Source organism: Oncorhynchus nerka, linkage group LG7 (assembly GCF_034236695.1).
Source record: "Oncorhynchus nerka isolate Pitt River linkage group LG7, Oner_Uvic_2.0, whole genome shotgun sequence".
In the NCBI taxonomy this organism is placed as follows: Eukaryota; Metazoa; Chordata; class Actinopteri; order Salmoniformes; family Salmonidae; genus Oncorhynchus; species Oncorhynchus nerka.
The window spans coordinates 84,011,564-84,083,652 of record NC_088402.1 but is presented as its reverse complement, the minus strand read 5'-3'; the positions used below and the strand labels follow the sequence as shown (position 1 = coordinate 84,083,652).

At 43.2% G+C, this 72,089-nt stretch overlaps 3 protein-coding genes and 1 non-coding gene across 6 annotated transcripts in view; 1 reads left to right on the top strand and 3 right to left on the bottom strand.

Moving 5' to 3' along the window:
• The window catches only part of LOC115105637 (carbohydrate sulfotransferase 11-like), a 13,292-nt gene extending 2,887 nt beyond the window's left edge, over positions 1 to 10,405 (bottom strand). Inside the window, exons 1-3 of the mRNA XM_065020895.1 lie at positions 9,881 to 10,405; positions 2,473 to 2,555; positions 1 to 132 (exon numbers count right to left, since the gene is read on the bottom strand). The exon at positions 1 to 132 is cut by the window's left edge and continues 2,887 nt beyond it. Of these exons, the coding sequence (XP_064876967.1) occupies positions 1 to 132; positions 2,473 to 2,555; positions 9,881 to 9,974 (309 nt within the window). The 5' untranslated portion in view covers positions 9,975 to 10,405. The remainder of the gene's footprint in view (positions 133 to 2,472; positions 2,556 to 9,880) is intronic.
• Positions 10,406 to 22,637: 12,232 nt separating this feature from the next.
• LOC115104691 (toll-like receptor 5) lies at positions 22,638 to 25,395 on the top strand. The gene is made up of 2 exons (XM_029626043.2): positions 22,638 to 22,657; positions 23,421 to 25,395. The coding sequence occupies exons 1-2, from the start codon at positions 22,638 to 22,640 to the stop codon at positions 25,393 to 25,395; spliced, it is 1,995 nt and encodes a 664-aa protein (XP_029481903.2).
• Positions 25,396 to 29,676: 4,281 nt separating this feature from the next.
• LOC115105636 (mitogen-activated protein kinase 14A-like) lies at positions 29,677 to 59,682 on the bottom strand. 3 transcript variants are annotated; one of them, XM_029627876.2, is made up of 12 exons: positions 59,299 to 59,682; positions 52,351 to 52,480; positions 51,218 to 51,276; positions 44,563 to 44,674; positions 44,256 to 44,285; positions 43,777 to 43,824; positions 43,451 to 43,565; positions 39,079 to 39,150; positions 37,154 to 37,233; positions 33,587 to 33,665; positions 33,130 to 33,303; positions 29,677 to 32,956 (listed from the first exon to the last, which is right to left on the bottom strand). In XM_029627876.2, exons 1-12 carry the CDS (start codon positions 59,415 to 59,417, stop codon positions 32,889 to 32,891), a joined length of 1,086 nt encoding a protein of 361 aa, XP_029483736.1. In that variant the 5' UTR covers positions 59,418 to 59,682; the 3' UTR covers positions 29,677 to 32,888. The 3 variants fall into 3 exon arrangements, with proteins under 3 accessions (XP_029483736.1, XP_029483737.1, XP_064876966.1); XM_029627877.2 differs by lacking the exon at positions 37,154 to 37,233 and adding an exon at positions 36,239 to 36,318; XM_065020894.1 differs by lacking the exons at positions 29,677 to 32,956; positions 37,154 to 37,233 and adding an exon at positions 36,239 to 36,318 and having other exon boundaries at positions 33,211 to 33,665.
• An 11,836-nt stretch (positions 59,683 to 71,518) lies between these two features.
• On the bottom strand, positions 71,519 to 71,827 carry LOC115106067 (small Cajal body-specific RNA 2). The gene has a single exon (XR_003859982.1). It is a non-coding gene; the product is annotated as a small Cajal body-specific RNA 2 (non-coding RNA).
• Between the last annotated feature and the right edge of the window lie 262 nt (positions 71,828 to 72,089).

Sequence of the window (72,089 nt, the reverse complement as noted above, 5' to 3'; positions counted from 1 at the left end):
CTTATCGTCCACTATGAGGTGGCGGAGGTCGTCTGGGGTCAACACCCGCCGCTTCCTGGTGTGGGTCAGACACGCCTCCTCCAGCAGCTCCCGCCGACCACGCAGAGACGCCTGCGCAGCAGACATGTCCAACTACAGACAGAGAGAAGGAGACAATACTCACTTTTACAATTAAACCCTTATTAGTGATGAAATATTCAATCTATCCAAGTGATAACATTTTCATCTCTCCAAGTGCTAATGTCTAGCCACATCCTCTGACTAAGACAATTGTGCCCAACAGTCAGGGTTTGAATCTATCTTGTCAGATGAGTCAGATTAACAGGAATTGCTCTGACATCAAGGCCAACCACTGTGTTTCCCAGTAGACAGGCTGCAAGAGGCAAAACAGTGTTTCACACTCTAATGAAGACACGGCTTGATCTGAACATTGAACAGTGTTTCACACTCTAATGGAGACACGGCTTGATCTGAACATTGAACAGTGTTTCACACTCTAATGGAGACACGGCTTGATCTGAACATTGAACAGTGTTTCACACTCTAATGGAGACACGGCTTGATCTGAACATTGAACAGTGTTTCACACTCTAATGGAGACACGGCTTGATCTGAACATTGAGGAAGCAACAAAGGGATTCAAATCAAATCAAGTCCAATTGTATTTGCCACATTGTATTTGCCACAATACATCAGGTGTAGGTGGATCTTACAGTTAAATGCTTACTTACAAGCCCTTAACCAGCAATGCAGTTGGTTAAGGGAAATAAAAGTAACACATAATTAGAGCAGTAGTGAAATAACAATAGCGAGCCTGTTTACAGGGGTACCGCTACAGAGTCAATGTGTGGGGGCACCGGTTAGTCCAGGTCATTGAGGTAATATGTACATGTAGGTAGAGTTATTAAAGTGACTATGCATAGATGACAACAGAGAGAAGCAGCAGTGTAGAAGGGGGTGGGGCAATGCAAATAGTCTGGGTAGCCATTTGATTAGCTGTTCAGGAGTCTTGTGGCTTGGGGGGGTAGAAGCTGTTAAGAAGCCTTTTGGACCTAGACTTGGGGCTCCGGTACCACTTGCCGTGCGGTAGCAGAGAGTCTATGACTAGAGTGGCTGGAGTCTTTGACCATTTTTAGGGCCTTCCTCTGACTTCCTCTAATTGGACATGGTGCTTTGTTTCTGACCCGCTCTGGTTGAGCCTGAAAAAAATGGATCAAGAGAGGCGGTGCCAGGTGGACTGGGTCAAAGAGGAGAAGAACAAAACTGATAAGACGAGCTACATCAGCAGCACCAAACGACTATCATCAGTGTCATTGAGAAAGCATGATTACACAGACAACACACATGGAGAGAGAGAGAGAGAGAGAGAGAGAGAGAGAGAGAGAGAACGATGCAGACAAAGGGAAAAGGGAGAGATCACTCAGCATTCACTGGATTCCTGAGATATTGGAGCTGGAAAAGAGAGCTTTGTCTTTCTGCGGGAGAGGGGGTAGAATTTTTTATAGTAACCACTAAGAACCTGAGTCCTAACTTCTAAGTCAAATGAGCTCAACTCAGCTTTGAAGTATTGCTTAAGCCATGACCTCTGAGGAAGGTAAATGTATGTAGTGTGATGATAAAGCCATGACCTCTGACCTCTGAGGAAGGTAAAGGTATGTAGTGTGATGCTAAAGCCATGACCTCTGAGGAAGGTAAAGGTATGTAGTGTGATGCTAAAGCTATGACCTCTGAGGAAGGTAAAGGTATGTAGTGTGATGATAAAGCCATGACCTCTGAGGAAGGTAAAGGTATGTAGTGTGATGCTAAAGCCATGACCTCTGAGGAAGGTAAAGGTATGTAGTGTGATGCTTAAGCCATGACCTCTGACCTCTGAGGAAGGTAAATGTATGTAGTGTGATGCTAAAGCCATGACCTCTGAGGAAGGTAAAGGTATGTAGTGTGATGATAAAGCCATGACCTCTGAGGAAGGTAAAGGTATGTAGTGTGATGCTAAAGCCATGACCTCTGATGAAGGTAAAGGTATGTAGTGTGATGCTAAAGCCATGACCTCTGAGGAAGGTAAAGGTACGTAGTGTGATGCTAAAGCCATGACCTCTGACCTCTGAGGAAGGTAAAGGTATGTAGTGTGATGCTAAAGCCATGACCTCTGACGAAGGTAAAGGTATATAGTGTGATGCTAAAGCCATGACCTCTGAGGAAGGTAAAGGTATGTAGTGTGATGTAACATTTCATGTAAAGCAGCAGTCATTCAGTTGAGAGACCAAAGGCGACCCAAAAACAATATTGTTTGAGAAATCAACTATGTGTAGAGCAAATTAAATTAGTCAAAGTGGCTCTCGAAGATCAATACATTGTCAAATGACATTTCCTGTGTGTGACACATCTGGAAACACTAACGCATAAATAGTATATAACCGCGAATGTTCTCACACTCAAGACATGATCGAATGGGGCCATTTTAATTCTAGTCACCTGGTCTTCGTTGTAGAGGGTCTGTAGTGGACTTCTCCTTGTCTTCCCCGGGCCGATGCCCTTCCCCCCAAACTGCTCCACGGCTACAGAAACAAGGGCACAGAGGGAGAAAAAGGGAAACAGATGAATCATCTAAAAAAGGGCAGTATTGGCTGTTTTCTGTAGTGTTCAGTGACGGTGCTCGGTGTTCATGGAACGTTGCCTCACTGTGGATTCCTTTGCATTTCAACAACTTATATGTTACTGGTTGAGCTGTTCTGAACAGTGTTTACCCTGCTCTATATACAACTTATATGTTACTGGTTGAGCTGTTCTGAACAGTGTTTACCCTGCTCTATATACAACTTATATGTTACTGGTTGAGCTGTTCTGAACAGCGTTTACCCTGCTCTATATACAACTTATATGTTACTGGTTGAGCTGTTCTGAACAGCGTTTACCCTGCTCTATATAGACCTTATATGTTACTGGTTGAGCTGTTCTGAACAGTGTTTACCCTGCTCTATATACAACTTATATGTTACTGGTTGAGCTGTTCTGAACAGCGTTTACCCTGCTCTATATACAACTTATATGTTACTGGTTGAGCTGTTCTGAACAGTGTTTACCCTGCTCTATATACAACTTATATGTTACTGGTTGAGCTGTTCTGAACAGTGTTTACCCTGCTCTATATACAACTTATATGTTACTGGTTGAGCTGTTCTGAACAGTGTTTACCCTGCTCTATATACAACTTATATGTTACTGGTTGAGCTGTTCTGAACAGTGTTTACCTGCTCTATATACAACTTATATGTTACTGGTTGAGCTGTTCTGAACAGTGTTTACCCTGCTCTATATACAACTTATATGTTACTGGTTGAGCTGTTCTGAACAGTGTTTACCCTGCTCTATATACAACTTATATGTTACTGGTTGAGCTGTTCTGAACAGTGTTTACCCTGCTCTATATACAACTTATATGTTACTGGTTGAGCTGTTCTGAACAGTGTTTACCCTGCTCTATATACAACTTATATGTTACTGGTTGAGCTGTTCTGAACAGTGTTTACCCTGCTCTATATAGACCTTATATGTTACTGGTTGAGCTGTTCTGAACAGTGTTTACCCTGCTCTATATAGACCTTATATGTTACTGGTTGAGCTGTTCTGAACAGTGTTTACCCTGCTCTATATACAACTTATATGTTACTGGTTGAGCTGTTCTGAACAGCGTTTACCCTGCTCTATATACAACTTATATGTTACTGGTTGAGCTGTTCTGAACAGCGTTTACCCTGCTCTATATACAACTTATATGTTACTGGTTGAGCTGTTCTGAACAGTGTTTACCCTGCTCTATATAGACCTTATATGTTACTGGTTGAGCTGTTCTGAACAGTGTTTACCCTGCTCTATATAGACCTTATATGTTACTGGTTGAGCTGTTCTGAACAGTGTTTACCCTGCTCTATATACAACTTATATGTTACTGGTTGAGCTGTTCTGAACAGCGTTTACCCTGCTCTATATACAACTTATATGTTACTGGTTGAGCTGTTCTGAACAGCGTTTACCCTGCTCTATATACAACTTATATGTTACTGGTTGAGCTGTTCTGAACAGTGTTTCTCTATATAGACCTTATATGTTACTGGTTGAGCTGTTCTGAACAGCGTTTACCCTGCTCTATATACAACTTATATGTTACTGGTTGAGCTGTTCTGAACAGCGTTTACCCTGCTCTATATACAACTTATATGTTACTGGTTGAGCTGTTCTGAACAGTGTTTACCCTGCTCTATATACAACTTATATGTTACTGGTTGAGCTGTTCTGAACAGTGTTTACCCTGCTCTATATACAACTTATATGTTACTGGTTGAGCTGTTCTGAACAGCGTTTACCCTGCTCTATATACAACTTATATGTTACTGGTTGAGCTGTTCTGAACAGTGTTTACCCTGCTCTATATACAACTTATATGTTACTGGTTGAGCTGTTCTGAACAGTGTTTACCCTGCTCTATATACAACTTATATGTTACTGGTTGAGCTGTTCTATATACAGTGCTGCTGTAGCCCATCTAGTTCTCATGTCTGTTTTGCCGTATGGTGCACGATCTCACATGAGTAACACATCTGTGCAGGGATACTGGCATTTCGGGTGAGGCCCAAAGGTTTGGGTAAACCTGCATGAGACAACCTTCCTGCATCCATCATGATGTGATGATGATCACCCATAAAATGCCTTCCCTTTCCCCTAGATTTACATTTTCTGTAGGAACATCCTGTTCCTTTCAAGAATCCCAGTCCTCCCCTCCCACCAGCCCCCACCCCTAGCGCCTCAGGGCTGGAGGCATGTCAGTGGTGGGCCCTCCTCACTAGTGAGAGGAAACTGATTGGATTTGCACATGTGCCACTAGAATGCAGAGGATTGCTTTACATCTCACAGGGAGAGAGAGAGAGAGAGAGAGAGAGAGAGAGAGAGAGAGAGAGAGAGAGAGAGAGGAGAGAGAGAGAGAGAGAGAGAGAGAGAGAGAGAGAGAGAGACCGTGACAGAGAGAGAGACAGAGACAGTGAGATAGACAGTGAGAGAGAGAGTGACAGAGACAGTGAGAGAGAGAGAGAGAGAGAGACAGAGACAGTGACAGAGACCGTGAGAGAGAGAGAGAGAGACAGTGACAGAGAGAGACAGAGTGACACAGACAGTGACATAGAGAGAGAGAGACAGCGAGGCAGAGTGACAGAGACAGTGAGAGAGACAGTGACAGTGACAGAGTGACAGAGACAGTGAGAGAGAGAGAGAGAGAGAGAGAGAGAGAGAGAGAGAGAGTGAGAGACAGCGAGGCAGCGTGACAGAGACAGTGAGAGAGAGAGAGAGAGAGAGAGAGAGAGAGAGAGGGAGAGAGATAAGAGATAGAGATAGAGAGAGAGGGGGGGGGGACACAGAAGGAGAAGAGGACCAGGTGGGGGGAGGAAAAGGGGAAGGTATTCTAGCCGACAACCACTACAACTCCTACCTCAGGTATACATATACACCCTCAGTAAACTGCTGGGAAAGTGGGTCAAGAAGACTGAAGCTGAGGCACTCTCAACACAACAAACATGGTGGTGCAATAGCAAATAACCAACAGCATGAATAAACATTACAATTACGTGTTATGTATTAGTTTATCCTAATTCAGTTCATGAATCAGCTTGTTAAAGCAGTCTCACTAAGTCATTTAGTGAAGAAGAAAAAACTTCCCCCTTCGACATCTCTGTCAGCTCATCTGCTCTACATATCTGTGACAATGACTGTGACTTCCGCTTTGGAGGAATTGCACTGTGCACAGAGAGGGGGAAGTTTCAGTGTTACAAAACAACGTCAAGATTCCAAATGAAACCCTTGTCTATGCACTGGCCAAAGATAAATACACACCAGTACATGACTGGGGCCAAGCTTCCTGCCATCCAGGACCTATATACTAGGCTGTGTCAAAGGACAGGCCCCAAAACTCCAGTCACCCAAGTCACAGACTGTTCTCTCTACTACCGCACGGCAAGCGGTACCAGAGCACCAAGTCTAGCACCAAAAAGCTCCTTAACAGCTTCTTCCCCAAAGCTATAAGACTGCTGAACAATTAGTCAAATGCCTGCCCCTGTCACCCCGCACATTGACTCGGTACCGGTACCCCCGTATAGCCTCGTTATTGTTATTGTCATTTCATTGTGATACTTTTTATTTTTTACTTTAATTTATTTAGTAAATATTTTCTTAACGCTATTTCTTGAACTACATTGTTGGTTAAGGGCTTGTAAGTAAGCATTTTACATTAAGGTACCTGTTGTATTCGGCGCATGTGACAAATATTATTTGATTTGAAATCAGAAGATTTCTGCTTTTGAAAAAAGAAGAATCTTTTAGCATCTCCTCTCATTATGGAGAAGAGGTCACAGGATGCTTGTTTTATTATTCACTGTAATGTTAGTGACCATGTCTGTATAGCATGCACCCCAGGTACTGAATAAGCAGGATAGAAATGGAATGAAAACAGTGAGCAATTTACTTCTAATTGCTTCTAAGCAAGAACACAAACCCAGCAGGCGTAGGCATGGCTGACTCAGCTCTATGCCAGCGTGGGAATGGGGTTTGGGACAAACACTAAACGTTAGGAACACCTTCCTAACACTAAGTTCCACCAGTGGGGCGCCTGGCACCTACCTCCATACCCTGTTCAAAGGCACTTCAAATCTTTTGTCTTGCCCATTCACCCTCTGAACGGCACACATACACAATCCATGGCTCAATTGTCTCAGGGATTAAAAATCCTTCTTTAACCGGTCTCCCCCTCTTCATTTTTTAAAAACATTTAACCTTTATTGAACTAGGCAAGTCAGTTAAGAACAAATTCTTATTTACAATGACGGCCTACCCGGGCCAAAACCAGAAGACGCTGGGCCAATTGTGCACCGCCCTATGGGACTCCCAATCACGGCCGGATGTGATACAAGCCTGGAATCAAGATGCACTGAGATGCAGTGCCTTAGACCGCTGCCCCACTCGGGTGCATACACTGACTCGAGTGGATTTAACAAGTCACATCAATAAGGGATGTTGGTCCATGTCGTGGAAAGAGCAGGTGTTCTTAATGTTTTGTCCACTCAGGGTACAGTATGCCAACCTTGTTTGTTTACTTGACAAGACCCACATGATGCCACAGTGTGTGCGTGTGTGTGTGTGTGTGTGTTAGTGAAAGTTTAAATCCCTCATTCTTAGCAGATGTCTGGTGGCAGCGTTTGATTAATAAAATAATTAGAAACGATATCTGATAGTGAAGTATTTAAGGTTTAGAACAAGACCAGAAGAAAATGCCAAAGAGTTGAGAAAGTCTGCTCAGCATGTGGTACTGGGCTCATGCCACTCCACCTAAAATGACGTCTGGACTTCAGCCAAAGACCGTCAGGAGGGAGTATAGACAAACCAAATATATCTGAAGGAGGTTCCGTATGAAACGTTCCCTCAACGTAACAGTATTTTCATCTGTCACATTGTGAATACATCTGCCCACTATAGGAAAATACACACTTCTGTTCCATTCTCAACTTTCATAATAACTCTAGTGTAAGAAATGACTAATTAATGTGCTTCCCTGGGTCCTGTGCTTCCCTGGGTCCTGTGCTTCCCTGGGTCCTGTGCTTCCCTGGGTCCTGTGCTTCCCTGGGTCCTGTGCTTCCCTGGGTCCTGTGCTTCCCTGGGTCCTGTGCTTCCCTGGGTGTTGGCGGCTCAGCAAAATGCACAATGGGGTCAGAACAATAAGCTCTATTTCTCTTCCTGTCTACTAACACACTGGGACTCCAGTGTGTGTGTGTGTGTGTGTGTGTGTGTGTGTGTGTGTGCTTGTGTGTGTGTGTGTGTGCTTGTGTGTGTGTGTGTGCTTGTGTGTGTGTGTGCGCGTGCGGAGCAGGTGGATATGTGTGACGTGCTGAACGAGGGAATGTGTGTGTTTTACGAGAGGGGGGTTAGTGTGTTCTCAGTGGACGTACCTCATCCAGTCCATATGGGTTTCGTGTTAATGCCATCAGCGTTGAAATAAATACTGGCTATGCAAGTCAGACACAAATAAGGAAATGTGTATGGTTTTAGAAGTTAACCCTTCCGACTTCCTCATATGTGTTGGTTTTAGAAGTTAACCCTTCTGACTTCCTCATATGTGTTGGTTTAAGAAGTTAACCCTTCCGACTTCCTCATATGTGTTGGTTTAAGAAGTTAACCCTTCCGACTTCCTCATATGTGTTGGTTTTAGAAGTTAACCCTTCCGACTTCCTCATATGTGTTGGTTTTAGAAGTTAACCCTTCCGACTTCCTCATATGTGTATGGTTTTAGAAGTTAACCCTTCCGACTTCCTCATATGTGTTGGTTTTAGAAGTTAACCCTTCCGACTTCCTCATATGTGTTGGTTTTAGAAGTTAACCTTTCCGACTTCCTCATATGTGTTGGTTTTAGAAGTTAACCCTTCCGACTTCCTCATATGTGTTGGTTTTAGAAGTTAACCCTTCCGACTTCCTCATATGTGTTGGTTTAAGAAGTTAACCCTTCCGACTTCCTCATATGTGTTGGTTTTAGAAGTTAACCCTTCTGACTTCCTCATATGTGTTGGTTTTAGAAGTTAACCCTTCCGACTTCCTCATATGTGTTGGTTTTAGAAGTTAACCCTTCCGACTTCCTCATATGTGTTGATTTTAGAAGTTAACCCTTCCGACTTCCTCATATGTGTTGGTTTTAGAAGTTAACCCTTCTGACTTCCTCATATGTGTTGGTTTTAGAAGTTAACCCTTCTGACTTCCTCATATGTTTTACTCATATCACACAGAGTAGCTTTGTGTAACTTCTCTGACAACATGAGGGTTTGGGAGGAAAGGAAGGACTGTCACAGACTATATGTTGTCTACAGTATGTGGTCAGAGAGAGGCCTGTTATTGGCTGTCACATTTGGCAGGGCTAAAATAGATCTACATTACAGAATAACTAACAATTAGACAAGCCCGGACAGTGCTGTGCCTCTGGCATTGAACAGTACATGTGTAGGAGCCCTGCAGTAAAGCAGATCAACAAGCCCAGACAGTGCAGGTATTAAGAGGAGACGGTTGGAGAGGAAGGATGATTCTGTCTGATTGTATTCTGTTTAAACAGAAAGACTCTAATGACATAATGTAATAGCATAGTAGTGTCCCTTCCTCGGTTGCACTTAGTCTTGGAGGCTCTGTAAAATGAAGTACCTGGAATTATTACATCGTTGCTTTCCCATTTCTATGGTAAAACAACAGCATACACACTGTGACATACAAATGTATAGTTCACTTTGAATTCTCTCTCTATTAAAACGTAAGACATAACCCAGGAAGGAGGTCAGGTTAGGTTGACCACTCTTTTCACTTCTCTCCTATTTTTTTATGTGCCTCTCGGTATCACTCCACTAAGGGTAAATGCTTCCTGTTCCTCTGTCTCTGCCCAGTGGAGAACATGAGAGCTGAGACTGGTTCAAAAGGAACAGGAATGCAGCAGGGTCTCTCAGAGGGGGCTATCACAACATTCCATGGTTCACACTCACAGTGGTCTTATTCATGCCCTGCCATTTACCCCTTTCATTGTGTCCCAACTCAACACACATGATCATTTAGAAACCACACCATTATTCAGAGGGGGACACTGTGCAACAGGCAGGGTAGAGATTTGCATCACTTCTGAGTCCTCTTTGGTAGCATCGTGGCACAAACCTACAGCTCGGTTCAGTTAGACATGATGTTTGTGATCTAGACAACTAGGCTAATGAACAACAGCTAACAACATGTTCTACCTAATACCCCAAAACGTCCATCTACAGGTGCATAGGGACACCATCCCATGGCTGATGTAAGATGATGGTCGACAGTCCACACTTACCTGGCCTTGTGATGTTCTGAAAGTACAATATGATCATGAAAAGTGACCCAACGCATGTCGCCAGGAAAATTCGTCCAACTTTGGGTTTTGTCATCCTGATTCCCCGAGCTGGCAGAGTAGAGCAGAACCCTCTCCCCGGGGTGTCTCATGCGAGGCAGCTCGTCTGATGCGACTTAACGATAGAAGGGAAAGAATGGACCTTCATGTGGAAAAACTTGGCAGTGATACCGTTATATATCAGTCTATTTCTCAATTATTCTATTCGACGAAAAAAAATGCCTATGAATAGCCGCGAAAATATTGGAACGCGCAAAAGTCGTTTGCCTTTGTAGGAGTTCAGATCAATTATATATTTCAATCATATTTTACGTTCCGCTGAAATTTCTCATCGTATACAAGTCCCGAGAGAGCCAGATTGTTTCGGAGTTCTCTGATAATCCCCATCTTTCAACAGTTTTCGTTTCGTAAATTTTTTCAACCCAGTCAAACTTCCCGAAAAATGGTCGGCGGCACTGGGCTATGACGTCACACCCACCCCTAGTACTTTCTTGCGGTGACTGTCACCCATCTGAAGGTTGTCACTAGTTACTACACCCGCAAAGTCAAAATTGTATAATTAGGTGCGGTTTAGCAATGATGATGACTTTGTGGCTGTGGTAACTAGTGACGACCCCAATCTTCCCTGTGACAAATTAATCCAATAATATATATATATTTTTTTAACCTTTATTTAACTAGGCAAGTCAGTTAAGAACAAATTCTTATTTTCAATGACGGCCTAGAAACAGTGGGTTAACTGCCTGTTCAGGGGCAGAACAACAGATTTGTACCTTGTCAGCTCGGGATTTGAACTTGCAACCTTTCAGTTACTAATCCAACACTCTAACCACTAGGCTAACCTGCCACCCCAATATAGGTCAAGGTTCCCCAACTGGTGGCCCACGGGCCCCCGAGTTATCTGAGAAGAAAAAAAATATATATATACACACTACCATTCAGAAGTTTGGGGTCACTTAGAAATGTCCTTGTTTTTGAAAGAAAAGCACATCTAATTGATCATTAGAAAACCCTTTTGCAATTATGCTAGCACAGCTGAAAACTGTTGTATTGATTAAAGTAACAATAAAACTATCCTTCTTTAGACTAGTTGAGTATCTGTGGCATTAGCATTTGTGGGTTCAATTACAGGATCAAAATGGCCAGAAACAAAGAACTTTCTTCTGAAACTCGTCAGTCTATTCTTGTTCTGAGAAATGAAGGCTATTCCATGCGAGAAATGCGAGAAATTGCGCTGTGCACTACTCCATTCACAGAACAGCTAGCTCTAACCAGAATAGAAAGAGGAGTGGGAGGCCCCGGTTCACAACTGAGCAAGAGGACATGTACATTAGAGTGTCTAGATTGAGAAACAGATGCCTCACAAGTTCTCAACTGACAGCTTCATTAAATAGTACCTGTAAAACACCAGTCTCAACATCAACACTGAAGAGGCCAAACGGGGATGCTGGCCTTCTACCCCACTCTACCCAATGTATTTAGACAGTACAGAATGTCACCTTTTATTTGAGGATATTTTCATACATATCTGTTTTACAATTTAGAAATTAAAGCACTTTATGTATTTATGTATTTATGAATGTGTCTTTTCTGAGTAACTTTTATTGTAATCAAGAATATAAGATATTCTGAACACATTAATGTGGATGCTACCATGGTTATGGATCATGAATTTAAATAACGATGAGTCAGAAAGATAGAGAGGCACAAAGATCATACGATGCTAACCTCATATGATGCTAACCGCTCAGAAATATCTTATCGACTCACTTCAGTCATCATTCACCATTCAGTTCCTATTGGGCAAAACATAACCCAAAACACAACCAAAACAAACTGCATCCAACAAGTTGGGTGCCAGGTATACTATACAAATTATAAACTTCTGACTCCTTTAATACACTATAAGTGAATTTGTACAAGGGACCGAAGACAGCCTTTTAACAAAGTGACTTTTTAACATGTTTCTCATGTCTTAAAAATGTTTTATCTTTGTTAAATAATTTGTACACATCTTAAATGGCTTTTACAGATTTGAATTTTTATACAATGAGAAGTACTTTCCCAATGGTTGCTTTTAATTGTCTCAACAACATGTATTTTTTAACAAATTTAAATGTAATTTTCAAATGCTGTGTTTTTATGCTTTATCGCCGTTTTTATGTGTAAAAATGATATGCAAATATGTATGAGCTGTTTTTAAAAGGAATCGTGATAATAAAAACTTTTCCAAAAGGGGGATGTCGGGGATAGTGAAGTGGGTCTAGGGATGTCGGGGATAGTGAAGTGGGTCTAGGGATGTCGGGGATAGTGAAGTGGGTCTAGGGATGTCGGGGATAGTGAAGTGGGTCTAGGGATGTCGGGGATAGTGAAGTGGGTCTAGGGATGTCGGGGATAGTGAAGTGGGTCTAGGGATGTCGGGGATAGTGAAGTGGGTCTAGGGATGTCGGGGATAGTGAAGTGGGTCTAGGGATGTCGGGGGATAGTGAAGTGGGTCTAGGGATGTCGGGATAGTGAAGTGGGTCTAGGGATGTCGGGGGAGTGGGTCTAGGGATGTCGGGGATAGTGAAGTGGGTCTAGGGATGTCGGGGATAGTGAAGTGGGTCTAGGGATGTCGGGGATAGTGAAGTGGGTCTAGGGATGTCGGGGATAGTGAAGTGGGTCTAGGGATGTCGGGGATAGTGAAGTGGGTCTAGGGATGTCGGGGATAGTGAAGTGGGTCTAGGGATGTCGGGGATAGTGAAGTGGGTCTAGGGATGTCGGGGATAGTGAAGTGGGTCTAGGGATGGGATGTGAAGTGGGTCTAGGGATGTCGGGGATAGTGGGTGGGTCTAGGGATGTCGGAGATAGTGAAGTGGGTCTAGGGATGTCGGGGATAGTGAAGTGGGTCTAGGGATGTCGGGGGATAGTGAAGTGGGTCTAGGGATGTCGGGGATAGTGAAGTGGGTCTAGGGATGTCGGGGATAGTGAAGTGGGTCTAGGAATGTCTGGGATTGTGAAGTGAGAAGTGAGTCGAGGGATGTCGGGGATAGTGAAGTGGGTCTAGGGATGTCGGGGATAGTGAAGTGGGTCTAGGGATGTCGGGGATAGTGAAGTGGGTCTAGGGATGTCGGGATAGTGAAGTGGGTCTAGGGATGTCGGGGATAGTGAAGTGGGTCTAGGGATGTCGGGGATAGTGAAGTGGGTCTAGGGATGTCGGGGATAGTGAAGTGGGTCTAGGAATGTCGGGGATAGTGAAGTGGGTCTAGGGATGTCGGGGATAGTGAAGTGGGTCTAGGGATGTCGGGGATAGTGAAGTGGGTCTAGGGATGCCGGGGATAGTGAAGTGGGTCTAGGGATGTCGGGGATAGTGAAGTGGGTCTAGGGATGTCGGGGGATAGTGAAGTGGGTCTAGGGATGTCGGGGATAGTGAAGTGGGTCTAGGGATGTCGGGGATAGTGAAGTGGGTCTAGGGATGTCGGGGATAGTGAAGTGGGTCTAGGAATGTCTGGGATTGTGAAGTGAGAAGTGAGTCGAGGGATGTCGGGGATAGTGAAGTGGGTCTAGGGATGTCGGGGATAGTGAAGTGGGTCTAGGGATGTCGGTGATAGTGAAGTGGGTCTAGGGATGTCGGGGATAGTGAAGTGGGTCTAGGGATGTCGGGGATAGTGAAGTGGGTCTAGGGATGTCGGGGATAGTGAAGTGGGTCTAGGGATGTCGGGGATAGTGAAGTGGGTCTAGGGATGTCGGGGATAGTGAAGTGGGTCTAGGAATGTCTGGGATTGTGAAGTGAGAAGTGAGTCGAGGGATGTCAGGGATAGTGAAGTGGGTCTAGGGATGTCGGGGATAGTGAAGTGGGTCTAGGGATGTCGGGGATAGTGAAGTGGGTCTAGGGATGTCGGGATAGTGAAGTGGGTCTAGGGATGTCGGGGATAGTGAAGTGGGTCTAGGGATGTCGGGATAGTGAAGTGGGTCGAGGGATGCCGGGGATAGTGAAGTGGGTCTAGGGATGTCGGGGATAGTGAAGTGGGTCTAGGGATGTCGGGGATAGTGAAGTGGGTCTAGGGATGTCGGGGATAGTGAAGTGGGTCTAGGAATGTCGGGGATAGTGAAGTGAGTCGAGGGATGTCGGGGATAGTGAAGTGAGTCGAGGGATGCCGGGGATAGTGAAGTGGGTCTAGGGATGTCGGGGATAGTGAAGTGGGTCTAGGGATGCCGGGGATAGTGAAGTGGGTCTAGGGATGTCAGGGATAGTGAAGTGGGTCTAGGGATGCCGGGGATAGTGAAGTGGGTCTAGGGATGTCGGGGATAGTGAAGTGGGTCTAGGGATGTCGGGGATAGTGAAGTGAGTCGAGGGATGCCGGGGATAGTGAAGTGGGTCTAGGGATGTCGGGGATAGTGAAGTGAGTCGAGGGATGCCGGGGATAGTGAAGTGGGTCGAGGGGTGCCGGGGATAGTAAAGTGGGTCTAGGGATGTCGGGGATAGTGAAGTGAGTCGAGGAATGTCGGGGATAGTGAAGTGGGTCTAGGGATGTCGGGGATAATGAAGTGAGTCGAGGGATGCCGGGGATAGTGAAGTGGATCGAGGGATGCCGGGGATAGTGAAGTGGGTCTAGGGATGTCAGGGATAGTGAAGTGGGTCTAGGGATGTCGGGGATAGTGAAGTGGGTCTAGGGATGTCGGGGATAGTGAAGTGAGTCTAGGGATGTCGGGGATAGTGAAGTGGGTCTAGGGATGTCGGGGATAGTGAAGTGGGTCTAGGGATGTCGGGGATAGTGAAGTGGGTCTAGGGATGTCGGGGATAGTGAAGTGAGTCTAGGGATGTCGGGGATAGTGAAGTGGGTCTAGGGATGCCGGGGATAGTGAAGTGGGTCTAGGGATGTCGGGGATAGTGAAGTGAGTCGAGGGATGTCGGGGATAGTGAAGTGAGTCTAGGGATGCCGGGGATAGTGAAGTGAGTCTAGGGATGTCGGGGATAGTGAAGTGGCTGTTGACGAGAGGCAGGCGGCTCTTTCATGATGCGGTTCGGCACAATGTGCTCCACTGAAACTTCTGGCGGTGGAGATATCAATCAAATGTTATGATGAGTCACGCCAAACATTACCTCAACTCTGCTCCACACCGGACAATGCCCGAGGCTGGGATTTAAAAGCGCCAAACAAATTTAACATGGAGTACGATACATCTGACACATCTGATTACACAATACCACTTCATTAAGGAATATTTTTGTTTAATGATCATTATCATGCATAGTAAAAGAGAATATTAAGTGGCAGTACCATGACTGGTGGTTGGAGGAATGTGGGAGGTTATTCCTCTTTCGGACTGGCAGGCATCTCTATTTGAATGCACTGGATTGGACGCTCCATACAGCAGGCATTTCTAGGATGCAGTGGTGACCAGTCATTCAGGGCTGTTTTGAGACCCACCTTCACATATCAGTTTGAAAACATGTTTTTAATTGAGTTAATAAAGCTGCATGCAAACGTAGTGTCTTTTTTGCTTTCTTAAGTAAGGCAGCTGCAAAATGTAGGTGTTTGAGCCTAGCTCAGTGCTTTCTGTGGTGGTGGGGCAGCCAGCAGAATATACGGAGAGTAGGGGTTGGTAATGTTCTCTAGTTGCACTGTGATTGGCTCAGTGTTCTGTCACTCATGGGGACACTACATCACCTCCAAATCTAAGGGTAGAGCTAGAAAATTCTAGCCCCTTTGGTGCTGCAATAGAGTTACATTAGAATGCCCATCCAAGAAAGCTCAAGGTCATTGGCCACAGATAAAATGATGTCAAATCACTATATATCTAGAGCAGCTTTGATTAGACTGATCATGTCAACATCATACTTTCAAAATCGTAGCTAGAAAGCTAGCAGTCATCATCATGAATCAAGTCGACAATCTGCTGGCAAATCCATTTGAATCCTTATCATATGAAGATAAATAACGAAGAGAAATTATAGATAAAATGTATCGGTGCTCATCGGCCATTGAACATAAAAATTACACAAGTTGGATATCGCAAATTCAACAATGAGTGGTTTGGAAGGAATCCGTGGCTAACTGCAAGCATTGCAAAGCAATCACTAGTCTGCTTTTTGGTGGAGTGGGTGAGTGGCCATGGTGTCAATCCAGCATGACTTTTTCCGCGCTCAAAACAACTGGAAATTTGATTTCAAGACAACTGGGAACTCTGGGACAAAAATTAGCTCTGACTGGGAAAATACGTTTTGATCAGTCATCCAACTCGGAATTGTAAGTCGGGAACTCTGGCCTCTTTTTAGAGCTCTGACCTGAAGATCACTGACGTCATCATGATTCAACATTGTTTTTTTCTAAGTTCCCAGTTGCCTTGAAAGCAACATAAATCCAGAGAATGCCAGACTTTGATGACAAAATTTGCCCACAAAGGGCCGCCGCGCCACATTCCTGTTCAAGTGAGCACAGCACAACAAGGTGAGTCCAAAAATGTGTTGCATGCTGCTGCATAAACGATGTTATATGCCAGGGAGATATGTATACAGTGGCTAAGAAAGTTGGAACGGAAATGGCGCTACACCAAACTGGAAGTCTTCCGACTAGCTTGGAAAGACAGTACCGTGCAGTATCGAAGAGCCCTCACTGCTGCTTGATCATTCTATTTTTTCCAACTTAATAGAAGAGAATAAGAACAATCCAAATTGTATTGTTGATACTGTCGCAAAGCTAACTCAAAAGCAGTATTCCCCAAGAGAGGATGGCTTTCACTTCAGCAGTGATAAATTCATGAACTTCTTTGACGAAAAGATCATGATCATTAGAAAGCAAATTACGGACTCCTCTTTAAATATGCGTATTTCTCCAAAGCTCAGTTGTCCTGAGTCTGCACAACACTGCCAGGACCTAGGATCAAGGGAGACACTCAAGTTTTGTAATACTATATCTCTTGACACATTGATGAAAATAGTCATGGCCTCGAAACCTTAAAGATGTATACCGGACCCTATTCCAACTAAACTACTGAAAGATCTGCTTCCTGTGCTTGGCCCTCCTATGTTGAATATAATAAACGGCTTCCCATCCACCGGATGTGTACCAAACTCACTAAAAGTGACAGTAATAAAGCCTCTCTTGAAAAAGCCAACCTTGACCCAGAAAATATTAAAAACTAACGGCCAATATCAAAACTCCCATTCCTCTCAAATATTTTTGAAAAAGCTGTCTCGCAGCAACTCACTGCCTTCCTGAAGACAAACAATGTATATGAAACGCTTCAGTCTGGTTTTAGACCCTGTCATAGTACTGAGACCGCAATCGTGAAGGTGGTAAATGACCTTTTCATGGAGTCAGACAATATTGTAAGAGCATTCATTGTCTGCTTATATGCCCCATTTATTTATCATACGGTTCTGACTTGGTGTACAGGGAGAATACTTTAACGGCCCATGTTCTGAATTCTGTCGCTGTACATTTCAAAAGTGCTAAACAAATACGTTAGTAATATTGACTACGTCCGTCCTAGCTCGAAAAATGTTTTAATCGAAATTACAGATTGCCTCTTATCCGCTTGTCGTCTCTCAATTGTCAGTAGAAACCACATTTGTTAAACAAGTCAGCCATATCAGCTATGTTAGTTTTTGAAAGGCAGTAAATGAGGCTGAATGAACTGTTTAGCTGCCATACAAGGCTCCACTGCCGGGTGTAGCAGTGGTAAGGTGTTGGGACTGCTGTTGGGACTCTGCTGTTGGGACAGCTTTATGTAGGCCCTAACAGTGTGTGGGCACCATTTGTCACAGTAACAGTGCAATTCATGTATTGTGTAGTGTTGTGTTTTGTGTAGTGGGTTTGCTGGCATGCATCTAAAACATGCATTTTTTTGTTTGCCTCACCAAGATTTACATGTTAAAATCGCCACTGCTAGGATGTCTGATTTGTCCTCCCGGGATTCGGCTGTGTTCTCTTATTGGACTAACTCTGGCGTAGACTCAGGTTGGGGAGACCTGCTGCCTCAATAACTGACCTGATGCTACAGAGAAAAAACATTGCAATGTCAGTAAACAAAGATTCCTTCTTCTTATCATTATCTTAACTTTAAAGTGACTGACAACACAGTGAAATGTCTGCTGGTGTGCATACCATATACATGTTGTGCCTGCTCACACACCCATCTCTGACAATCTAATTGGTGTGTTGCAGATGGAGAGATGATTGTGCTGTCAGTGGGGAGTAGTTCCACATACTGTAATGATAGCATTGGGCTCATGTTTTGGGAACTCTCTACTGTGCCACATCAATGCATAGGGCGACCATAAAAGTATCCCTTTACGGCTGTCACGGATCCCTCCGGAACTGTGTCATTACGCACACCTGGTTCCCATTTCCCTAATTGTAATTGTATGAATGTGCCCTTTGATTTCCATTGGGCTGTTGATTATTGTTCCAATATCCGTTGGTCGTGTGAGAAGCTGTGCTGTGTTGTTTTGGCTTTCGTGACGCTTGTATTGTGCAGATGATTATGGGTCTTGTCCCGTGTGGTATCATTGGGCGCTTGTGTATGTATTCGAGGTACTCCTCGCTCTTTTGTTTGGTTCTCAACCCTGTGTTTTGTATACGTGTTTGTTTGGTCTTCATCCCTGTGCCTTTACATGACACTCTGTAATTTGGGTAAATAAACATTAGTATTATGCATCTCCCGATATCTCTTTACCAACGTGACAACAGCTCATAAGTGGAGAGCCTTGTGTGTGATGTTTGATACCATTCCATTGATTCTGCTCCAGCCGTTACCACAAGCCTGTCCTCTCAAATCAAGGTGCAACCAACCTCCTGTGCTTTAAACTAACTACTGAAAGAGAATTTAAGCTCATCTAAATACTTGTTATATACATGAAATATGATCTAAACCAGAAAATGACTTATTTCAAAATAATAATAATTTATTTTATAATGTTTTTTTTTTTACTAATGATTAGAAATAGAACTACAAACTGACTGCCAGTGATTCATCCTTGCTTGAGTCTCACCCAGGATCTGTGTGGTGGACTGCTGGGCCACGTTCAGTAGCCAAACTTTGTTGATCGTGGCATAGAATAGAGCAAACATGATTCCTTATTCTACAAGTCAAAGGCATTCTACATAGCATATTTCGATCTGAACATTCCAAGAAGTTGCATCCTGCTGAATGCTCCCCAGGACAGTGGTGGACTCTCCAGGTGTGAGGACCCCATGAAGGACAGTGGTAGACTCTCCACGTGTGAGGACCAGGGCTCTGAAGGACAGTGGTAGACTCTCCAGGTGTGAGGACCAGGGCTCTGAAGGACAGTGGTAGACTCTCCAGGTGTGAGGACCAAGGCTCTGAAGGACAGTGGTGGACTCTCCAGGTGTGAGGACCCCATGAAGGACAGTGGTAGACTCTCCACGTGTGAGGACCCCATGAAGGACAGTGGTAGACTCTCCACGTGTGAGGACCAGGGCTCTGAAGGACAGTGGTAGACTCTCCAGGTGTGAGGACCAGGGCTCTGAAGGACAGTGGTAGACTCTCCAGGTGTGAGGACCAGGGCCATGAAGGACAGTGGTGGACTCTCCAGGTGTGAGGAGCAGAGGGCCATGAAGGACAGTGGTGTCTCTCCAGGTGTGAGGAGCAGGGCCATGAAGGACAGTGGTAGACTCTCCAGGTGTGAGGACCAGAGCCATGAAGGACAGTGGTAGACTCTCCAGGTGTGAGGACCAGGGCTCTGAAGGACAGTGGTGTCTCTCCAGGTGTGAGGACCAGGGCCATGAAGGACAGTGGTAGACTCTCCAGGTGTGAGGACCAGGGCTCTGAAGGACAGTGGTAGACTCTCCAGGTGTGAGGACCCCATGAAGGACAGTGATGGACTCTCCAGGTGTGAGGACCACGGCATGAAGGACAGTGATGGACTCTCCAGGTGTGAGGACCAGGGCTCTGAAGGACAGTGGTAGACTCTCCAGGTGTGAGGACCAGGGCCATGAAGGACAGTGGTAGACTCTCCAGGTGTGAGGACCAGGGCCATGAAGGACAGTGGTGTCTCTCCAGGTGTGAGGACCAGGGCTCTGAAGGATAGTGATGGACTCTCCAGGTGTGAGGACCAGGGCTCTGAAGGACAGTGATGGACTCTCCAGGTGTGAGGACCAGGGCTCTGAAGGACAGTGGTAGACTCTCCAGGTGTGAGGACCAGGGCCATGAAGGACAGTGGTGTCTCTCCAGGTGTGAGGACCAGGGCTCTGAAGGACAGTGATGGACTCTCCAGGTGTGAGGACCAGGGCTCTGAAGGACAGTGATGGACTCTCCAGGTGTGAGGACCAGGGCCATGAAGGACAGTGATGGACTCTCCAGGTGTGAGGACCAGGGCTCTGAAGGACAGTGGTAGACTCTCCAGGTGTGAGGACCATGGCCATGAAGGACAGTGGTGTCTCTCCAGGTGTGAGGACCAGGGCTCTGAAGGACAGTGATGGACTCTCCAGGTGTGAGGACCACGGCATGAAGGACAGTGGTGTCTCTCCAGGTGTGAGGACCAGGGCTCTGAAGGACAGTGGTAGACTCTCCAGGTGTGAGGACCAGGGCCATGAAGGACAGTGATGGACTCTCCAGGTGTGAGGACCAGGGCTCTGAAGGACAGTGGTAGACTCTCCAGGTGTGAGGACCAGGGCCATGAAGGACACTGGTAGACTCTCCAGGTGTGAGGACCAGAGCCATGAAGGACAGTGGTGGACTCTCCAGGTGTGAGGACCAGGGCCATGAAGGACAGTGCTGGACTCTCCAGGTGTGAGGACCAGAGCCATGAAGGACAGTGCTGGACTCTCCAGGTGTGAGGACCAGAGCCATGAAGGACAGTGGTGGACTCTCCAGGTGTGAGGACCAGGGCCATGAAGGACAGTGGTGGACTCTCCAGGTGTGAGGACCAGAGCCATGAAGGACAGTGCTGGACTCTCCGGGTGTGAGGACCAGAGCCATGAAGGACAGTGCTGGACTCTCCAGGTGTGAGGACCAGAGCCATGAAGGACAGTGCTGGACTCTCCAGGTGTGAGGACCAGGGCCATGAAGGACAGTGGGTGTCTCTCCAGGTGTGAGGAGCAGGGCCATGAAGGACAGTCAGGGCCAACAGTGAGGAGGTGGGGCTGGGCAGGGACTTGTAGGTCAGGGAGGGGGAAGGAATCACTTCATCCACAATGAACAAAGATTTCTGGATAGAAAACCCCAAATACATTGGGACACACACAGACAGAGAGAGAGTGAAAAAAGCATCTGCCCTACTTCCTGCTCATCCTCCTCAGAGAAATGTGGGGCTGTCATGCCAAATAATGTCCCCAAGACAAAAATGTTCCCCCCCCTGAGTCACAATGGGAATCGATAAACTATTACACTTTTGAGCAGGGGGACACTATTTGACAGGCCTTCTAGTGGTTGAAGAGTGAACTGGCTAGTGAAGTCAAACCTATAATAAGGCTAGTGGTAAGTCCCATATAGAAGGATAGAGGACACTTTTGTTGTATTTGTCCCATTATGGCATCTGTGAGCGTACGGGCAGCACCATTGAGGCCATCTCCACTTTGAAGTAGTCCCTTTTCTTCTTCTACTACTTCTATGAGTTGATAAACAAACTGAAACGGTGCACACTGCCACCTGGAGTGTGTTGTTTAAACAGGGATAAGCCAAGGTTGGTGATTTACTGCCCCCTGCAGTTATGGAATATTTTCTCACAATTATAATTAGTTGACTGATCCCTCCTGATGACCTGGATGGAATTATGTGACTCGTCCTTAACCCACAGCAAGTCCCTCCCAGTTGACGACTTCAAACTGGTAAAAGTCCTCAATAGTGATGCCCATGGTAAAACAGGCTTTTGGGCAGTAGAGTCCTTTATCATTCTCTATGATAAGTCTCACTCATTTGTGAAGTGTGACCCCTTGTGGACTACTAGAGGCCGCTATTTGATGATGCTTATTTATCCTTATTGACTTACAGTCGTTCCTATTTCATTAGTTCAATATATTGTCTTATTCCAGGCTGATGTTTTTGGTGAGCAGGGTTGCAATTTTTTCATCATTGCATGTAATTCAGGACATGAGCTTTACATTTTTTAAATGTTATTGAGAGGCTAATATGAGTGTAATATTAAAACCTTACAGTTTTGGACTATTCAGAATCTTTTCATTCCGAGTGAATATATTAATACACCATTTTACAGTTCTACAAGTTCACACTAGTGGGCTACAGGTAAGCAGTGATGGAAATCAAATCAAATCAAAATGTGTGGAAATTGCGTAAGGAAGGAGTTTCCAAAACAACAGGGGGAACATTTTTGGCATGCAAAATGTTTTGAGCCTCATGCCCGGTGGTCCAATAGTGGTTCATTCCCGGAGTGATATTTTTTCACCAATTCTACCCCTGATTGTAAATGGAGTATTGAGACAGAAAGAAATTCCCTGGTTCTACACATTAAATTAGCATAATGTGTAATAACAATGTAATTGTGACACAATTTTGCACAACATGTTTACACAGGGGGAAATGTTTTTCCTTGTGTTTCAAGAGGACAAGTCAAAACCACAGGACTATAAAAACTTCACCTGGTCAGTCAGAAGAGAAGTAAGGTTATCTCATGTAGATCAGTCTCAAAAATTGCTGGATAGGAAAGTCAGTTTCTGGGTTTATGAATATCAGTGCTTCAAGTTATCTGCGAGGGGAGATCTGATAAACATACTCACAAGCTGTAAACACATTCTTTATGAGCGCGCATCACTTCAGGTAAGCTACAACTTTTCATTCATTCTTTGATTATTGACTATTAATTTTTTGTTGAATATGATTGGTTGGTTTAATGTGATTGACTTTTTAAAAACAAATTTAACCTTTTTTGACTTAACTTAATACATGGAGAAAATATTGATTTGTTTTTCAACATTATTTGAACCTGATTGTTGACTTGGATTTGCATTGAACTTTGGAGGAAAAAATGTACAAGAACTTAAAAGGTTCAATGCGGCCATTTTGATCTCACCATCAAATCATTTCTGGGTAACAACTAAGTATCTAACTTGGATTGTTTTGAATTAAAATGGTCAAAAAGATACAAAAAATATCTTCTACCATTCTATCATTTTGATCTCATAGTCCCGTCTATGAATTTGAGAGTGGTGACATTTCTCCAGTCCCATCCCTCAGCTGTTTAGCTCAAAAAGTGGCAATCCCAGACTGCACCTTTATTCATTGATATAATACAAACAGGCCTGGGGAAGCCTTGTTACACCAGACTAGAGCAAGGCTGTGTACTCAGCACACACATAAAGTAGGGGAGTTCCATTAGCAGGCTGGGACAGAACCAGTGGACTATGGACCTTTAAGTGAAAACAGACAGTTAAACTCCCTAGCCAAGGATGTCTCATCTGAAGGGGATACCTCAAGACTGAAATATCTATCCAATTAATGTATGTATGGTAGCCCTGTAATGACATAAACATCGTTTTTATTATATTTAAATAATTTGCATTATTTTCTACTTTTGTGCAAGGGGGATGATGAGGAACTGTATACTGCTGGTTATCTTTGGAGTCTACCTGCAAGTGGTGAAATGCACCCCAAGATGTCCACTATATGGTTCTATAGCAGTTTGCACCAACCTGTCTCTATATCAGGTCCCTGCACTGCCTCCATACATTACCCATGTGTATATGAGGGATAACTACATCAGTGAGATAAATGAGACATCTTTCTCTGGGCTTGAAGGGCTAAAGGAACTGGACCTCAGTTGGCAACGAGTCAATGGGCTAACTATAAGAACTAACACCTTTCAAAGACTGGCAAACTTGGCAGTGCTCTATTTAGGACATAATAGAGGTTTACAGATTGAGCCAGATGCGTTTGTGGGACTGTCCAACCTGAGAACGCTCTCTCTGTATGTGTGTGACCTGACTGAATCCATATTACAGGGCGACTATCTCAGGCCCCTGGTGTCTTTGAAAACGCTAGATCTGTATGGTAACCAAGTGAAAAGAATCCAACCTTCACCATTCTTTGTGAACATGACAGATTTCCAAGAGTTAAACATGACCCTAAACCAGATGGAAAGCATATGTGAGGAAGATTTGCTTGGCTTTTGTGGCAAACACTTTCGGTTGCTCAAATTGAACAGCGTCTATCTAAATGGTATGACTCAAAATGGTTTTGACTGGAAACGATGTGGAAATCCCTTTAGAAACATGTCTATAGAGACACTTGACTTATCTTCCAACGGATTCAACGTGGACAAGGCAAAATTGTTTTTCAATGCAATCCAAGGAACGAAAATTCACCATATTATTCTGGAACACAGCACCATGGGAAAATCATTTGGTTTCAGCAATTTCAAAGACCCAAACAAGAAAACATTCAATGGCCTCAAGAATAGTGGCATCAAGATTCTAGATTTGTCCAAATGCTTTATATTTGCTTTGCAATATGCAGTATTCAGTCCACTGAGAGAGGTAGAGGACATAACATTAGCCCAAAACAAAATTAACCAGATCGACAGGGGGGCGTTTTGGGGTCTTGAAAATTTACAAAGACTCAACCTGTCACACAATCTTATGGGGGAAATCTATTCTTACACATTTGACAATCTACCCAATATTTTAGAATTAGATTTATCTTACAATCATATTGGTGCATTGGGATATCAGGCATTTACAGGACTTCCAAACCTACAAATCCTGGATCTTACAGGAAACTCTATTCGGCATCTAGGTACATATGGTTACCTTGCACCACTACCAAACCTGCAATTTCTTCATTTGGCTGATAATAAGATCACATCCTTAGAGGGCCTCTTGGGCTTTGCTAACAGTACTATCATACTGAATGTTCAAAACAACAGGTTAACTAATTTAGAGGATGTATATATTGTGTTAGCTAAATTCATGCGCATTGAGCGTATCTGGTATGGTAACAACAACATAAAGTGGTGCATCTTTAGCAGTAATATTTCAGTGCCCGCTGTAAACTCTCTAAAGCTGCTGGAGCTCAGGAACATCGCCCTGCACATTTTATGGGGACATGGAGTGTGTTTGGACGTATTTGAAAATCTTATCAAGCTTTTTAGTCTGGATTTAAGCTTTAACTCGCTGAGGGCTCTCCCAGATGGCATATTCAAAGGCCTCGTCTCTCTGGAAGAGATGGATCTCAGCTTCAACTCTCTCACATACCTCCAGCCAGACATTTTCCCAGCGAGTCTCAAAACAGTTGACCTCTCCTACAATTTCCTTTCTTCTCCTGACCCAGCGACTTTCAGTTCTCTCAGCTGGATCAACTTATATAGGAATCGCTTCCACTGTGACGGTGGCCTGAAGGACTTTCTGACGTGGATGAACAGGACCAATGTGACTTTTCCAGACCCCGGCGTGGCTGAATTCAGCTGTGAGTTCCCCTCGGATCTCCATGGTGTCAGCCTGTTGAATTACAGCAAAGTCATAACGGAAAAGTACCCAAAACCATCTTTGACAAAAATATAAAACAAGACAATTAGAGTTGGTATTATGTGTGTCATTTTCCATGCTATCTACTCTGTTTACACGTTTTATTTTGTTGCCTACAATATCCTGAATGTCATATGGCATAATGTATGATATAAATACCTCATCAACACATCTTTAGTTTATCACAGCGTAAAACAAATCAGCCAAAAGACAGTAAAAAGGTGTCTTCCAAAAGCATTATTTTCAAATGTTTGTATAAAGGAAAATACACATATATATATATATATATTTGTCATTCTGTGCTTTTTTCCGTTATCTCACCACAAGACCCAATCCTTCGTGAAGTGTGAGCCCCTGTGGACTACTAAAGAGGCTGCTATTTGATGCTTATTTATGCAATAAGGCCCGGGGGGGAGTGATATTTGGCCAATATACCACGACTAAGGGCTGTTCTTACACACAACGCAACGCGGAGTGCCTGGATACAGCCATTTGCCGTGGTATATTGGCCATATACCACAAACCCAGAGGTGCCTTATTGCTATTATAAACTGGTTACCAACGTAATTAGAGCAGTAAAAATACATGTTTTGTCATGCCTGTGTTATACCACCGCTGTCAGCCAATCCGCATTCAGGGCTCGAACCACCCAGGTTATAGCTATCCTTATATAGCCATTCATTTTTCATGAATTCAATATATTTTGCGTGCAGGGTTGCGATTTTATCAACATTATATGTCATTTCAGATCATATCTGTCCTGCTCCCAAAAACATTACCAATACTAACTTAATTTATTTTTAAATTAAGATAAATGTTATTGTATTATGAGAGGCTAATATGATTGTAATAACAATGACATTTCAAACTATTCAGAATGTTTTAATTCAGAGAGAATGTATGAATAAACAAAAAAAATTCTCTTCAGTTCTACAATGTCACACTAGTGGGCTACAGGTAAGGGCATTGTGGGGAAATTGGGTGAGAGAGAGGAGTGACCAGTGACCAGTTTTGAGCTGAATGACCAGTGAATGATACAATAATGGGGAATTTCCTGAGTGATATCTCTATTTCTACCCCCCCCATATCCCATGCCTGATAGCAGCTAGATAGGTTTAATATCCCACGCCTGATAGCAGCTAGATAGGTTTAATATCCCATGCCTGATAGCAGCCTGATATAGCAGCTAGATAGGTTTAATATCCCACGCCTAAAGCTAGATAGGTTTAATATCCCACGCCTGATAGCAGCTAGATGGGTTTAATATCCCACGCCTGATAGCAGCTAGATAGGTTTAATATCCCACGCCTGATAGCAGCTAGATAGGTTTAATATCCCACGCCTGATAGCAGCTAGATAGGTTTAATATCCCACGCCTGATAGCAGCTAGATAGGTTTAATATCCTGATAGCAGCTAGATAGGTTTAATATCCCACGCCTGATAGCAGCTAGATAGGTTTAATATCCCACGCCTGATAGCAGCTAGATAGGTTTAATATCCCACGCCTGATAGCAGCTAGATAGGTTTAATATCCCACGCCTGATAGCAGCTAGATAGGTTTAATATCCCACGCCTGATAGCAGCTAGATAGGTTTAATATCCCACGCCTGATAGCAGCTAGATAGGTTTAATATCCCACGCCGCCTGATAGCAGCTAGATAGGTTTAATATCCCACGCCTGATAGCAGCTAGATAGGTTTAATACCCCACGCCTGATAGCAGCTAGATAGGTTTAATATCCCACGCCTGATAGCAGCTAGATAGGTTTAATATCCCACGCCTGATAGCAGCTAGATAGGTTTAATATCCCACGCCTGATAGCAGCTAGATAGGTTTAGTATTTTACGCATGTTCGTTCAATCTTCCAGTACGCGACGTTTATTTGTCACCTCCCCCCTTCATACAGAACACAACCTGCTTCGTCTGTTCATTAGGTTTGGCCTAATCCAGGTGCTACACAGGGTCCCCAATCAATTTATTAATAACTGCAAAATAACATTATTTTGAAAATAGAGTGTACTCAATCTAGTGTCTCGACGCGCCCTTTTTTCGGTGAAAATCATAACCCTCTCTCGCTCTCTCCCACCGCAGGTTTATGACGGTCATAAATACCTAAAACTCTTTGCCCCACTCGGCAAAAATGGAGGTTAGGAATCCCTTTGTTACCACAGAAAAAGACTGTGCAATATGGTAAACTCAAAAGATTGAATAATGTAACAATATTTCTGTATTCCAACCAGTTGAAATTGTCCGTGGGTACTCAAAGAGTTGAATCCTTACTAATTTGTAATGTAACAATGTTATGGGATTTTTATGAATAATGACTAAATTATGTATACATTTAACTTAGAACTATGACTAAACAGAATACTACTATGTTACTGTATGAATCTTATTATAATCATAATACTGAATATAATGTGTGTAGTTTTAGTCAAGAATTAGAACAAGGACTTTCTGATCCTTGTTAGAAACTAATGGAGCTATCGTCAGACCGGGTGGAATACTGTGTTCCTTACAGGACATTCTGTCCCTACCCAGGGAGGGGAGAGACCTTGGGCTTGTTGTAGATTGTTTAACAGGTGGCAGACAATGTGAGAAGGCTTGTGAACTATATTGCCATTGTAGAGTAGGAGGGACATTTATGACAAAATGTGAGGTATATAAACCAATGTACATGGTATTATGACCAGAGCTCTCGGGAATAAATGCTATTGATTCATTTTGAGACTGATCTTTGTCTATTTTATGCAAATAAGAACCTTACAAATTCTTAGAAACGGACAAAGTGTTTTGCTTTGTTACAATTGAATTGGTTAATGAACATATAGTTACTAAATTCATGTAACAAACTACCACAGCTGAACAACATAACTGTTTCTCTGAATGTGTATATTTCCCAGTTACCAGATTTACATTTGAATGTTGTATAAAATGAATGATTGAGTATGGGACTACTTTTGAAAAGATGAAATGTGATGTTAGCCTTCTAAATGAGAGTATGGTTTTTCATGTAAAGTTTCAACTAGTCAGTGACCACAGAGCACATTTACAAAATGTACATTTAGTCAAGATAACGCCAGGACAGGGTCCCCACGTTGAAATGGCTAAAACGCTAGACCAAAACACACAGGGTGATGCTAGCGTGTGAAGTGGTTCAAACTACAACTCTACCAAAGGACAAGGCCAGAGAACGTGGAGATCATCACCACGTTGAAATAGTGAAGAAATCTACAAACTACAGACCAATTATTCAGGCTGCAGCTTTTGAAGTACTTTAGTCTAGTAAACGCAAACAGTCGAATGACTGAATAGTACTCTGACATATCTATTATAACAAGCTACAACTCCAAAAGACTTTGGTCTATGGTGGACAAACCAGAGACTTTCTGTCGAAAATCTATCCGGCAGACAGGCCACTCTTGAGCTGGCCCCACCCCTTTCGTTTGTCTACCAAGCCGTCATATCCACTTAGCCCACTAGGGACTTTTGTGTATCATGTCAGTAACCAATGTATAACTGTTGTGTGTGTGTTTATGTAATTCTGTGATTGATTAGTTGGTAAATAAATAAGCCAATTTGTATATCGCTGATTCATGATTTATGTTAGGATTCGTGCAGATATCCTAAGGCTTGCAACGTTTAGGAATGAGACTGACGAGGTTACAATACATTAATAGAAGACTAATCGATAAGATAATAAAATATCTGAAGAGTTATATTCAGGAAATTTAAACTCTATAAAACATTTCCCCGTGGAACCCCGACTTCCTAGCTAATTACTATTCCGTGATTTGTTTAATTACTGAATAATTACACAGAGAATTGATTTGATAAATATAACAGTCTTCACATTTAAATGATAGAATAGACAGGTGTCATAGTCAATGCTATGTGTGTGGCCCACAGACTGCTGCCTTCATTTAATTGAGTGGTGGAGTTCGTTTCGGATGGCTGGTGCCTCGGTTGGATGAGGATTTCACTTAAGGACCGATGGAATGGTCTAAAATGAGAACTCTGCCCACCTGGGGTACCTGGCCATGCAAAACAAACTTCACCATTAATACACTAATCATAATACACATTTCTACACAACTGCTCTGACCCAAACACAACTGTGATGGCTCTGATCTTTTCACATTGTCTTTTACTGCTTGGTTGGTGGATGCACAATCCGGCATGATATGACTCAGTAGTGTGAAAAACTGTTATAAGCTACAGAGATAAGCATTGCCACTTCCTTTGCAAACCTTGAATACTTCTAGCACATGTAGGATATGGACTTGAAGGCACAAAGTATAAAACAGACTATAGACTTAAAAATAACTGTCTTTATTTCTTTATAAACAAAGGCATTAATTATAGTAATAGTTACTCTGCTGTAAAGACTGTTAGATGTCAGTCTTCTATGGGGATTGGCTGAAATAAACAACAGTATCTCTCTCCAGTTGAAATACCACCTCAACAAAGTATAAATATAACTAAGCAATTCCCTCATTTCTTTTTGACATCGATTTACATTTTTCTATTTTACGGCTTTAAGCATGACACGTCAAGCTCCTGTTAACACATATTCAAAACACACACGCACAAATGATGAACATGCTGATAATGAAGATTGTTTAAATTCAACAAACCAAAAAAGAAGTCATGAAGATTAAAAATAAAATATAGAACAGATATTTACATACATTTGAGTTGATTTTGTACCCAAAAATACATATTTTTCCTAGTTTACTTAATGCCACGTTGATTGGCACATTCATTGACAACCCACAGTGGCTCATATCAACTCCATCTGGTTTTAAAGTGTCAATATGGAAAGTGGTGAAACCAGAATTAATTCTCTATTCAATGGAGTGCAGCATGGTTCAACTAGAGTCCTGGGGCTATTCAATGGAGTGCAGCATGGTTCAACTAGAGTCCTGGGGCTATTCAATGGAGTGCAGCATGGTTCAACTAGAGTCCTGGGGCTATTCAATGGAGTGCAGCATGGTTCAACTAGAGTCCTGGGGCTATCACTGTTATTTATTCTGACTCGAGCTGTATCTCAATATTCTAGTGGCTTCCTTCCATTGTGTCCGTCATCTGCACAGTTGTGTTCTGAAAACACAGAACAGTTGAAAGCAATATGCTTGACCCCTACCAGGCCTTCGCTTTCTCCTGGCCAGTTCCCTTACCTCGGTGCAGATCAAGGAGATGAGGACGAGAGGAAGCCACAAAAATTGTCTGAATCTGCCAGAATTCCATCATTTGGGTATTCAATTAGCTGAATAATGATTTTAGGGTTTGTGAGCATTAAATGGGCGGCAGGTAGCCTAGCGGTTAAAACCGGGCCAGTAACAGAAAGGTTGATAGTTCGAATCCCTGAGCGGTCTAGGTGAAAAATCTGTCGATGTGCCCTTGAGCAAGGCACTTAACCCCAATTGCTCTTGTAGGTTGCTCTGGATAAGAGCATCTGTTAAAATGACTACAATGTAAAAGGTATTAAACATCCTATGGTCTGGCGCTGGCATTGAACAGTATTCACACTTGGGGGGAGGGGGAACTAATCTGCAACGTGGTATATTGAAACATTTCTCACAGCTAAAACATTTCCACAAAGTTAAAAAGTTCATAACAATGTTGAAGAATAGAATGAATCCCTATGTGCATTCCAAATGGTCCCCAATTCACTATATAGTGCACTACTGTTGACCATAAGCCTATGGGCCCTGTTCAAAGGAAAGGAACATACCTAGTCAGTTGCACAACTCAATGCATTCAACTGAAATATAGTCTTCCACATTTAGTACTGCAGTATTAGAGTTCCATTTGGGACACATCCTATGTCATATACCAGATCCATTAAAGAAGATCATCAATGGTTTCTGAAGCGCCTGGGAGTCTTGACACCAGTGCTGTGACTGACAGGAAAACAAAGCCAGGGGAGTCTGACACGAACGCTGTGATTGGTAGATTGGCAGAGCGCGAGTGACAGACAAGCATTATTGCACATTTCAGATGATACACATCATGAAATGATTCAATCAGAACACATTTTCCGGATGTTTCAATTCAGCATCTAATTTCTTTCGGATATCACAGTGGTGAGCAATAGAATACAGTGGTGAGCAAGAGAATACAGTGGTGAGCAATAGAATACAGTAATGAGCAAGAGAATACAGTGGTGAGCAATAGAATACAGTGGTGAGCAAGAGAATACAGTGGTGAGCAATAGAATACAGTAATGAGCAAGAGAATACAGTGGTGAGCAATAGAATACAGTGGTGAGCAATAGAATACAGTGGTGAGCAATAGAATACAGTGGTGAGCAAGAGAATACAGTGGTGAGCAATAGAATACAGTGGTGAGCAAGATAATACAGTGGTGAGCAATAGAATACAGTGGTGAGCAAGAGAATACAGTGGTGAGCAAGAGAATACAGTGGTGAGCAATAGAATACAGTAATGAGCAATAGAATACAGTGGTGAGCAAGAGAATACAGTGGTGAGCAAGAGAATACAGTAATGAGCAATATAATACAGTAATGAGCAATAGAATACAGTGGTGAGCAAGAGAATACAGTGGTGAGCAATAGAATACAGTAATGAGCAATATAATACAGTAATGAGCAATAGAATACAGTGGTGAGCAAGAGAATACAGTGGTGAGCAATAGAATACAGTAATGAGCAATATAATACAGTAATGAGCAATAGAATACAGTAATGAGCAAGAGAATACAGTGGTGAGCAAGAGAATACAGTAATGAGCAATAGAATACAGTAATGAGCAATAGAATACAGTAATGAGCAATAGAATACAGTAATGAGCAATAGAATACAGTAATGAGCAATAGAATACAGTAATGAGCAATAGAATACAGTAATGAGCAATATAATACAGTGGTGAGCAATACTTTCATAATAATAAAACTTCTGAAGGAAGAATACAAAACTAGTTTAAATATAGATTTGATTCCAAATAGCATCCTATTCCCTATATAGTGCCCTGGTCAAAAGCAGAGCACTAAATAGGGAATAGGGTGCCATTTGGGACACAAATATAGACAGAATAATAAAAGAAGCATGACATTTTTCAGAAATGGACCAATAATGGTATTAGTGGTTGTTTTCTGCTTGCCTCCGTTTCTCCCTTGAAAATACACGGTAGTAGACACATACAATCAGTATTTGTTAACACCGATTTAACAGCCCTTAAAATGTCGCTCTCCTCTCCTCCATTGTAGTTCTAGCCTGGTCCCATATCTGTTTGGGTTGTACAGCCAACTCCCATGGCCATTGTCATGCCACAGCACCAACGAATCTGGGACCAGGCTATTTTTTGTAACGTTTCCCTTGCAACACCTTACGGAGTCAAAATGGTGGGAGAGAGAGCGCGAGCTTAAGAAATATAACAATAGACAAACATTTGCAGGCACTCTGATGATAATATTATTCCAAAAGGTCGTCTGATCAGAGGGAACCTCAGTGATAGAGACGTTTGGTGTTGACGGGAGAGGGGCTTTTAGAAATCACATCGCCCAATCACGATTCCATGTCGTCTCCATCGAAGATGGGTGGCTCAAAATCACATACCGCCTCAAAGGTCAGCCCTGTGAGGAAGGGAGGGAGATAGAAATGTGTTTCGCAGGTGTTTCAGAGCTGTCTGAGGGGTTGTGAGCAGAGCAGAGCAAAATACATTTATTTTGCAAGATGGAAAAAGTTTGGTCCCACTTTACTTTAAAGCATTCAGGTATAATGGCCCCGTCTATTCCATTCTACATACGTTTCCATTCTTCGATGTCCAGATCGCGGGTCTCAAAGCTCTGGTCGTAGGGGTCAGCCTCAGGCTCGTCGTCTGGGTCGTGGTACTGGGAGAAGTAGGGGTGGGCCAGAGCCTCGGCAGCCGTGATCCTCTTATCTGTGTCCAGAACCAACATCTTCTCCAGCAGGTCCACAGCTACAAGCAGAAAAACAGCATCCATACCAACAGGGTCCATATTCACAAAGACTCTCAGTGTAGGAGTGCTGTTATAGGATCAGTTTAGCTTTTTCCATCATAAATTGATAAAGATTGTATGGACAGGGGGAACCTAAAAAAGCACCTACTCTATGATGCTTTTTGAAAATGGCTGCAGCAGGCCATCTTATGACTCCTTCCTCTCATTATCATCACAAATTATAACATCTTGGGGTCTGATTTACAGCCAAGTGTTCTGAGTATAAAATTATTCCAACACTACCTTGTGGGTTGGCTCCAATGAACACGTCAGAAAAATTCCTCTTGGGCATCTGAGGCAAGGATTTGATGTAGTTCCTTGCCTGAAAACCAATGTGAGTAAAGAGATCAGAGGTTAAAGGCCAATAGAACACAAAACAAGGCTGGCATCCAAAGCAGCACCGTATTAACTACATAATGCCCTGTTTGACCAGGTCCCATAGGGCTCTGCATAGGCACTATGTAGAACATAGGGTGCCATTTGGAATACAATTCAAAGCCACAAGATGACCCCTTTTCTTTTGGGGTCATAAGGTTGGTTTCCCCGACCCAGATTAAGGCTACTTATTCTGGGCAACAACAACAACAAAATGTCTTTATCTGGGGCTGCGAAAGCGGCCACTAACTTTGTATTCAGAGAGTAAAGACTATGATTAGCACTAATTAGTCAAGGACTTTCCCCAAACCACATCATATTCCCCATGTCCCCCGTCCCCACTTGTGACTGTGCACTATAAAGGGAATAGGGTGCCATTTGGGATCCCTCATCAGGAGAAATGTGACTAGATTTACTCATAACCATATTGTCCCAGTCACTTGATCATATGGCAGCATTGTCAAGAATTGGATTAATTATCAGCACTGCTAAGAGAGGGTGTCATTGCAGATTTAGTGAATGTGCAAAGAGAGAGAGAGAAAGCAGAAGGAGAAGAAACAGTATTTAAAAACATTTTTTTTAACCTTTATTTAACTAGGCAAGTCAGTTAAGAACAAATTCTTATTTTCAATGACAGCCTAGGAACAGTTGGTTAACTGCCTGTTCAGGGGCAGAACGACAGATTTGTACCTTGTCAGCTCGGGGATTTGAACTTGCAACCTTCCGGTTACTAGTCCAACGCTCTAACAACTAGGGCACCCTGCCGCCCCAGGTAAACAATAACTGAGTATTGTTTATTTATTTGGTTGCAGTACTTACTGTATAATCTAGCACCATGTAATATAGCTACCATCTACTCAATCAGTTCACACTTCAAGAAGAGGAACTGCAATACTGTGAATTTCAGTTCCTACTTCCCTTACCACACTGTTGTCAGAGGAGGAAGTGTTTCAATTCAAACAAATTCTGGTTCAGGCAATGTGCCATAGTTTGTTAGTGTGCAATTTTAGACATATTAATACTTTATATGGTTTCATAATGCTTTACAACACTGCTATGGCAAGCCAAACATTAGAAGGCAAGAGAGTAGTTGCTGCTTGACTTGCATTGACGTACAGCAAGCATCAGACGCCACTCAGTGGTTATATTAGAGCGCTTTGGGTAGTAGAACATAGAAACCTAGAGTCGAAAAAAGCAGCAATGTCAAAATGCTACATGTATGTTTGTCTACTTCCTCTTTATGTGGGAGCAAATATAATCTAAGGAGGTTGTAATATTGTAGCACTGGGTATGTGGCAGTGCTCTGGGCTAGATGTGACGGCGGTGGCACTGCTCTGGGCTAGGTGTGACGGCGGTGGCAGTGCTCTGGGCTAGGTGTGACGGCGGTGGCAGTGCTCTGGGCTAGGTGTGACGGAGGTGGCAGTGCTCTGGGCTAGGTGTGACGGAGGTGGCACTGCTCTGGGCTAGGTGTGACGGCGGTGGCAGTGCTCTGGGCTAGGTGTGACGGCGGTGGCACTGCTCTGGGCTAGGTGTGACGGAGGTGGCACTGCTCTGGGCTAGGTGTGACGGCGGTGGCAGTGCTCTGGGCTAGGTGTGACGGAGGTGGCACTGCTCTGGGCTAGGTGTGACGGAGGTGGTACTGCTCTGGGCTAGGTGTGACGGCGGTGGCACTGCTCTGGGCTAGATGTGACAGAGGTGGCACTGCTCTGGGCTAGATGTGACAGAGGTGGCAGTGCTCTGGGCTAGGTGTGACGGAGGTGGCACTGCTCTGGGCTAGGTGTGACGGAGGTGGCACTGCTCTGGGCTAAGTGTGACGGCGGTGGCAGTGCTCTGGGCTAGGTGTGACGGCGGTGGCAGTGCTCTGGGCTAGGTGTGACGGCGGTGGCACTGCTCTGGGCTAGGTGTGACGGAGGTGGCACTGCTCTGGGCTAGGTGTGACGGCGGTGGCAGTGTTCTGGGCTAGGTGTGACGGAGGTGGCACTGCTCTGGGCTAGGTGTGACGGAGGTGGTACTGCTCTGGGCTAGGTGTGACGGCGGTGGCACTGCTCTGGGCTAGATGTGACAGAGGTGGCACTGCTCTGGGCTAGATGTGACAGAGGTGGCAGTGCTCTGGGCTAGGTGTGACGGAGGTGGCAGTGCTCTGGGCTAGGTGTGACGGAGGTGGCACTGCTCTGGGCTAGGTGTGACGGAGGTGGCACTGCTCTGGGCTAGGTGTGACGGCGGTGGCACTGCTCTGGGCTAGATGTGACGGAGGTGGCAGTGCGCTGGGCTAGGTGTGACGGAGGTGGCACTGCTCTGGGCTAGGTGTGACGGCGGTGGTTCGGGCTAACCAGGGTTGGAGTCAATTTGGTCAACTCAGGGAGTAAAAATGCAATTTCAGTTTACTTCCTGAATTGACTTGGAATTTACCCCAACCCTGGAGCTAACAGTCTTGTGGCACGCAGGTTCGAGGACTTGGGTTCGAATCCTTGCTTGGCCCCATATAAAATGCATTGAATTGAGTAATTTGGTCCTGCTCACCTCGTGGCTTGGCATCCTGCTTATTAGAGAGGCTGGGGGCGTTCCTGTCAGACGCATTATCTGTTGAAGCTGGTTTATATCTATCAGGTACGGGTCAAGGGGTATCAGCAGACAGCAGTATAGCAGAGACGGTAAGTTGACAAGCAGCTAGTCAGTGGGAGACCTGATGATTCGCATTAGCTCCTCGAGCTTATACCTGGCTTTCTGGCCTAGGCGTTTAGCTCCGCGGGCTAACAGTCTTCTTTATGAGTTTTATGGTAAGGCTCAACTCCTAAGACGCTCTGCAAAAAAAAAAGTGAATAGTCCCATCTTTGGAGGGAAAGGTAAGAAAAGAGAGGGTGAGATTGTAAAGGTGTGTGTAAGGCAGACTGATAGCATGCTTGAGGTTATGTTAGAGATGAGAAAGTTCAATTAGTCAGGAGAAAGTCAAGTTAATAAATCACAGGTGTGAAACCCAAAGCTTTGAACATAGAAGCAGGGCTCTATGCTGACCCTTTTTAGTTTAAAAAAATTTAGGCACACAGAAATTTAGGAGCACACCGGAAAAAATATTTTTGGTAATAAAGCTAGAATTCATCATTTTTCTAGGAGCACTGGTGCTCCTAAATTTAAATTCCAGATCACACAGCAAAGTATTTAGGCGCATATGCAAGTAAAATGGTCGCACTGTAGAGCCCCGAGAAATGTATGTTCATTTATCCAAGTGAAGAATTCGTTTTCAAATCAAAACAAGTATTGCATTTGACCCCATCTCACAAACAGAGATTTCAAAGGATGTAAACATGTAAAATAGTTGTTGTTGCTGAAGAGTATAACACACTTCACAAATTGATGCAAAAACAAATAATTACCAGGGACTTTAGCAATTTAAGCAAGCAGAGACCTTGCAGCATAATAACTATGTGTACAACTCACAGACGAAGAGGAGATTTTCATCAAGAGCTCAGGCTCTGGCGTCCCAACGAGCATCATTATTAGCTTCAACTGATCAATGTCTAACAGGTACCGTGTGTAAAGGAACAACAGGAGCTGGCTGGGGAGGGGAGAGGAACCAGCAAGAACAGTATTTGTTGTCTTTAAAAATAACTGAGCTGTACTTGATTGAGCTTGCCTGGCACAATGGAACCAAGAACAATGACAAATGCAGCCCGGGACATTGAATTGTCAGAGTTTCACACGGACTATAACATATATTATAAACTGGGTGGTTCAAGCCCTGAATGCTGATTGGCTGACAGCCATGGTATATCAGACCGTATACCACGGGTATGACAAAACATTTATTTTTACTGCTCTAATTATGTTGGTAAGAGGTTTATAATAGCAATAAGGCACCTCTGGGGTTTGTGATATGTGGACAATATATCACGGCTAAGGTCTGTATCCAGGCACTCCACATTACGTTGTGCCTAAGAACATCCTTTGGCCATGGTATATTGGCCATATACACCACACCCCCTCGGGCCTTACTGCTATTATAAATTAAGTGTAACATGCTTGTACAAACTATAATCAGAATTGCCTCTGAATGGTTGAAAATCAACATGACCTCCTATATTATATCGGAGGCCCTGTTTTGCTCAATCATGTAACATGCTTGGATTTGAACCTTTATTCAAATCTTGCTATGACACATGATTGCGCAAAACACAGGGCCCCAATTGGAATTGCTAGGTGTTATCATGCTGGATAAGAACTATGGAATGGGTAAACACACAGCAGAGGATGGATCTTTAAATGCCTCGTTGTTAGTACCTCTGAAAACACTGACAGGCAAGGAAATACAAAGATTAGTGCCAGACTCAGCAGAGACTAAAGACTAAAACATTCTCATACAGTCCAGCAGACTATTAGACACGTGTTACAGAAGAGGAGGCTCTGTGCATCGGACAGACAACGGAAGAAGGCTAGGAAGCCTGATAAAACAGAGTTTTAGAGACCAAGTGTGGAGAGGTAGACGTTAGTGTGGCTACAGAAACGGACAAAGTTTCTACAGTGTAATTCAGCCTCATGGCATGCTGTAGGGAGAGACAACAGAGCAGATCGCAAGAGAACAAACATAGATGGCACCATAGCGGGGTTAGTTGAAGAGGCATCGAGGCACCATAGCGGGGTTAGTTGAAGAAGGCACCACAGCGGGGTTAGTTGAAGAAGGCACCACAGCGGGGTTAGTTGAAGAAGGCACCACAGCGGGGTTAGTTGAAGAAGGCACCATAGCGGGGTTAGTTGAAGAAGGCACCACAGCGGGGTTAGTTGAAGAAGGCACCATAGCGGGGTTAGTTGAAGAAGGCACCACAGCGGGGTTAGTTGAAGAAGGCTCCACAGCGGGGTTAGTTGAAGAAGGCACCACAGCGGGGTTAGTTGAAGAAGGCACCACAGCGGGGTTAGTTGAAAAAGGCACCACAGCGGGGTTAGTTGAAGAAGGCACCACAGCGGGATTAGTTGAAGAAGGCACCATAGCGGGGTTAGTTGAAGAAGGCACCATAGCAGGGTTAGTTGAAGAGGTTAGTTTTGCAGACTAGCAGGTTAGGAACATAGAAGAGCTTTAGCTTAGAACACATTATTTTAAGTCACATGGCTTGGACCTGCAAAAAGCAGGTACCATCACGTCAATCAATCACCAGCAGTAGGATTCTGTGTGTACACCGGTCTTATCCAATGCGATTCAATAAGGACATATTGTGTGGGAATCTCACCACCAACCACTCGTAGGTTAGTCACGGAAACAGAGTGGTTTAATGTGTAGGCCAGGTATACTCACAAAGTAGAGGGCATTTCAGCTTCGGTACTCATATCAGACCAATAGTAGGGTAACTGAGGTTAGGGCAATGAAAGGATACGGTCAGTACCGGGAAACAGAGTTCTGCCAGTGAGGAGTTCAGCCATGATACATCCCACAGACCAAATGTCCACTGTAACAAAGAGGAAATCATTAGTCTGTGTAACACAAACATAGGAACGACACACCGTCTACCGTAACAGAGAAACGACACGTCTACTGTTACATATAGAGGAATAAGACATGTCTACTGTTACATATCGAGGAATAAGACATGTCTACTGTTACACATAGAGGAATAAGACATGTCTACTGTTACACATAGAGGAATAAGACATGTCTACTGTTACATATAGAGGAATAAGACATGTCTACTGTTACATATAGAGGAATAAGACATGTCTACTGTTACATATAGAGGAATAAGACATGTCTACTGTTACATATAGAGGAATAACACATCTACTGTTACATATAGGGGAATAACACATCTACTGTTACATATAGGGGAATAACACATCTCCTGTTACATATAGAGGAATAACACATCTACTGTTACATATAGGGGAATAACACATCTCCTGTTACATATAGAGGAATAACACATCTCCTGTTACATATAGGGGAATAACACATCTCCTGTTACATATAGGGGAATAACACATATCCTGTTACATATAGTGGAATAACACATCTACTGTTACATATAGAGGACTAACACATCTCCTGTTACATATAGGGGAATAACACATCTCCTGTTACATATAGAGGAATAACACATCTCCTGTTACATATAGTGGAATAACACATCTACTGTTACATATAGAGGAATAACACATCTCCTGTTACATATAGGGGGGGAAACATTATGTTCAGCATGTCCATTCAGTGTCCTGCCATTATGACATCCACCTGGCAAGAACATCGGCCCAAGATCACAAGTACATCAACAATGTGTAGCCTAAATGTATAGCTCGTATACATGTCTACAGTGAGCAGATGCAGGCTGTCTAAACCACTCAGATCTCTAGCTACTGTACCTGTCATGATGTAATACATCAGATCTCTAGCTACTGTACCTGTCATGATGTAATACATCAGATCTCTAGCTACTGTACCTGTCATGATGTAATACATCAGATCTCTAGCTACCGTACCTGTCATGATGTAATACATCAGATCTCTAGCTACCGTACCTGTCATGATGTAATACATCAGATCTCTAGCTACTGTACCTGTCATGATGTAATACATCAGATCTCTAGCTACCGTACCTGTCATGATGTAATACATCAGATCTCTAGCTACTGTCTAAGTCATGATATAATACATCAGATCTCTAGCTACTGTACCTGTCATGATGTAATACATCAGATCTCTAGCTACTGTACCTGTCATAATGTAATACATCAGATCTCTAGCTACTGTCACTGTCATAATGTAATACATCAGATCTCTAGCTACCGTACCTGTCATGATGTAATACATCAGATCTCTAGCTACTGTCACTGTCATGATGTAATACATCAGATCTCAAGCTACTGTACCTGTCATAATGTAATACATCAGATCTCTAGCTACTGTCACTGTCATAATGTAATACATCAGATCTCTAGCTACTGTCTAAGTCATGATGTAATACATCAGATCTCTAGCTACTGTCTAAGTCATGATATAATACATCAGATCTCTAGCTACTGTACCTGTCATGATGTAATACATCAGATCTCTAGCTACTGTACCTGTCATGATGTAATACATCAGATCTCTAGCTACCGTACCTGTCATGATGTAATACATCAGATCTCTAGCTACTGTACCTGTCATGATGTCATACATCAGATCTCTAGCTACTGTACCTGTCATGATGTAATACATCAGATCTCTAGCTACCGTACCTGTCATGATGTAATACATCAGATCTCTAGCTACCGTACCTGTCATGATGTAATACATCAGATCTCTAGCTACCGTACCTGTCATGATGTAATACATCAGATCTCTAGCTACCGTACCTGTCATGATGTAATACATCAGATCTCTAGCTACCGTACCTGTCATGATGTAATACATCAGATCTCTAGCTACTGTACCTGTCATGATGTAATACATCAGATCTCTAGCTACTGTACCTGTCATGATGTAATACATCAGATCTCTAGCTACTGTACCTGTCATGATGTAATACATCAGATCTCTAGCTACTGTACCTGTCATGATGTAATACATCAGATCTCTAGCTACTGTACCTGTCATGATGTAATACATCAGATCTCTAGCTACTGTACCTGTCATGATGTAATACATCAGATCTCTAGCTACCGTACCTGTCATGATGTAATACATCAGATCTCTAGCTACCGTACCTGTCATGATGTAATACATCAGATCTCTAGCTACTGTACCTGTCATGATGTAATACATCAGATCTCTAGCTACCGTACCTGTCATGATGTAATACATCAGATCTCTAGCTACTGTCTAAGTCATGATATAATACATCAGATCTCTAGCTACTGTACCTGTCATGATGTAATACATCAGATCTCTAGCTACTGTACCTGTCATAATGTAATACATCAGATCTCTAGCTACTGTCACTGTCATAATGTAATACATCAGATCTCTAGCTACTGTACCTGTCATGATGTAATACATCAGATCTCTAGCTACTGTCACTGTCATGATGTAATACATCAGATCTCAAGCTACTGTACCTGTCATAATGTAATACATCAGATCTCTAGCTACTGTCACTGTCATAATGTAATACATCAGATCTCTAGCTACTGTCTAAGTCATGATGTAATACATCAGATCTCTAGCTACTGTCTAAGTCATGATATAATACATCAGATCTCTAGCTACTGTACCTGTCATGATGTAATACATCAGATCTCTAGCTACTGTACCTGTCATGATGTAATACATCAGATCTCTAGCTACCGTACCTGTCATGATGTAATACATCAGATCTCTAGCTACTGTACCTGTCATGATGTCATACATCAGATCTCTAGCTACTGTACCTGTCATGATGTAATACATCAGATCTCTAGCTACCGTACCTGTCATGATGTAATACATCAGATCTCTAGCTACCGTACCTGTCATGATGTAATACATCAGATCTCTAGCTACCGTACCTGTCATGATGTAATACATCAGATCTCTAGCTACCGTACCTGTCATGATGTAATACATCAGATCTCTAGCTACCGTACCTGTCATGATGTAATACATCAGATCTCTAGCTACCGTACCTGTCATGATGTAATACATCAGATCTCTAGCTACTGTACCTGTCATGATGTAATACATCAGATCTCTAGCTACTGTACCTGTCATGATGTAATACATCAGATCTCTAGCTACTGTACCTGTCATGATGTAATACATCAGATCTCTAGCTACTGTACCTGTCATGATGTAATACATCAGATCTCTAGCTACTGTACCTGTCATGATGTAATACATCAGATCTCTAGCTACCGTACCTGTCATGATGTAATACATCAGATCTCTAGCTACCGTACCTTTCATGATGTAATACATCAGATCTCTAGCTACTGTACCTGTCATGATGTAATACATCAGATCTCTAGCTACTGTCACTGTCATAATGTAATACATCAGATCTCTAGCTACTGTCACTGTCATAATGTAATACATCAGATCTCTAGCTACTGTACCTGTCATGATGTAATACATCAGATCTCTAGCTACCGTACCTGTCATAATGTAATACATCAGATCTCTAGCTACTGTCACTGTCATAATGTAATACATCAGATCTCTAGCTACTGTACCTGTCATGATGTAATACATCAGATCTCTAGCTACCGTACCTGTCATGATGTAATACATCAGATCTCTAGCTACCGTACCTGTCATGATGTAATACATCAGATCTCTAGCTACCGTACCTGTCATGATGTAATACATCAGATCTCTAGCTACTGTACCTGTCATGATGTAATACATCAGATCTCTAGCTACTGTACCTGTCATGATGTAATACATCAGATCTCTAGCTACCGTACCTGTCATAATGTAATACATCAGATCTCTAGCTACTGTCACTGTCATAATGTAATACATCAGATCTCTAGCTACTGTACCTGTCATGATGTAATATATCAGATCTCTAGCTACTGTACCTGTCATGATGTAATACATCAGATCTCTAGCTACCGTACCTGTCATAATGTAATACATCAGATCTCTAGCTACTGTCTAAGTCATGATGTAATACATCAGATCTCTAGCTACTGTACCTGTCATAATGTAATACATCAGATCTCTAGCTACTGTCACTGTCATAATGTAATACATCAGATCTCTAGCTACTGTACCTGTCATGATGTAATACATCAGATCTCTAGCTACTGTACCTGTCATGATGTAATACATCAGATCTCTAGCTACTGTACCTGTCATGTTGTAATGCATCCAGTTTAGCATGATCTCTGGGGCCCTGTACCAGCGAGTGGCAACGTAACCAGTCATCTCATCGTCTGTGTGCCGCGCCAGCCCAAAGTCAAGAATCTGAGGACAGACAGAACCAAACCACGTGGTACTTCAAGATAGTCAGATAGTGAAAAGTCACACCCTGTTCTCTCCTTGCAGTGAACATTTAACAGCACCATTTCATAAAGGTGTGCTTGGTTTCCCCCTCAGGCAGACGGTCTGATATTCTTGTCCAGACTGTTCAGGATGAACAAAGTTTGAATGAGTGGGCCAATAATAAACGCCTTACCTTCAGCTCACAGTCCTCATTCACAGCCAGGTTGCTGGGTTTCAGGTCCTGGAGAGCGATGGGAGACAAGACATGATTATTTCTATATTATTACAGACTACTACCTACATGAGGCCAGATCTGAATGGGCTTTCTCAATTGGGTCTAGATTCTCTCAAACCAAATCCCCACTATCTGTAGAAGTGTTCCTACAAAACTTCTACAGTACTTCTGCAAGACTAACTCAATCTCTAACCAATCAGATCAGTTATTTCAAAACAGCAGATCTGAATAATTGACTCGGTCACAGTACAAAACAGGGGTCCCTGTTTATGGTTTCACTTCCTCTGTGGTTTATAGTGTTTGAATAAGGAGTGAGCCTGGGCCTGAACCTGCCATGTGGAAGTGCACCAAATGGTCATAAACTAACAAGAAACAGGGTTGCCATCTGGGAAGGGATTTTTCACTGTGGGCTGAATCAAACAGGAGAGGAGACTTACTCTGTGAATGATATCTGCTGAGTGGATATACTGAGGAGAGAGAGGTGAAGGAGAGCAAAGGCATTACATTAAATCAACATCATGAATCATAAGTTGGTAGTTTTTAGGTACATCACAGATGGCAAAAATTACAAAATTATGACTTCCTTTTAACAGTTTTGCCTGCTGGGAATGTACACAACACTGGTCAACAACTGTGAATGGCAGTTAGTTGAAGAATTTTTAAAATCTCCAAGCATGTTGTTTCACCTTTAACCTCCAGAGTATCTGGTAGATAAGGAACTGTCTGTCTGTGTGTGTGTTTCACCTTTAACCCCCGTAGGATCTGGTATATGAGGAACTGCACATGGTCGTCTGTCAGCTTCTGACACTTGATTATGTTGTTGAGGTCTGCCCCCATCAGGTGGGTCACCAGGTACCTGCCAATCACAACCAGACATAGGCTCAAACTAAACACATCCCCTGGATTAACAAAGATGGTTTTAGTACGAAGATTTGTAGAAATTGCTTCTCCAATAGAAATCCCTAATCACGTGCGTCGGCGATGTCATGGCGACGTTGGCCAACTAAGCTCATGCGCAAAACCACGTCATCTGGTCTAACGGTCGTCTTGCGCCGAACGGCGCAGGCCTTCAAAATAAAAGGTACTTCTTCGATATAAAAGTTGTTTCTGAAAATTAAAATGCGCCAGTTTGTCACTTTCACAAGGTTGGAATAATAACATGTTCAGCTACTGAAGACATTATAACATGTTCACCTACTGAAGGCATTACAACATGTTCAGCTACTGAAGGCATTACAACATGTTCAGCTACTGAAGGCATTATAACATGTTCAGCTACTGAAGGCATTATAACATGTTCAGCTACTGAAGACATTATAACATGTTCACCTACTGAAGACATTATAACATGTTCACCTACTGAAGACATTATAACATGTTCAGCTACTGAAGGCATTATAACATGTTCAGCTACTGAAGGCATTATAACATGTTCAGCTACTGAAGGCATTATAACATGTTCAGCTACTGAAGGCATTATAACATGTTCACCTACTGAAGACATAACATGTTCAGCTACTGATGGCATTATAACATGTTCACCTACTGAAGGCATTATAACATGTTCAGCTACTGAAGGCATTATAACATGTTCAGCTACTGAAGGCATTACAACATGTTATAATGTCTTCAGTATGTGAACATGTTCAGCTACTGAAGGCATTACAACATGTTCAGCTACTGAAGGCATTATAACATGTTCACCTACTGAAGACATAACATGTTCAGCTACTGATGGCATTATAACATGTTCACCTACTGAAGACATAACATGTTCAGCTACTGAAGGCATTATAACATGTTCAGCTACTGAAGGCATTATAACATGTTCAGCTACTGAAGGCATTATAACATGTTCAGCTACTGAAGGCATTATAACATGTTCAGCTACTGAAGGCATTATAACATGTTCAGCTACTGAAGACATTATAACATGTTCACCTACTGAAGACATTATAACATGTTCACCTACTGAAGACATTATAACATGTTCAACTACTGAAGGCATTATAACATGTTCAGCTACTGAAGGCATTATAACATGTTCAGCTACTGAAGACATTATAACATGTTCAGCTACTGAAGGCATTATAACATGTTCAGCTACTGAAGACATTATAACATGTTCAGCTACTGAAGGCATTATAACATGTTCACCTACTGAAGACATAACATGTTCAGCTACTGAAGGCATTATAACATGTTCACCTACTGAAGACATAACATGTTCAGCTACTGAAGGCATTATAACATGTTCAGCTACTGAAGACATTATAAAATGTTCAGCTACTGAAGGCATTATAACATGTTCAGCTACTGAAGGCATTATAACATGTTCACCTACTGAAGACATAACATGTTCAGCTACTGAAGGCATTATAACATGTTCACCTACTGAAGACATAACATGTTCAGCTACTGAAGGCATTATAACATGTTCAGCTACTGAAGACATTATAAAATGTTCAGCTACTGAAGGCATTATAACATGTTCAGCTACTGAAGACATTATAACATGTTCAGCTACTGAAGACATTATAAAATGTTCAGCTACTGAAGGCATTATAACATGTTCAGCTACTGAAGGCATTATAACATGTTCACCTACTGAAGACATAACATGTTCAGCTACTGAAGGCATTATAACATGTTCACCTACTGAAGACATAACATGTTCAGCTACTGAAGGCATTATAACATGTTCAGCTACTGAAGACATTATAACATGTTCAGCTACTGAAGACATTGGCTCCATTCCAACTTGTGCATTCAGATTTGGAAAAACTATTGAAAGGAATTGCAAGCATTCCCGGAAGTATCAGATTTGGAAAAACTATTGAAAGGAATTGCAAGCATTCCCGGAAGTATCAGATTTGGAAAAACTATTGAAAGGAATTGCAAGCATTCCCGGAAGTATCGCGTTGCTGCGCCTCTGGGTTTAGAAACTCTGACTCTCACTCATCAACAACCATCTGTTTCTCACTGTTACATAACCTAAACATAGTGTGACTTATGTTTAGGTTTTCGGCTTAAAAAAAAATGTTTTTATCTTACCCTTATTTAACTAAGAAAGTCAGTTAAGAACAAATTCTTATTTACAATAACGCCTAGGAACAGTGGGTTAACTGCCTTGTTCTGGGGCAGAATGACAGGTTTTTTACCTTGTCAGCTCAGGGATTTGATCTTGCAACCTTCCGGTTACTAGTCCAAGGTTCTAGCCACTAGGCTACCTGCCGCCATTTCGGCTAATTTGTTTATTATCTGGTTAATGTAACCAGTGAACCCATAATGCTCACTAAAGCCACAGTATTACGATGTGCCATCTGTTTCCCACCCTCCTCTAAAAACGTCCTTGGATAGACCAAAATATATATCATTTTCCCAAAATGCTTCATTATATTTGTTTTACCCATAGACACATACATTCACGTGTTTCTATAGACGGGTGGGTTGACGATGTCACCATAATAACGCACGTGCAGAGTGTTAAAAGGCTGTATGTTGCCTGAATGGTCAGATCGATGGCAACAATGACAAGAAACTGCTGTGCTGTGAATTGTAGATGTCTCGTTTCAGCTAGTTCTATCTTGTTCTTGATACCATCTCTTGTTTTGACTGATGTCATGTTTATGCTAATATGGCTCAGATTTGCTAGCTAGCTAACCAACAACCGTAACAATGTATTTGAGACAACACGTGCTTGTGGACAAATGCATTTAAGCGGCTGCTCTCACAATAAATATTTGCTAATGAAATATAGCTCACAAGTTGTCAATAACCCTTTGATTGTAAACCGACTGTGTCCCTTTTTTGCCAGCTGAAACCGGTTGAGCGGCTGCTCCCCAGACACACATTCCTCCTCCTCCTCTCTTAGAAGCCACAGCAAGGCGAGCCCTCCACGAATAGAATGGCATTAAACAAAATACAGGTCCAATAAACCCACTTATTTTTTGCAATTAAAATCTAATCCCATAGTGGATTAAAACAGCCCCAAACAGCGGTAAAGCTCTTCTGGAGGGAAGGAGGAAGACGAGCCAAAAGATACAGGAGGAGCAGATGGAGGTTTCACTCAGAGTGAGGGAGGGCGAGAGAGAGAGAGAGAGAGAGGGGGTAGGTAGGAGGTGATATGGACAGTCTTGTGAGTCACGTATTTTAGAAGCTGTTTGGGCGAACCACTGATACAGCACCTCTGCATAACATATCCCATTATTTTCCTGGACAGCAGTTTGTGCTCCTCTGTCCTGCAGGCGTATGTTGAACACAGATTATAAGCATGAGCTGAAAATAGCCTTGATTCCCTTTTGATCATTCTGTGTGAGCAGCTTCTTCCACTGCAGCCGTTTCACATCTCTCCATCTCTCTCCACCCCCACTCTCTTTCGCTCCTCCACTACCCCCCCCCCCCCCCCTCCAGACACTTCTCTCTTCTCTACCCTCCCTCTCTTTTCCCTGTGTGACCCATTGCCCCCCCAATTCCTCTGTGGTACAGGGTGTTCATCTATCTGGGACAAGGGGACAGCTGAGAGTCTGAGAGAATACTTCACCCCTGCCTATCTGCCTGTGGGTGTGGAGCTGCCAGAGAGCTAGCCTGGTCCCAGATCAGTTTGTGCTCTTCATTGCTGTCATTGTCAAGACAAACATGGCAAATAGCACTAACAGACACAGCCTTCAGCGCAGCACTGACTCACTAGCTGAACAATGTCCTTTTCTCACTTTCAACATCAACAAGCCATAACTGCCTGAAGCCAAGGCAGTCAACGAGGAACTCTTAGCAAGGTAAGGAAGGGAGAGGCAGTACTACCGACAAGAGTCGCCAGGCAGTACTACCGACAATAGTCACAGGCAATGTTCCTTCAAATAAATGTCAGCACTGAGCAAATTTCAGGTCTTGTTAAGCACAAGATTCTGTGCAACTTCCAGCACCTGTTTACTGTGAACACCGAGGCTGTTCCCGCTTTAGGTTTCAGTTTTAACAACGGCCACGTAGGCCACTGTGGCTATTTTATCATAATGTAGGCCTACAAGAATGGCCTGCCATCAAAAACAACAGATAAAATGCATCCCATCATATTTTAACATGGAAATAGGTGTTATATGATCATTCAGCCTACAGTAGAAGCCAATGTGTGGTGTTCAATGTAGACCTACATTGACATGAACCTGTTCATCTACATGAACCTGTTTATAAAGAAATGGAGTTGACTGAAAATGTTTTTGTTGTATGACGGAAACCACTTTACAAAATCAAATGCATTATTATTCCCATACCATCATGCTCCCGAGTGACGCAGCAGTCGAAGGCACTGCATCTCAGTGATAGAGGCGTCACTACAGACGCTGGTTCGATTCCAGGCTGTATCATAACCGGCCGTGATTGGGAGTCACATAGCACAGCGCACAATTGGTCCAGCATCATCCGGGTTAGGCCGTCATTGTAAATAAGAATTTGTTCTTAACTGAATTGCCAAGTTAAATAAAGGTTAAATATTTAAAAATAAAAAATATTAAACTAGCCGACTCCCTTTTCAAAGACTTCAAGAAACGTACAGGTTTTGTGCTCTTGTAGGAAGCAATCACTCCCCTATTGCTGACTACAAATTATCTATAACTGGGCTAATAACTCACCAACTAGCGAAGGATATGAACAAAATATGCACACGTGGCTACACGCAGTATGGCTTTGATCTCAAAACAAGCACATCTAGTCACGACCACAGATGTTTCCCCCTCCTTTTATTTAACTAGGCAAGTCAGTTCAGAACAAATTCTTATTTTCAATGCCGGCCTAGGAACAGTGGGTTAACTGCCTTGTTGGCACAGATCCATATAAGGGCTCCTGAGTGGCGCAGCGGTCTAAGGCACTGCATCTCAGTGCTTGAGGCGTCACTACAGACACCCTGGTTCGAATCCAGGGTGTATCACAACCGGCCATGATTGGGAGTCCCATAGGGCGGAGCACAATTCGTGTCCGCCGTAGGCCGTCATTGTAAATGAGAATTTGTTCTTTTAACTGACTTGCCTATTTAAATTAAGTTAAAATAAAAACATATGGCAATGGTCTATTTGCATATAGTCCTACTGCAGCGCTGATTGTTTATGCCACACTGGTCTGCGCCGAGCACGGGCCGAGTAGTGCAGTCTGCGTAGAGCACGGGCCGAGTAGTGCAGTCTGCGTAGAGCACGGGCCGAGTAGTGGAGTCTGCGTAGAGCACGGGCCGAGTAGTGCAGTCTGCGTAGAGCACGGGCCGAGTAGTGCAGTCTGCGTAGAGCACGGGCCGAGTAGTGCAGTCTGCGTAGAGCACGGGCCGAGTAGTGCAGTCTGCGCAGAGCACGGGCCGAGTAGTGCAGTCTGCGCAGAGCACGGGCCGAGTAGTGCAGTCTGCGCAGAGCACGGGCCGAGTAGTGCAGTCTTCGTAGAGCACGGGCCGAGTAGTGCAGTCTGCGTAGAGCACGGGCCGAGTAGTGTAGTCTGCGTAGAGCACGGGCCGAGTAGTGCAGTCTGCGTAGAGCACGGGCCGAGTAGTGCAGTCTGCGTAGAGCACGGGCCGAGTAGTGCAGTCTGCGTAGAGCACGGGCCGAGTAGTGCAGTCTGCGTAGAGTACGGGCCGAGTAGTGCAGTCTGTGTAGAGTACGGGCCGAGTAGTGCAGTCTGTGTAGACTACGGGCCGAGTAGTGCAGTCTGTGTAGAGTACGGGCCGAGTAGTGCAGTCTGTGTAGAGTACGGGCCGAGTAGTGCAGTCTGTGTAGAGTACGGGCCGAGTAGTGCAGTCTGTGTAGAGTACGGGCCGAGTAGTGCAGTCTGTGTAGAGTACGGGCCGAGTAGTGCAGTCTGTGTAGAGTACGGGCCGAGTAGTGCAGTCTGTGTAGAGTACGGGCCGAGTAGTGCAGTCTGTGTAGAGTACGGGCCGAGTAGTGCAGTCTGTGTAGAGTACGGGCCGAGTAGTGCAGTCTGTGTAGAGTACGGGCCGAGTAGTGCAGTCTGTGTAGAGTACGGGCCGAGTAGTGCAGTCTGTGTAGAGTACGGGCACTCACGCAGCTTAGAGGGAACATTGTTAACAGGTAGTACTACTGATAATAGTCACATGTACCCCAGGAGCTTCCTAGGCAGAGCAGGATTTGTTTGATCTCTGCTGCTGGGAAAATAAAGACACTGTGTAGGCTACTCTGTGTCGGAAGTGAGGTATTCATCCGCTGTCAATAGGCATTGGCTGAGAGAACGATCCACTGTCAACAGGCATTGGCTGAGAGAACGATCCACTGTCAATAGGCATTGGCTGAGAGAACGATCCACTGTCAATAGGCATAGATTGGCTGACGGGAAAATATGAAGGGGTAATAAAGAGATATTCAGTACTTAAAGAAAGCAGCTAACGATAAACCTAAGAGTTAACTCAACTCACACATCATTGAACTCCTCCAGACTAGTAGCAGGTGTGAAAACATCTAGAAGGCCGATCACCTGAAATACAGAAAGGCCAATGGTCAAGTTAATAACGCAACAAGGAACGAGGACTGTATCAGCTCTCCCAATGACTTCATGACTCCACAAGAAGTTGGTTTCAGCAGAGAGGAGCATCGGAGAGCATTGGAACTAGAACAATAGAATATTTCAACCAACATCTTCATAAGGTTGATATCTCAGTAAGCAGTACAGTTGTATTCAGTAATATGATTCATGTAGCCAACATAGTTCTGCTGCTTTTAAAAGAGAGGAGAGAGCGAGACGGACAGGAAAGAGAGAGCGAGACGGACAGGAGAGAGCGAGACGGACAGGAGAGAGCGAGACGGACATGAGAGAGAGAGAGCGAGACGGACAGGAGAGCGAGAGAGCGAGACGGACAGGAGAGCGAGAGAGCGAGACGGACAGGAGAGAGAGAGAGCGAGACGGACAAGAGAGAGAGAGCGAGACGGACAAGAGAGAGAGAGCGAGACGGACAGGAGAGAGAGAGCGAGACGGACAGGAGAGAGAGAGCGAGACGGACAGGAGAGAGCGAGCAAGACGGACAAGAGAGCGAGCGAGACGGACAGGAGAGCGAGCGAGACGGACAGGAGAGCGAGCGAGACAGACAGACAGGAGAGCGAGCGAGACAGACAGACAGGAGAGCGAGCGAGACAGACAAACAGGAGAGCGAGCGAGCGAGACAGACAGACAGGAGAGCGAGCGAGACAGACAGACAGGAGAGCGAGCGAGCGAGACAGACAGACAGGAGAGCGAGCGAGACAGACAAGAGAGAGCGAGACGGACAGGAGAGAGCGAGCGAGCGAGACAGAGAGACAGATAAGAGAGCGAGACAGAGACGGACGAGCGAGACAGACAGAGACAGCGAGACAGACAGAGACAGCGAGGGCAATAGAAGACTGAAACCAACATCATCCTAGACATAATGATTCAAGCAGTTACATAATGATTCAAGCAGTTACATAATGATTCAAGCAGTTACATAATGATTCAAGCAGTTACATAATGATTCAAGCAGTTACATAATGATTCAAGCAGCAAACAGCTTTGTGAAGCTTTTGAGACAAAACTCACATTCTCATGCTTCATGTGCTTGAGCAGCCGTAGCTCTCTGTAGGTTCTCTTGGCGTGAATAAAGGACTGGAAAGGCCGGGAGAGCTTCTTCACAGCGATCTTCATACCCGTCTTCTGATCGTACGACGAGCTGGAGGAGAAAACAGAAACGGATTATTTCAACTACAAGAGTTGGATATTAGTCAACATTATCTAACAGAGCTGCACCCATTCTTCTTCAATACAAGTACTGATAGGTTAGTTCACACGAACCGTAGTCATTGGCCGAGAGAATGATCCACTGTCAATAGGCATTGGCCGAGAGAATGATCCACTGTCAATAGGCATTGGCCGAGAGAATGATCCACTGTCAATAGGCATTGGCCGAGAGAATGATCCACTGTCAATAGGCATTGGCCGAGAGAATGATCCACTGTCAATAGGCATTGGCCGAGAGAATGATCCACTGTCAATAGGCATTGGCCGAGAGAATGATCCACTGTCAATAGGCATTGGCCGAGAGAATGATCCACTGTCAATAGGCATTGGCCGAGAGAATGATCCACTGTCAATAGGCATTGTCTGACAGGAAAATATGAAGGAAAACAGCTGACGATAAACCTAAGAGTTAACTTAACTCACAAATAGGTGTCGTCCTGAAGCAAGTTGCTGCAGCCAGGCTGTCATTTTACAAGACACAGGGGAAAAAAACATTTAAAAAGGGCCCGATATTTGCATGAAACCAGATGAAGTGACGCAAGAGGTGGTGAAGTGAGAAGGAAAACGAGACGTCAGCAGAAGTGAAAATGTAATCTCTCAGCAGACTGAGGCTATCCCCCAAACGGCACCCTACTCCCTTTAAAAGTCCACTTCATATCCATGTTGTCTGGCCATGGAGTATGACTGAAAGGCTAGGGGAAGAGGAGCATTGCTAGGGAATGCTAGAGTCCACTTGTCCTCTCTCCTGACACCCTCTCAATACGCTATCAGCAAATAAAATCTAATTATATTTGTCACATGAGCCGAATACAACACCTTACATTGAAATGCTTCCTGACAAGCACTTTACCAACATCGCAGTTCAAAAAAATTGAGTTAAGAAAAGATTTACTAAATAAACTTAGAAAATAGAAATTGGAACAAGATGGCAGAGGATCAACGTAAATAGTCTGGGTGGCAATTTGATTAATTGTTCAGCAGTCGTATGGCTTGGGGGTAGAAACTGTTAAGGAGCTTTTTTGGTGCTAGACTTGGTGCTCTGGTACCGCTTGCCGTGCGGTAGCAGAGAGAACAGTCTATGACTTGGGTGACTGGAGGATTTGACATTTTTTGGGCCTTCTTCTGACACCGCTTTGTATATACAGTTGAAGTCGGAAGTTTACATACACTTAAATTGAAGTCATTACAACTCGTTTTTCCACGAATCCACACATTTCTTATAAACAAACTATAGTTTTTGGCAAGTCGAATAGGAAATCTACTTTGTGCATGACACAAGCAATTTTTCCAACAATTGTTTACAGACAGATTATTTCACTGTATCACAATTCCAGTGGGTCAGACGTTTATATACACTAAATTGACTGACTTTAAACAACTTGGAAAATTCCAGATAATTATGTCATGGCTTTAGAAGCTTCTGATAGGCTAATTGATATCATTTGAGTCAATTGGAGGTGTGCCTGTGGATGTATTTCAAGGCCTACCTTCAAACTCAGTGCCTCTTTTCTTGACATCATGGGAAAATCAAAAGAAATCAGCCAAGACCTCAGAAAGAAATTGTAGACCTCCACAACTCTGGTTCATCCTTAGGAGCAATTTCCAAATGCCCGAATGTACTTCATTCATCTGTACAAACAACAGTAGGCAAGTATAAACACCATGGGACCACGCAGCCATCATACCGCTCAGGAAGGAGACGCGTTCTGTCTCCTAGAGATAAACGTACTTTGGTGCGAAAAGTGCAAATCAATCCCAGAACAACAGCAAAGGACCTTGTGAAGATGCTGGAGGAAACAGATTCAAAAGTATCTATATTCACAGTAAAACAAGCCCTATATCGACATAACCTGAAAGACAGCTCAGCAAGGAAGAAGCCACTGCTCCAAAACCACCATAAAAAAAGACAGACTACGGTTTGCAACTGCACATGGGGACAAAGATAGTACTTTTTGGAGCAATGCCCTCTGGTCTGATGAAACAAAAATATAACTATTTGGCCATAATGACTATCGTTATGTTTGGAGGAAAAGATGTGTGTGGGGGGGGGGGGGGGGGACGACTTGCAAGCGGAAGAACACCATACCAAACATGAAGCACGGGGGTGGCAGCATCATGTTGTGGGGGTGCTTTGCTGCAGGAGGGACTGGTGCACTTCATAAAATAGACGGCATCATGAGGAAAATGGTGGATACATTGAAGCAAAATCTCAAAACATCAGTCAGGAAGTTAAAGCTTGGTCGCAAAAGGGTCTTCCAACTGGAAAATGACCCCCAACCATACTTCCAAAGTTGTGGCAAAATAGTCAAGGTATTGGAGTGGCCATCACAAAGCCCTGACCTCAACCCTATAGAAAATTTGTGGGCAGAACAGAAAAGCATGTGTCAGCAAGGAGGCCTACAAACCTGACTCGGTTACACCAGCTCTGTCAGGAGGAATGGGCCAAAATTCACCAACTTATTGTGGGAAGCTTGTGGAAGGCTACCCAAAACATTTTACCCAAATTAAACAATGTAAAGACAATGCTACCAAATACTAATTGAGTGTATGTAAACTTCTGACCCACTGGGAATGTGATGAAAGAAATAAAAGCGGAAATGAACAATTCTCTACTATTATTCTGAGATTTCACATTCTTAAAATAAAGTGGTGATCCTAACTGACCTAAGACAGGGCATTTTTACTATAATTAAATGTCAGGAATTGTGGGAAAAAAAATAGTTTAAATGTATTTGGCTGAGGTGTTTGTAAACTTCCGACTTCAACTGTAGGTCCTGGATGCCAGGAAGCTTGGCCCCAGTGCTGTACGCACTACCCTCTGTAGCTCTTTTAGGTCAGATGCCAAGCAGTTACCATACCAGGCGGTGATGCAACCAGCCAGGATGCTCTCAATGGTGCAGCTGTAGAACTGTGAGGAACCATGCCAAATCTCTTCACAACTGTCTTTTGCGTTTGGACCATGATAGTTCATTGGTGATGTGGACACCAAGGACCTTGAAACTCTCAACCCGCTCCACTTCAATACGATGTTAAACGGGGGCCTGACAGCCCTCCTTTTCCTATAGTCAACGATCAGCTCCTTTGTCTTGCTCTCGTTGAGTGAGGTTGTTGTCCTGGCACCAAACTGCCAGGTCTCTGACCACCTCCCTATAGGCTGTCTCATCGTTGTCGGTGATCAGGCCTACCACCGTTGTGTCGTCAGCAAACTTAATGGTGTTGGAGTCGTGCTTGGCCACGCAGTCGTGGGTGAACAAGGAGTACAGCAGGGGAATAAGCACACACCCCTGAGGGGCCCCAGTGTTGAGGATCAGCGTGGCAGATGTGTTGTTGCGTTAGAGGGAAGTGAGGAAAGCATTGGAGGAGACAAACACCTTGGATCTCATCTTGGATCTTCTCCTCCAATGACTGGCTTCATCATTGCTTGTTATGGCAATAGCACCGCCCTCGATCGTAAAGCGCTACAGAGAGTTGTGCCGACAGCCCAGTACATCACTGGGACCTCTGTCAGGCGGCGTGAAAAGAAGGGCCGGAAAATCAGCAAAGACCCCAACCACCCAAGCCATAGACTATTTTCTCTGCTGCAGCACGGCAAAAGGTACCGATGCATAATATCTGACACCAACAGGCTCTTAAACTACTTATAGCTAATCAAATATCTAAAACGGACCAAGTTAACCTTGTATCTTTATTGACCTTTCACTATGCACAGTGCACACCCTACACACTCACGTCACTCCAACACACACACCCGCTCCATCATTTGCTCACTCACACATAATATGCACATACATTTATACTGACTCGACACACCCGCACACCCACTCACATGCAAACTGCTGCTACTCTGTTTACCTTCTATCCTGTTGCCTAGTTACCTTACCCCTATGCATATCTATCTCTATCACACTAGTATCCCTGCACATGTAAATATGGTATTGGAACTGACGTTTTAAAAATTTCCTGTACATAGTATGCTTACGTACTTTATCATGCACTTCATATTTCTCGTGTGCTTTTTTCTAGTAATACATTGTTATTGATTATTGCATTGTTGGGTTTTGAGTTGGCAAGAAAGTCATTTCACTGTACTTGTGTATGTGACATTAAAATAGTTGAAACAACACTCTCCTCTATTCCTGACGTATTGAAGATGGCAAGGAGAGGGAGGACCTGAGGAATCGAGGATAATACCTTTGAGATTCACCCTGGCTGACTGACAGACCGGGAGGGAGGGAAGTCTCCCACTCACTTCCTCTCTCTTTGAATCTCTAACCAGTCATGAGCAGTCAGCTGCCAGCCTTGATCCGTTTGGTCTCTCTTGTCAAATCTATTGCGGTCATTGACAATTCCACAGGGAGTTGGCAAGATAGCCAAAACTGTTGTACACCCTCACAGAGCAGAGGTGAATAATTGTTTGTGATGAAATAGTTGCAAGACCAAGGAGGTCAGGAGTCCCCTGAGCCACACCAAACAAACATTTAGATAAAGTTGTATGTATGTGAGCTGTGGTGCACACATTAAGGAGGTAATCCTTCTGAATATAAAACAAATGTTTTATGTACTATAAAATGTCCCTTGGTCTGATATCCAGTTCCCTTTTTAACCCAAAAGTAATCCCGCCATCAAAAAAAATCAGCCCACTGCCTAGTAGCAGCACAGCAGTCACTTCCTGCTCTGGGGAGAACAACAACAACTATATGTTTACTCAGACACCAACCCAGCGGATGATACTAATAACATAGTCGGTATTAGGGTAATACAGGGTACTACTCGGGTAATATAGGGTACTACTCGGGTAATAAAGGGCACTACCTGGGTACTACTCGGGTAATAAAGGGTACTACTCGGGTAATAAAGGGTACTACTCGGGTAATACAGGGTACTACTCGGGTAATACAGGGTACTACCCGGGTAATAAAGGGTACTACCCGGGTAATACAGGGTACTACCCGGGTACTACTCGGGTAATACAGGGTACTACTCGGGTAATACAGGGTACTACTCGGGTAATAAAGGGCACTACCTGGGTACTACTCGGGTAATACAGGGTACTACTCGGGTAATAAAGGGTACTACTCGGGTAATACAGGGTACTACCCGGGTAATAAAGGGTACTACTCGGGTAATACAGGGTACTACTCGGGTAATAAAGGGCACTACCTGGGTACTACTCGGGTAATAAAGGGTACTACTCGGGTAATAAAGGGTACTACTCGGGTAATACAGGGTACTACTCGGGTAATACAGGGTACTACCCGGGTAATAAAGGGTACTACCCGGGTAATACAGGGTACTACCCGGGTAATACCGGGTACTACTCGGGTAATACCGGGTACTACTCGGGTAATACAGGGTACTACTCGGGTAATAAAGGGCACTACCTGGGTACTACTCGGGTAATACAGGGTACTACTCGGGTAATAAAGGGTACTACTCTGGTAATACAGGGTACTACCCGGGTAATAAAGGGTACTACCCGGGTAATACAGGGTACTACTCGGGTAATACAGGGTACTACTCGGGTAATAAAGGGCACTACCTGGGTACTACTCGGGTAATAAAGGGCACTACCCGGGTACTACTCGGGTAATAAAGGGTACTACTCGGGTAATACAGGGTACTACTCGGGTAATACAGGGTACTACTCGGGTAATACAGGGTACTACTCGGGTAATACAGGGTACTACTCGGGTAATACAGGGTACTACTAGGCCCATTTTCATTAACTAAAGGTTAAGGAAACCTCTGAATATATGATACTTGAAGGATTACCCTGTCCTGTTGTTGCCTAGCAGCAGAAGTATTACAGGAGCCTGTATTGGAGCAAACAAACTAGGCTAACATGACAATGGAGTTGACAAAAGCACTAGCAGATGTGGGACCAGGCAAGTACTTCACTAAAAGTGGATTCGAACGGGAAACATAGATGTCAAAAGTGGGGAAAAAAGGACAAGAGGTTAATAATTTGCAGTCAATGTCCTTCATACAGAAACACACACCATATCTTATTTCCTCAACTAAGGAACACGTAAAGACTGACAGACCCTATCCCCTTTCTTCAACATCTAAGGAGCAAGTCCAGACAGTAAACCAGTGAGCTATGTATCCCGGTTAGAATAATTAGTCCTATTCTGGGCCTATGAGTCATCATAACATCACTCTGAGGAGGTTTAACAACAGATGTAATTAGCTACTTCAGTTGCGGCAAATTCCACTAAAGAGCTGCCAACTTTGGGTTGAAAATGCATCCGTGGCCCAACCCGCTGGATAAAGTATTAAATAACATAACAGAAAGTACACGAAACCAATTACCGATACGACCACACGGAGTACTTTACAACTCTCTTTGTGGCTATCAATTTGCATAATATTTCCATAGATTTAATACGTTTAAATGTAATGTTGCTATTCGGATAAAGCTATACAAGTACCTGGCTACATTTAAATCGTGCACGTACACTGGCCAACTTTGTAGATAGGGAACTTGCAGCATTTCACATGGCAAATTTTCTCTCTAAATGTTGAGTTAATGTTATTCGACTGTGCGAGGACAGACTGGTTCAGCTCGTTCACTGTCGCTGGCACCTTTGGCGAATCCGGAGGGCCTTTACGGCCGGGCATCGGTCTATTCTGAATACATCAGCCGGGAAAACTAACTTTAGCGTCTATCTATACAGGCCTTATAGAAATTAATGGCTACATTAGTTAGCTATAAGTAGACATAATAGGACACACAAAAACGTGATTTACCAAACTGATCCGTAGGCCCCGGAACCGACTGGAGACAGGGTCTGGTAGCGTTCTGGTACCTCCCAAATCGTCTTGGTCACCTCCTGCCGATAAAACGTAGGTCTTTCTTTCTGCGACATTCCTGCAGAACAACCCTCAAAGTGCAAGTTGTGACTTCTCCTTTTTTTTGGTCAAAGGTGGCAGCAACTAAAGTAAGTTCGCTAACTAGTTTAAGAAAAAGCTGTTGCCTCTAGCTAACTAGTTCGTTGTGAGCGAGGTGCAAAATTCTTGAAATTCTGCACGTTTTAAGGCGGAAATAGTTTGTTGAGAAAGCGTTTCTAGCTACTCCATTTGCGTTTAGGCTCCCGGGATTTCACAATGTCATCTACCCTGCGCGCCCGTTTCCCTCTGCTGAAACAACAAAATGTCGCGAGATAAACTCTAAACCTCGAGCAACTCAAAGGACAAACCAGATATTTTTTCACTGAACCTTTTTAATAAGTTTATTTAAAAGCTTAGACAAACAGTGATTTTAATGCAAATAAAAATTATTTCAAGAATCAATAAAAAAGCGTATCAATGGCCCCATTTCCAAATTAAATAAAACTATACCTCCAGTATGAGTAGAAATAAGAACAAAGTCATGTTTTACACAAAATATTTTGGGTGTTGTTGTATGTGTCGAGCTGCTTTGCTTTATCTTGGCCAGGTTGCAGTTGCAAATGAGAACTTGTTCTCAACTAGCCTACCTGGTGAAATAAAATAAAAATATTTATAACCAGATACTTTTATACACGTAGTATATTACTGGGTGACATTCACATTTACTTGAGTCATTTTCTATTAAGTTATCTTTACTTTTAATCAAGTATGACAATACTTTTTACACCACTAATCTTTAACATAGTTCTTGCAACAACCCAGAGATGTTGAGAGTTTAAACGGAGAGTGTTTCTGAACAAAATGTTTACTCTCTTCACATTTACATTTAAGTCATTTAGCAGACGCTCTTATCCAGAGCGACTTACAAATTGGTGCGTTCACCTTATGACATCCAGTGGAACAGCCACTTTACAATAGTGCATCTAAATCTTTTAAGCGGGGGGGGGGGGGGGGGGGAAGGATTACTTTATCCTATCCTAGGTATTCCTTAAAGAGGTGGGGTTTCAGGTGTCTCCGGAAGGTGGTGATTGACTCCGCTGTCCTGGCGTCGTGAGGGAGTTTGTTCCACCATTGGGGGGCCAGAGCAGCGAACAGTTTTGACTGGGCTGAGCGGGAACTGTACTTCCTCTTCACCTCTCTGTAAACTTAGAAAGACGTCCATCATGTTCCGACCATTCCATTCATTCCATTGCTTGGTTTAGAATATATGCTTCTTGTCTGGTGCAAAGCAGTGAAGGGAGCAACATTCATACTGTTCACCAGGTGCAACATTACAGAATGTTCCCATAGATTTGTATTGTGTAGAACAAATATGACTGTCTGTCAGGTAAAATAGAGTCCAGGAATCGTGACAGCACTATTTAATACATTTCTATATGCAACGTTCTGAAATTTTCAACACACGGAATAATAAATACATCCCATATGTGCTCCTCCATCCAGAGGTTGAAGGAGGTTCCAGGTGCTCTTCTAGTTAGGGGAGGGATTCCCAAACTGGGGTCTACCAGAGGAGTATCATATTTCGGAGCCACGACATTAAAACGTTTGGGAATCCCTTCTCTAACTAATTTCCATCTCTGAACCTGATGATGACTTGGTTTTTGCTCTGACATGCAATATCAACTATGGGACCTTATATAGACAGGTGTGTGCCTTTCCAAATATTGGTGCTTTGCTCCTTTTCAGGTTGAGAGAGTTAACATGCTGTAGTAGTCTCACACTGCCAGACGTCACACAGCAGAACTTATTCAGGTTGGGAGAGAACAGCTGGGGTAGATAAATAGAGGTTATATAGTATTAAGTTGTGATAGTACTGGTTGATATATAGAGGTTATATAGTATTAAGTTAGGATAGTACTGGTAGATAAATAGAGGTTATATAGTATTAAGTTAGGATAGTACTGGTTGATATATAGAGGTTATATAGTATTAAGTTGGGATAGTACTGGTAGATAAATAGAGGTTATATAGTATTAAGTTGTGATAGTACTGGTAGATAAATAAAGGTTATATAGTATTAAGTTAGGATAGTACTGGTAGATAAATAGAGGTTATATAGTATTAAGTTAGGATAGTACTGGTAGATAAATAAAGGTTATATAGTATTAAGTTAGGATAGTACTGGTAGATAAATAGAGGTTATATAGTATTAAGTTAGGATAGTACTGGTTGATATATAGAGGTTATATAGTATTAAGTTGGGATAGTACTGGTAGATAAATAGAGGTTATATAGTATTAAGTTGTGATAGTACTGGTAGATAGAGGTTATATAGTATTAAGTTGGGATAGTACTGGTAGATAAATAGAGGTTATATAGTATTAAGTTAGGATAGTACTGGTAGATAAATAGAGGTTATATAGTATTAAGTTAGGATAGTACTGGTTGATAAATAAAGGTTATATAGTATTAAGTTAGGATAGTACTGGTTGATATATAGAGGTTATATAGTATTAAGTTAGGATAGTACTGGTAGATAAATAGAGGTTATATAGTATTAAGTTAGGATAATACTGGTAGATAGAGGTTATATAGTATTAAGTTAGGATAGTACTGGTTGATAAATAAAGGTTATATAGTATTAAGTTGTGATAGTACTGGTAGATAAATAGTGGTTATATAGTATTAAGTTGTGATAGTACTGGTTGATATATAGAGGTTATATAGTATTAAGTTGGGATAGTACTGGTAGATAAATAGAGGTTATATAGTATTAAGTTGTGATAGTACTGGTTGATATATAGAGGTTATATAGTATTAAGTTAGGATAGTACTGGTAGATAAATAGAGGTTATATAGTATTAAGTTAGGATAGTACTAGTAGATAAATAGAGGTTATATAGTATTAAGTTAGGATAGTACTGGTAGATAAATAGAGGTTATATAGTATTAAGTTAGGATAATACTGGTAGATAGAGGTTATATAGTATTAAGTTAGGATAGTACTGGTTGATAAATAGAGGTTATATAGTATTAAGTTGTGATAGTACTGGTAGATAAATAGTGGTTATATAGTATTAAGTTGTGATAGTACTGGTTGATATATAGAGGTTATATAGTATTAAGTTGGGATAGTACTGGTAGATAAATATAGGCTATATAGTATTAAGTTAGGATAGTACTGGTTGATAAATAAAGGTTATATAGTATTAAGTTAGGATAGTACTAGTAGATAAATAGAGGTTATATAGTATTAAGTTAGGATAGTACTGGTAGATAAATAGAGGTTATATAGTATTAAGTTAGGATAATACTGGTAGATAGAGGTTATATAGTATTAAGTTAGGATAGTACTGGTTGATAAATAAAGGTTATATAGTATTAAGTTGTGATAGTACTGGTTGATAAATAGTGGTTATATAGTATTAAGTTGTGATAGTACTGGTTGATATATAGATAAATATAAGTTGGGATAGTACTGGTAGATAAATATAGGCTATATAGTATTAAGTTAGGATAGTACTGGTTGATAAATAAAGGTTATATAGTATTAAGTTGGGATAGTACTGGTTGATAAATAAAGGTTATATAGTATTAAGTTAGGATAGTACTGGTAGATAAATAGAGGTTATATAGTATTAAGTTGGGATAGTATTGGTAGATAAATAGCAGTTATATGGTATTAAGTTAGGATAGTACTGCTAGATAAATAAAGGTTATATAGTATTAAGTTAGGATAGTACTGGTAGATAAATAGAGGTTATATAGTATTAAGTTAGGATAGTACTGGTAGATAAATAGAGGTTATATAGTATTAAGTTAGGATAGTACTGGTAGATAAATAGAGGTTATATAGTATTAAGTTAGGATAGTACTGGTAGATAAATAGAGGTTATATAGTATTAAGTTGTGATAGTACTGGTTGATATATAGAGGTTATATAGTATTAAGTTGGGATAGTACTGGTAGATAAATATAGGCTATATAGTATTAAGTTAGGATAGTACTGGTTGATAAATAGCAGTTATATGGTATTAAGTTGTGATAGTTCTGGTACTCAGAACAACAATAACCACCACTAGTACATCTGGTTATATCTCTGCCTTTAAGTTTCAAAACTACTGTAACACATCTTTAACACTAAAATATGTATTTTATTTGGAAATTCAGATTGATGATGATGATACATCATTCTATACATTATATACAAAAGCATGTGCACACCCCTTCAAATGAGTGGATTTGTCTATTTCAGCCACACCCATTGCTGACAGGTGTGTACAATCGAGGACACAGCCATGCGATCTCCATAGACAAACATTGGCAGTAGAATGGCTTTACTGAAGAGCTCAGTGACTTTCAACGTGGCACCGTCATAGGATGCCACCATTCCACCAAATCAGTTTACATTTACATTTACATTTAAGTCATTTAGCAGACGCTCTTATCCAGAGCGATGCTCTCCTAGAGTTGCCCCAGTCAATTGTAAGTGCTGTTATTGTGAAGTGGAAATGTCTAGGAGCAACAACGGCTCAGCTGTGAAGTGGTAGGCCACACAAGCTCACAGAATGGGACCGCCGAGTGCTGATGCACGTAGCGTGTAAATATGGTCTGTCCTCGTTTGCAACACTCACTATGGATGCATCAATTTGGATAAAAAGAGCCAAAGAAGGCAAAGAAAACTTTGTGAAGCATCATCGTTGTTGAGCAGTAGGTAGACTACAAAAAACAGCCTGCAGGTCCCTCCAAGCTGGAGATGATACTCAGTTGGGGTGGAGAGTTGAAGTTATTCCACGACTGCTGATACAGTATCTAGCCTACCTATGAGGCACAGGATTCCGCTCTCTAGAACCCCGAAAATAATTAAATAAATATAGGGTTTTAATTTAGTTAAATGAATAGACAGCAACATTTTGTCTATTTTTTGCATTAGAGAATGCTGTTTTAGCAGGCATTGCCGCACTTGACAGGTGCACGATCTCATCAGCTGTATGAATGAAATGAGACTGTGTGCATTTTTATAAGGCCCAATATGTTGATGAACAGAGATTCAACAACACAATTTCAGATTATAAATGTAATAGTCACATGTACAGTGCCTTCGGAAAGTATTCCGACCCCTTGACTTTTCCCACATTTTGCTACGTTACAGCCTTATTCTAAAATGTATTAAATGAAGAAAATAATCCTCTGCAATCTACACACAATACCACAATGACAAAGCGTAAACTCAGGATCTCAGATGGGGCGAAGGTTCACCTTCCAACAGGACAACGACCCTAAGCACACAGCCAAGACAACGCAGGAGTGGTTTCGGGACAAGTCTCGGAATGTCTTTGAGTGGTCCAGCCAGAGCCCGGACTTGAACCAGAGTCCAGCCAGAGCCCGGACTTGAACATCTCTGGAGAGACCTGAAAATGGATGTGCAGCAATGCTCCCCATCTAACCTGACATAGCTTGAGAGAATCTGCAGAGAAGAATGGCAGAAACTCCCCAAAAACAGGTGTGCCAAGCTTGTAGCGTCATGCCCAAGAAGACTCAATGCTGTCATCGCTGCCAAAGGTGCTTCAACAAAGTACTGAGTAAAGGGTCTTACATATACTTATGTAAATGTGACATTTACATTTATTTTCTTCTAAATGAGCAAACATTTCTCAACCTGTTTTTGCTTTGTCATTATGGGCTATTGTGTGTAGATTGATGAGGGGGGAAATGTAAATTAATGTAAATTGTCCAGTGGCAATTTTTTATGAATTGTTCAGCAGTATAATGGCTTGGGGGTAGAAGCTGTTGAGGAGCCTTTTGGTCCTAGACTTGGTGCTCTGGCACCACTTGCCGTGCGGTAGCAGAGAAAACAGTCTATAACTTGGTTGACTGGAGTCTCTGACAATTTTATGGGCATTCCTCTGACACCGCCTGTTATATAGGTCCTGGATGGCAGGAAGCTTGGCCCCAGTGATGTACTGGGCCGCTCGCACTACCCTCTGTAGTGCCTTACGGTCAGATGCCGAGCAGTTGCCATTCCAGGCGGTGATGCAACCGGTCAGGATGCTCTCGATGGTGCAGCTGTAGAACCTTTTGAGGATCTGGGGGCCCATGCCAAATCTTTTCAGTCTCCTGAGGGGGAAAAGGTTTTGTTGTGCCCTCTTCACGACTGTCTTGGTATGTTTGGTATGCATGGCCTCCAGCATGTGATGGCATTCCAAGCCTACAGTGCGGCTACCAAGAGCCTCCTCCAGCAGTTATGAGTTCCCCTCAGTCCCGGTGCTCATTCCACCTGTCAGGTGGCTACTCCTCCACCAGTGGTCCAGCTAAGAGACATACCTACCTGTCAGCTTCTAGACACTCCCAGTGTGGAGTACCAGCCAACTGACGGTGCCAGGGTATGTCTACCAGTCACTGCCATTGGTTCTGTTTGCCCTCAGAATGGGTATCCAGCCTGTTTCTAACAAGGTGCTTCAGTCTGCCGCCACAAAGGACCTATCAGTCAACAGTAGCATGCAGCCAGCTGCTGTTCCAGAGTTGCCACCCGCTCCTGCTACAGAGCCGAAGTTAATCAACGAGGTGGACTCTTCAGCTGCTCCGGCTACAGAGAATCAGCCAGTAGTAGCCACCGTGGTGCTCCAGGCAAACATGGTGCTACAGCCCTCTCCAGCCACAGGTGCTCTGCCTACCCCTTTCCTGGAGCCCAGACCAGCTACCACAGATGGGGCCCAGTCTGCCCCTTCCCCAGGGTTACTGCTGATCCCTACAAAGCTAACCCATTCTTCCCTCAAGTTCCTGTATGCCACTGAATATGGGTCTGAGCCTACCTTGTGCTCCAGTCTTCTGTCTGTTCCTGCTATAGGAGCTCAGCCTACCACTGTCAAGTCAGACTCCCTGTCTGCCAGGCATGAGGAGCAGCCTTCTCCATCTACAAGGGCCCAGCCTGCTTCCGTCATCGTAGACCCGCTGCCTCCTACCCGGGCAGCCCAGCTGGACCTGAAGGTACAACCTGGCCCAGTCTTCAGGTCACCAGCTCCTGTAACAGAGAGTCATCGTGTTGCAGCCACTGGCCACACAGACCAGCGTTGATGCAGCTCATCAGGCAGCATCTCCCTGGTTGCCACCAGCTGCAGCCCAGGGATCCTCAGCCGCTGTCGCAGTATCTCTGCCATCACCTGCAGCCCATGGATCCCCAACCCCTGTCCCAGTATCTCTGCCACCAGCTGCAGCCCAGGGATCTTCAGACCCTGTCCCAGTATCTATGCCACCAGTTGCAGCCCAGGGGCCACCACTTGGCTTTACACTAGGAGTCATCCCTGTTCCAGTTAGGGGGCTTCACCAGAAGCCAATGACAAGCCCCCACCTGCTCCTGATGAGGAGCCAAGTTCATCTCCAGCCACGGGTCCTCCACTTAGCCCTGGCTTCCAGACACCAGCTGCCCATGCATTGCGGTTCCCACTTATCTCAGCACAAAGAGACCAGCCCAGCTCCTTTGGGGAGCCCCCACCTGGTCTTGAGTGGGAGCCCACCATGGCTTCCTCCACGGGGGCCGCTTCAGCCTCTGCCCTGAGGTCCCATCCTCGCCAGCAAGGTCCTCTCTGACCCTGTGGGGGAGCCTCCGTTTGCTCCTCATCGGAGACCTTCAGCGACGCCTCCTGTGAGGCCAGAGCTCAACCCTGACTTCTGGGCCCTTCAGTCCTCTGCTAGTCCCTGCCTGTGAGGTCCACCCTGGCTCTGTCGGGAGCCCCAACCTGCCAGTTGTGAAGAACCCTCTGCAGTTCTAGCCCAGGATCCAGTCACACCCTGCCCGGGGAGCTATGCTGCATTCTCTGGAGAACATGTCTGTTCCTGCTGTGATACCTCGGCTCAGCCCGATTATCAGTTCAGAACTGGCTGCTGACCCTTTTGGCTAAATGCTAATCCCGGATGTTGTGTATCGTATTCAGACAATCAGGTTGAAACTGAATGCAATACACAGAATCTGGGATTAGCCAATAGCATGGTGGTGGGTAATGGTGTTGGTAATGTTTAATAAGGAAAGTACGCATATTTCCCCCGTTTTTTTCTGCCTTTTCGCCATTAAATAAAGTTAAGGAGGAAATCGAAGCCTATGAAGCCTGAACGGATGGTGCATTTGGATGGTAAGATGACTCAATATTGCCATCTGCCAGCTTTTGGGCTACCAATGTTGAGTAAGTAAACATTGTAGAGCGCGACAAACACAAGGGGACACAATTTGGCGGCAAAAACATGTATTTATCTTCATCCACATTGTAACATTTCTAGCTGTTATAACGCCACGAACGACAGATCCCTTTCCCTTTCCTTAAACATGAGAACGACAGCAATAGCGCTGATGATATTTGAGCCATATTTTGGCTCAAATATTTAAAAACCTTATTTTTTATTTTACCTTTATTTAACTAGGCAAGTCAGTTAAGACCAAATTCATATTTTCAATGACGGCCTAGGAAGAGTGGGTTAACTGCCTGTTCAGGGGCAGAACGACACATTTGTCGGGGATTTGAGCTTGCAACGTTCCGGTTACTAGTCCAACGCTCTAACCACTAGGCTACCCTGCCGCCCCGGCAGTAGATCTGACGTTAAATGATTTCTGTTCTTTTATCACTTAGCCTATGCATTTTTCTTCCCAACTGAACAGAAAGAGCCGTTTGATAAACCAACTTGCCTAATTCAAAATGGCAAACCGTGGAGTCATCTGATTGACATGGCTACTCTGGTCATTATCAGAAGGAATGTCCTGTATCATTACCGGCAGGTAGGCTAATATTCAAGCTCTACAAGGCCTATTATCAACTTGACACACGGGCAACATGGGGGGAAAAGTAGCCCTACAAGCTAAATGCAGCTAGCACAATATAAACTTTGACATGATTGATTCACACGCACATTTTACAGAAACTGAAAACATGCATAATTTACATCATAAAATGGCATATAAATTAACTTAACGATCATCTATACCATCCATGGCACCTAAAGACAACCTAGACTTCCATCTGAAATCAACAAATGAACACCACCAAGATTTCCTCAGTAGTAAGAACTTTATACCAGAGGGAGACTGCTACTGACAAGCATGGGTGACAAAACCAGGAGGCTAGGAGTCAAAAGTCACAAAACATGGGCATACAACTAGGGGAAACGCTCAAACTGTGGTGCTGCTGTTGTCTAGATCAGGGTTTCGCAAACTCGGTCCTGATGACTTGTGCAATAAATTATAACTAATGGGGTGAATTAGCAAATACTCTGATGGGCAGACAAGGGGAGGATGTGCATAATGAAGAAGTCTGAAAGGAATATCATGGTTATCTACTTTGTGACTGGTATATCAACATCTTTTTGACTGTGTCCATAACTACTGGGACTACTAACAAACAGTCATAGTTCTGACCTAATGGTAAGGGTCCTAGTTCTGACCTAATGGTAAGGGTCCTAGTTCTGACCTAATGGTAAGGTTCCCTAGTTCTGACCTAATGGTAAGGTTCCCAAGTTCTGACATAATGGTAAGGGTCCCTAGTTCTGACCTAATGGTAAGGGTCCCAGTTCTGACCTAATGGTAAGGGTCCCAGTTCTGACATAATGGTAAGGGTCCCAGTTCTGACCAGTTATCAAAGAAAAAGGCAGTTGGGGGTAATTTCAATCCATAGGCCTACTGGCCTAGGCAGGACATGTTCCCAAACAATGTGTGATAAGATCCCATCTTTCTTTTGTCTCCACAGAAATTCCTCACAATACCTCTACCAAAAGGAGATACTCCTGGAAGCACTATTGTGGATTCTACTCTATTTAATAATACCAGTGGAGGTATACCAAACCTTTTGTTGATATAGTCAGAGGACCGTTATTAGCATATTTTAACCACTCCTATATAAATGGTAGATTATCAGACACTCATCAAGGTGGTCTGATTTCATTACTGAAACAGGACCCAGGTGGTAATCATAAAGATCCAGTCCATTAAAAAAATGGATGCTGGCCTTCTATGCAGACTTGCAAAGAAAAAAACATATCTCAGACTGGCCAATAAAAATAAAAGATTGAGATGGGCAAAAGAACACAGACACTGGACAGAGGAACTCTGCCTAGAAGGCCAGCATCCAGAAGTCGCCTCTTCACTGTTGACATTGAGACTGGTGTTTTGCGGGTACTATTTCATGAAGCTGTCAGTTGAGGAGTTGTGAGGCGTCTGTTTCTCAAACTAGACACTAATGTACTTGTCCTCTTGCTCGGTTGTGCACCGGGCCAGCCAGTTTGCACTGTTCTGTGAAGTGAGTAGTACACAGCGTTGTATGAGATATTGTTTCTTGGCAATTTCTTGTATGGAATAGCCTTCATTTCTTAGAAGAAAATACTTTGTTGCTGGCCATTTTGAGCCTGTAATCGAACCCACAAATGCTGATGCTCCAAATACTCAACTAGTCGAAAGAAGGCCAGTTTTATTGCTTCTTTAATCAGAAAAGTTTTCAGCTGTGTTAACATAATTGCAAAAAGGTTTTCTAATGATCAATTAGCCTTTTAAAATTATAAACTTGGATTAACTAACACAACGTGCCATTGGTACACAGGAGTGAAGGTTGTTGATAATGGGACTCTGTATGCCTATGTAGATATTCAATTTTAAAAAACTTCCAGCTACACTAGTCATTTACAACATAAAGAATGTCTACACTGTATTTCTGATCAATTTGATGTTATTTTAAACGGACAAAAAAAAAATCATTTTCTTTCAAAAACAAGGAAATGTCTAAGTGACCCCAAACTTTGTCGTGCATATATGGGGGATTCAACTTTCCTAGCTCTGCAGATGTTTCTGCGAAGTGACAGTCATTAGACAATTTATTTTGGTACTGTCCATATGTAATGGCTGAAGAATTGCAACATTTACCTGGAGCTAACGCTGCAGATAGCAATACGGGATGATCTGAAAAGTCAGTCAATCGATCAATAATATAATACTTTTAGCTAAAAAAAACTTTCATTTACAATCTAAAGAAACTATGAGATTACAAAGGTTCTGATGGGAGGTTGGGGAAGGACAGGACTAAAAACAAACAAAATATAACTATTGTAAAATAGATTGTGTCTGTAAAATGTATATAGTGTGTATAAACTGGAAGCAAAATCCTAATTGTTGTTCATCAGTTTACTCCAATTAGGGGAGGTAGGGTTAGCAGAACATGATAAAGGATATAGATATATATATGTCGCAGTGTGATTGATGTTGTTCCCCTAGATTATGCACCAAATTGCACACAGGGACCAATTCAAATAGGCCAGGTCAAGATGGGATGTTAATAATTTGATAATTCCGTGTGCTTCAACAAAAAAAAGACAGCTGCATAGCTAATGTGATTTTTGGTGTACAAACACTTTTTCATATCAATATTGTACATACACGTGATTGTAAAAGTGTAGTATATTTTGGTTTGGCCCATCGCGGGGTATCTGTATTTCCGTACTCCCTTACCGTTCTCTTTTGCCTGACCTTCCGCTAGCAAGGTGCCTGAGAGCCGTGACTGCGCCAAGGGCTAAAATATTGTGTCGTCTCTTCGTGTGCAGGGCAAATACAAATAATCCAACCAGCAGACCTACAGTTGTGTCAGGGTCCTAATTAAAAGTACACAACGCAGAACGAACCACGCTACATATACACACACATAAAACATAATCCAACCAGCAGACCTAGAGTTGTGTCAGGGTCCTAATTAAAAAGTATACAACGCAGAACGAACCACGCTACATATACACACACATAAAACACATGGGAGATTGAAAATGCAAACAATTACATTGATGGAAGCTACTATCTATCTACCCCCCAAGAAAAACGAATCATGTCAAATGACGTGTTGTTAAGACTGGATGCACATTGAGCAGAAAGTGTTTAACGAGCATGGTTTCTTTTGAAGTGACCAGCAGCAGGACCACAAAACGAATTTCTATGACACTACAAATTTGCCCACTTCTCTCCAAAACGACTTAACTGCCATTGGCTCATTACCTGGCTGTTTGTTAACTTTGCTGTTCGCATGGGACACAAAGAGTTACCGAGTTAGCCAACTTTAGCTTAGTAGCTAGCCAGCCAAATACAGGCAGCTTCTTACACCTGGGCACAATTATCGAATTTATGGCAGATCAGAATCGCTGTTATACTCATTGGCCGGTGTGGAGCATGAGGTAAAACCACAAATCTCCTCGGACCTAGTATATCTGATCGAGTCATCACTTCTGACCACAATTTCTTGTGGAGGCCCTGAAGTTAGTGGAAGCTTCATGCTCATGGCCTCAGGGGCTCGCATGTCGGGTCCTATCATTTCCGAAACGGAGCAAGGCCAAACCCCGGTCAGATCAAATAAGATCACTGTGTAGTTTTTTTTGGTCGCTAGACTAAGACATGAAACATTACAGACATAAAACAATCATTCTCTCTCGCATTCATTCGCTCACACAAACACACGCCACCAGTCAAACAAAACAAGAATGGCTCCGTTTCCGAGTTATGGAATTTATAGAGCGCAAGGAATCATGGGACATTTCGGGGGGAAGGCTGTCGTAAAATAATAGCGTGCCCTCATGTGGCCATAGATGGTAACCAGTGGCTGCCTTGTATTGAGCAGGAGGCTTTTACATGTGCCTTTAAAAAAAAAAAAAATCACACAACATTCTTAACATATAAATAACTTATAAATGGTTCAACTTTA

Coding starts and splice junctions, on each gene's coding strand:
- LOC115105636 (XM_029627876.2), bottom strand. CDS start 59,417: ATGTCGCAGAAAGAAAGACCTACGTTTTATCGGCAGGAGGTGACCAAG. Junction 52,481..59,298: donor GGGGCCTACGGATCAGTTTG/GTAAATCACGTT, acceptor TTTCTCCTCCAG/CTCGTCGTACGATCAGAAGA. Junction 37,234..39,078: donor TCTGTTTCCCGGTACTGACC/GTATCCTTTCAT, acceptor GGTACCTGTTAG/ACATTGATCAGTTGAAGCTA.
- LOC115104691 (XM_029626043.2), top strand. CDS start 22,638: ATGAGCGCGCATCACTTCAG. Junction 22,658..23,420: donor ATGAGCGCGCATCACTTCAG/GTAAGCTACAAC, acceptor CTTTTGTGCAAG/GGGGATGATGAGGAACTGTA.